This window comes from Rana temporaria, chromosome 4 (assembly GCF_905171775.1).
Source record: "Rana temporaria chromosome 4, aRanTem1.1, whole genome shotgun sequence".
Taxonomy (NCBI): Eukaryota; Metazoa; Chordata; class Amphibia; order Anura; family Ranidae; genus Rana; species Rana temporaria.
In genome coordinates, this window is record NC_053492.1 from 317,096,847 (window position 1) to 317,168,935 (window position 72,089).

The following is a 72,089-nucleotide window of genomic DNA, read 5'->3' on the forward strand; positions in this document are numbered from 1 at the left end:
GCGTGGCCGAACGTGCCCGAGTGTACTGCGCTCGGTATATGTCGGCGCAGTTCAAACTCAGCGCGGGAAGCGGGGATTCAACTGAGAGACAGCGCTGGAGGACACCACCGAGGTCACAGACGGACGCCGGACCGGACAAGGCCGCTGATGGATGCCGGGCAAGACACCAACGAGGGGCATTCAAACTGTAAGTATTTTTTTTTTCTAAAATTTCCCTTCTAGGTTGGGGGTGCACGCTATACGCGGGTGCGCACAATACCCCGATAAATACGGTATATTTTAAATATTTTATATATGTTGCCCTATGAATAAATGTATGTCTTATATGCAGGGCTTTTTTTCCTCCGAAAATAGTTGCAGAAACTCAACCACGACCCCTTAAAACCCCCTCCCCCACACAACCTCCAAATCGCATCAAATAGTGGGTGTGATCAAACTTCAAACTAACAGTGGGAGGGTCTTAAAGGGCATTAAATACCAGAAGTGCATCCAGTGGAGCTGTCGGCATCTGCACTGCACCCCGGCCACCTGCATCTCCCTTGTCCCGAACCTGCGTTTAGTGGGAGCCACTCAGGAGATCAGAGCTGTGGGAGCCATTGGGAGACAAGCTGTCACTTGTAAACACAAAAGCTGTGTTTACAAGTGATAGTAGTGAGCAGGGAGCAGAGGCCCTGAGCCAGAGGTGGTGGAGGCAGTTCCATTAAATTCCAGCTGAAAAAAAATCCCTGCTTATATGTACATGAAGTTAAGACTTACCCGATATTGCTTCTGAATATTGTATTTTTCTAATTAACCACTTGCAGACCACCCACCGTACATATACTGCTGCTCTGTGCGCACAAATAGTGGGAACTGGAACTCACCTATTAGACAGTACACAGGCGAAACAGCAACCCCTTCTGACAGAATGGCAATCTAAAAAGGCAGATTGCCATTCTGTCAGAAGGCAAGGTATTGATCCTGTGTTCCTGGAACATGGATCAATGCCTTTCCCACACCTCCCCCACAGTAAGAAAACGCAGGCTAGGCACACAGTTAACCCTTTGATAGCCCCTGATGTTAACCCCTGACCAGCCAGTGTCAGTACAGTGACAGTGCATATTTTTTAGCACTGATCACTGTTTAAGTGTTACTGATCCCCAAAAAATTGTCGAAAGGGTCAGTTAGGTGTCTGATTTCCCCGCAGTCCCGCTATAAGTCGCTGATTGACAGCATTACTAGTCAAAATAAATATCCCATAGTTTGTAGACGCTTATTGGGATTTTTTTTTACCAAAAAAGTGTATCAGGACACATGTTGGCCTAAACTAATGAACAAATTAGATTTTAATTTTTTTTTATTGGATATGTTATATAGCAGAAAGTAATAAATATTTTTTTTTTGTTAATAGCGCAAACAATTAAAACCGCAGAGGTGATCAAATACCACCAAAAGAAAGCTCTATTTGTGGTAAAAAAAGGCAACATTTTATTTGGGTACAGTGTCGCACGACCGCGCAATTTTCAGTTATAGTATCGCAGTGCCGTATCGCAAAACATGGCCTGGTCATGAAACCTCCCGGAGGTGAAATTTCTTAACTCTGTTAAATAGTGGGAGCCATAAAACACAAATACAAAAACAAATTTTATGCTGACACGTAGTCACATCATACTCACTTTACATTAATATTAAATATAATGAAAGCATTTAACTTATTTCTTACTTTATGCAATATGTATAAGCTATATATTATATAAGTATCATTAAAACATAGTTGCATGCCAAGTAAAAAGCACATTTATCACATTGCTCAATTAAACTGCAGTTATTTGAATCATACAGTTAGATGCAATCCAATAATTTCCTATTCTTCTAAGTTTTTTTGAGCGTTTATAGGAAACACAGATTCACTTGGCTAAGGAAAGTAAAGCTATATTCACTTTAAAAAAAAAAAAAAGCATTTAACTAAAAGAAATACTTGGTTTATGCATGTACAGTTGCAGTTTAAATAAATTATCTATTATCTTCTATTGGCTATCATGATGTATCTTGATTTTATTTACAGTAAACAAAAACATTATGAAACAAAAAAGAACACGTAAAAGGAAAACATGTAGCAATTCGCTAGTTAAATAGTATATTACTACATAATCTGTCAGATTCATGTTCCAATATAATACAACTCTGTGTGCAACAACACAGGTGTCAAACACAAGCTTGCAGGCCGAATCCGGCCCTCCAGGCCATTTCATGTGGCCCTCGCACCTCTTCTGCAGCTGCAGGAGAGCTCTAGCCCTCCTCTGGTCCTCCTCCACTTACTTTCTGCTTTCAAGCAATGCATCCAGCTTCTTCCCAGCATCAGCATAAGGAAAGGGGGGTGCACTGTGATGTAAGGGAGAGTGGAGGACCCAACTTCTGATGGTGGGGTGGCTCTTGACACCTAATGTAAGGGGAGGGGATGCGCTGGACATCTAATCTTACAGATACAACCGGCCCTTTTAAGGGCAATTATAATGCTGATGCGGCCCACAATGAAATGGAGTTTGACACCCTTGATCTAGAATAATAATTTGCAGTGTTCAGGCCCAGAGCAATGTTGACAACTCACAGCTTTCTGTGAGTAGACATTCAAATAATATGCCACAATGGCTGTTTTTTCAGTGCTGTTTACTCTGCATTGGTAAGATGAATTTGAAAGTAAAGACAAAGATATAATAAATATGTATTTACTATTTTAAATAGTTATAGGGTCAAATTATTGGTAAGTCCAGGGGAATAGTAAGGTAAAAGTTTTTCACTCCATCATTGGGTGTACCTATTGCAAGATATGGATCCTGCAGTCAAGTTCATTTTGGTTATGAGCGTTGCATTAAATCTTTAATAAAATGAATAAATGCTCACTCTGGAAAGCAATTTCTAATTGTATGTGTATGCCACAAAATTTAGAAGTGTCTTTGAAAAACAGTCCTTGCTTTTTTTTTTTTTTCTTCATAGTGAGGGAGGGGTCACAGACGCCCATGATGGTGCTAGCCTTTCATGTCCTGTGACATCAAATGGGTTGTCTTCAATGTCTGTGTTTCCGCCGTCATATAAAGGAGATCCCAAAGAAGGTGAGGGAACAATCTGATTGTATGGGGTATAATGGGCAGTAGAACTTCTCAGGTACTGAGATCCAGGGCCTCCAGCAATTCCTCCTGCTTGTGATAATGGTGCAATGGTACTGTTACTCACAGACCATAAACTTGGGTATTGACTGCAAAATATAATGTAAACATATTATTTTATTTATTTTCCGAATTTGCTAAAATAATTAGTTATCTATAAAACAATTTAACATTCCATATATAAGGGTCTAATTTTTATAAGATGGAAGTGGAGAGCCACACATCAGGTTTAAGGTACAGAGATTTAAAAAATGACCTGCAGCACCTACATGTTTTACCTTTTTATAAAAAAAAGATATACAAAACCAAAATTAGTAATATGCTCATGGCAGGGCTGTAACACACGAATGATGTATTCAGGCCTCCCTAGAGAATACTGATGCATTTAGGTAAATTGCCACCCTCTATGCCAAGTAATTATTTTAGTAAAAAATATTATCAGAATATGCTATTATATCAGCATGCAGTCTAAATACAGGCAGAAACCCCACTTTTAGGTATACAATGGGGTTTATTTACTAAAGCTGGAAAGTGCAAAATCAGGCTCACATCTTCACAGAAACCAATGAGCTTCCAGGTTTTATTACCAAAGCTTAGTTGAACAAGCTGGGGTTAGAAGCTCATTGGATTCTATGCAGAAGTGAGCCTGATTTTGCACTTTCCATCTTTAGTAAATAAACCCCATTGTGTACTTAAAAGTGGGGTATGTCTGTATAGAGCTTTTTTTTTTCAGGTTCCACCAAACATGAGATGAAAATATGGGCACATCATTCCTGAAACTAAAGATCTTTCTGATTTCCCTCAACATCCTCTGCACCCCTTCCTAAGTTTTGCTGAACTTAGCTACAACGGTCCAGAGGTTATCAGAAAAGAAATAGGAAATAAAAAGAAAGTTTAAACTGTTTGTACATTTTTGACCCTTGGTGCTGCCCATTCTATCCCTGATGCCCTAAATATTGGCCCAAAACATCCATTCTGGTAAATTGCCATTGCTTAGAGATATAACCGCAAATCACATTAAAGTGGAGGTTCACCCAAAAAATTAATTTTTAACATTAGATTGAGGCTAATTTTACTAAGCAGAATCGGGTGTTTTTTTTAAAATGAATGCAGTACTTACCGTTTTAGAGATCTATGTTCTCCCTCCGCTTCCGGATATGAGCTGCGGGACTGGGCTTTCCTATTTGATTGACAGCCTTCCGACGGTCGCATACAGCGCGTCACGAGTTCCCGAAAGTAGCCGAACGTCGGTGCGCAGGCGCCGTATAGAGCCGCACCGACGTTCGGCTTCTTTCGGCAACTCGTTACGCACTGTATGCGACCGTCGGAAGGCTGTCAATCAAATAGGAATGCCCAGTCCCGAAGATCATACCCGGAAGCCACGGAGAACATCGATCTCTAAAACGGTAAGTACTGCATTAATTTTGAAAAAAAACACCCGATTCTGCTTAGTAAAATTAGCCTCAATCTAATGTTAAAAAAATGTTTTCGGGTAAACTCCCACTTTAAGTTGTTCAATCCGACTTCCATTATTAATATTACAGTGCATATGCATACTGTAGGGTTGATTTACTAAAACTGGAAACCAATCAACTTCCATTTTTTTTTGTCAAAGCGTAATTGAATAAGCTGAAGTTAGAAGCTGATACAATGCACAGTTGCACCAGATTTTGCACTCTTCAGTTTTACTAAAACAGCCCCTATGAATCATACACAGTTCTTGAATTTAGTTTCATAAATGATATGTCATAAGAAAAAATACATACCAAGAACTGGATGGAATAGCACTTGTGTGATTTATTGATGACATTCCACTGTGTGTTTGCATCTGTAAACCAGGCCAGGGTTCATTTGACTGGAATACGGGAAGGCATGCAGAGGAATTCTCTGTGTAACTTGCTGTAAGAAAATTATAAATTGACATATGATTAGAAAGGAGCTTCTCTGAAGTGGTTCTTTAGAAAGGGAGTATTTAGGTAGGATATTTGTAAAAACGGCTGTGGAAAACATTTAGACACATTCTCTCAATGGCTTCAAAGTGGTAGAGTCTTTGTTAAAAACAAGCCAAACTAGTGAACCAGGATAGGTAAATATCAGTATTAAAACATTTTATAAAACAAAAACTTTTTTTTCCATTGTATATAAAGTGGGGAAATTGATACCCCTGTAACGTTTAATTGCTGTGTTCCTGCCGGGAAAATGTGCCTCTCTATTTGTCCTGATGACCATTGTCAGTGGGACAGAAAGTAAAAGGAAAACCACAATTTTATGGTTAGCACTGCAACAGAAATAACTAAAAAATCCTCCTATGAGCTGTCTAAAGAAAACTGATAGAGGCTTTCTGTTCACTACTAAAGGTTTTGGCTTTCTATATAAAACAAACTGTGATTCTGGGTCATAGTGCCATTTTTATCTCTCACAAAATAATTTTCCTGGCAGATGTGAGGATAAGGAGTTCAAAATTGCATAGAAAAAAAAGTGTTATTTAATATAAATCCCTCTCATTTTGCCTAGCCTTTCATTTCTCTTCCAAAAAAAGTACATAAAATAGAGGAGAGACTGATCAAATACCCTAAATTTTCTAGGAAAAGTATTTTTAAAATTTACACAAGGGAAAGTTATGACATCAATCTGCAGTTCACCCAAGGCAGCACTATTTTCAACCTCTGAGACCGCGTACACACGGTCGATCCAAACCGATGAGAATGGTCCGATGGGGCGTTTCCATCGGTTCACCGCTGAAGTGGCCTGACGGTCTGATGTGCGTACACACCATCGTTCCAAAAAACGATCGGGTCAGAACGCGGTGACGAAAAACACACGACGTGCTGAAAAAAAACAAAGTTCAATGCTTCCGAGCATGCGTCGACTTGATTCTGAGCATCCGCGGGTTTTGAACCAATGCTTTTCTGTACTAACCATCGGTTTGGACCGATCGGTCAGCGGTCCATCTATTCGATTTTAAAGCATGTTTTAAAATTTGGACCGAAGGACAACAGACCGATGGGCCATACACAAGGTCGGTTTGGACCGATGAAACTGAACTTCGGTCCATTCTCATCGGTTTGGAACGACCGTGTGTACGCGGCCAGAGACTGGTCTTGCAATCGGTATATGCCTGAATTTCTAATGTATTCTTCATAACTAATGTTCATCAAAATTTAGTTCTAAGACTTAATTTTCTGTTTACAGTATTTTAAATTATTATATTTTTTGGATTACTTACGTGGAGAATGGTTTCTGTGGGCATATGGGTTTGGATAGGGTGAAGCTCTGTGATTTTTTAATGTTGTAAATTTTTCATAGCCATGAGAAGAAGGAAGTGATATAGGTGTCCCAAATGAAGGATGATGAGTAGCAGGAGAACACAATGAACTTGACCCGGGAATCAGCCAGCTACTTACTAAAAAAAAAAAAAAAAAACAATATTAATTAACATGTGTGTTGCCTTTGACAGATTTTCTTCAAAGTATATCTTTCAATAATTAAAAAAAAAAATTCTGATTCTAAAAGAGAACCAGGTTTGCCAGATACCCCTCCTTATGTGAGACAGTAAGCCTTACTAGACTAGCAGTTTGACTAGTTATAGCCTAAGGATCTAACTGCATAGTGTACTACTGTGCAGGTAGGTAGGTAAAACGTAGGCCCCTACAAATAAAGCCAAATTAAGGTAGGGGATTTCTGGCTAACAACGGTAATAGACAAAAACCTTCCAATGCCCAATTACTTGAAGGACACTTTCTTTAAAAGCACAACTCTACCTTTGTTGAGAAATACTGTACTCTCCATGTTAATTGTGTGCATTACAAAGATCTTAGAACATTTGTTGCACATTTTTACCTCCCAGTGTTCTGTTGAAACTCAAACATACATTTTTATAATTCCTTGCTCTATTAGGGGAGAGTATGTATGCTATAATCATATGACTAGCACTAGTGTTGTGCTACAAAAATACCTACTGGGGATCGTTGTCATAGTTTAACGTGAGCAGCATTTGAATGATTGGGTAGTTTTAGTCATTTTATTTTTAAACAAAAGTGAAGTTTTCTTTAAAGCGGTGGTTCACCCTCCTTAACATCATTCTATCATTACATTTGGCATCGTAGCGCGAGCTACAGTATGCCGGTCTTACATTTTTTATCCCCGTACTCACTGTGCTATTGCACATTGAAGATTCCGACTCCCGCGGGAATGGGCGTGCCTATGGAGAGGGAGGATGATTGACGGCCGGCTCTGGCACGTCACGCTCCCCGAAGACAGCCGGAGTAGGTCTCGGCTCTTCACGGCGCCTGCGCACAGGCTATGCGCAGGCGCCGTGAAGAGCCAAGCCTATTTCGGCTATTTCCGGAGAAGCGTGACGTGCCAGGGCCGGCCGTCAATCACCTTCTCTCACCATAGGAACACCCATTCCCCGGAATCTTCAATGTGGAATAGCACAGTGAGTACGGGGATAAAAAATGTAAGACCGGCATACTGTAGCTCGCGCTACGATGCCGAATGTAATGCTAGAATAAAAAAAAAATATTATTTTTTTTTAATAGGGTGAACCCCCGCTTTAAGAAAATAACATTTCTGAGATTTTATTTAAATCTCTAATACTATAGCAGAAAGGTGTATATAGGGAGATCCCCTCATACTGTTATGTACCCTTTAGAACTATATCCAATTCGGTAATCAAAGGTAACACAGCTTCATTGCATTTAATACATTTATTGAACATTCATTTTGTAAAATGAACATCTTTAGTAAATCAATCCCAACTGGCTTTAAAGGGACCTTCTTTTACAGTGACCTGTGTCTTAAAAATCCAACACGTAGCAGATCCCAAGGCCTCTAGGTTTCACACTTTTAGGTGTGTCCTCCTCCCCCACGGCAGGATATAGTTTCTGTGGCTGGAATGTATACCTTGTAATCATGAAGACATGTCACAGCTTGTGGGAGGGGTAGCAGGTATTTGACATACCCTGGAAACAGGCAGGTAAGTATATTGCGTTTTTTACAGTGTGGTTTAAGTATAATTTGGACCCAGTAGTGACAGCTAGAAAGATTTGTGTTTCTACCACCAATAATGTACAATAAAATTGCCTAAAGGGAACAAGATGCAAATGACCACACAGATTGTAATAGCACTCAACAATACCAATGATCTTCATTTGAATATGGATTGTATTTCCTGTATATCACCTATATCAATCCCACTATTCCACACTAATTATTAGATGTAATTTCCTTTTTTTTTATGTACGATTACCCATGAATGAAATTGTTAAGAAATGCAAAAAAAAAAATTCTTCCACATTGTTACCACTTACATTGTGAGAAACCAGTTTGCTGATGATTTTCCACTTCGTCCATAAAGTCCTTATGGTCACTCCTGTCAAACACAAAAGATATTGTTGTAGCATTGAGCTGAAACTAGGCAAAACAATATTTTTGCATTTTTTTCATGCTTACTTTTTTTCTCTTTATTTTTTAATTAGGGATTTCTAGATTTTTTTTTATTTAAGTAAAACACACATGTACTTAAACTCAAAAATAAAAATGATTTTATATATTACCTTTCTTTTGCATCAAGGAAGGCTTTGGCAAACGGATTGTGCTTAATTTTAAGAGCGGTGATCTGAAATGTAAAAGAGAAACATTGCAAAGTTTTAAAGGATTTTAAATTGCAGCTTTGCATTTTACTCCATGAATTCCAGCTTTGGATTTTAGCAAAATACCCAAAGTATATATATTTTTACATATGTTAGACCATTATATATACAGTACACTGTATATAAGTTATTCACAAAACATACATAGTATATGTTACAACATTTGAAAAGGAAAAACACAACTATGACAATAACAAGAAAGGATTGTAGGCCTTTATAATTCTGCTATAATTCTAAGCAGTTCACATTGATTTTGTTTATTCATCAAAACATTAATTTTTAATTGTTTATGGTATTTTTCAGTACTGCTGTACACTTCATAAAACAATAAGTCACTTACAATCCTAAGAGAGCTAGGAATGAGAAAAAGCTATAATAAATGTTCCTCCTGTCTGGAAAATATTGTTATGGAGATATTTCTGTTTTGCCTTGTGTACCAAGTGGCCAGCACATACATGTGAATTTTCATGGGTATGTGAGGATTGGAGGCATAGCTTCTCATAAACTATTACGTCAAAATGAAAACTGGCTGACTAATGGCATACCTGACAGTTTCCAAAAAGTGAAAACATACAATTACAAAAGTGTTTTATAAAAAATCAAATGGGCCATTTATGATAGTTACTTATTTATAAAAAAAATTATCTTTATATTTATTTTTAAAAAATGAATGTAAAAGAGTAAGGTTTCTAAAAATCTTAATCCCACTAAAGATATATACAAGTAGGCAGATTCACAAAGACTTACGACCGCGTATCAGTAGATACGCCGTCGTAAGTCCGAATCCGCGCTGTCGTATCTTTAAGCGTATGCTCAAATTGAGATACGCTTCTCTGTTGCTAAGATACGACCGGCGTAAGTCTCCTATGCCGTCGTATCTTAGCTGCATATTTATGCTGGTCGCTAGGGGCATGTAGGTTCGATTTTAAAGCATGTTTTAAAATTTTGGACCGAAGGACAACAGACCGGTCCATTCTCATCGGTTTGGAACGACCGTGTGTACGCGGCCTTAAGGTTTGACCTCATATTAGATGGTTTTGGTAAACCTGAAGAGAAAAACCTGCAGGAAAACTGATAGTGTGTATGGGGCTTTAGGCTATGCAATTTTCCACCATGGCAGAAGGAAAGAAAATTGCTTGATTCCCCCATCAACACAGCCAGTGTTGATGGGGGAATCCCTCACGCAGAGCTACTGTGTTCTGTCGGGCAGTTTTCCAGGCCGAGAAAAACAAAATTACTGTTTCTGGCTTTTAGCCAGCGTTCCAAATCGTTTGGGAAAAACCTGACAGGCTGGTTGTACATAAGTCGATCGATGGATCAACCTGTTTATAACCAGGGTGTCCATCAATGGATCAAAATTCAGCCGGTCCCTGCTGAACTGGACACATTTTGATCCATGTATGGCTGGCTTAACAAGATGTCCACTTACACCACTAGGATTGGCACACCTTTAATCACCCTGGTACTTAAACACCAACACACACCCACACTATACTATCATCTTTGACTCCCTCACAAAATTATGACTATCCACTCTACTCCACTTTATAACCAACCATTCCCCCCACCGATGACAACCAGCACCCCATCCCTGAATGATGTAAACCTTTTTTTTATTAACAGGCACGCATTTTTACTTTTTTTTTGCTGTACAATTAAACATTTGATAGGCCTTTTGGAATAAATTTAGAAAGCAATATCAGTATAATAATATACTTTGATTATTGAACAATATACAGTAGATTATTGGATACTCTTAAAGCATTTTATAAATACACATTACTAAAATATAGGACAATGTGACCTTACCTCTTCATTCTGATAAGCTGTAACAGCTATAAACTGTGTTTCGGGGAAGGAATGACTCGTGATCATTTTCTGTGGGCCACCAACACGTACTATATGAATCCTAGGTTCATATTTATGTAAAGAGTTTAACATGATCTACAAAATAAACAAATGTTTTTTATTGAAAAAAAAAGGTACATTACATTCATTATTGGCATCAGAACAACACGTTACATTAGACCTGTGCAATGCTTAGGTTCACTGAGAATAATACACATTTCACACAAACATGTACATTATATGCATCTTCACACTCAAAACAATTAACAATAACCTGAGACAATAGTGCACCTAGCTATTCTTAGTCCCTGGCACAAATGCAGTGATATTAGGAGATTTACAACAATCTATCCAATACCAGCTCTACCGGAGCCAACCCAGGCACACTCGACAATGGATCCCAGAGTTTGGAATTTTTTTCCGTGATGCCTCTATGTTGGTAGATATGTTTTTCCAGTTTCAAGGTGTTACCTATTTGCTTTATCCACTCCTTTACAGTAGGGGGTTCTGTTGACTTCCAGTGCTGTAAAATCAGCATCCGGGCCTGAAACAGGGCCCTGGCTATTGCCTGTCTGGGCACCTCCTCAAGTGTGTCGCCCTCAATAATACCTAACAAGCAAGGTTTGGGATATTTTTTAATTTGATAATATTGAAATAAAACAGAATTAGCCCTGAATTGCCATGTTTATATTGATGGGCAACTGTTTGAAGTATTCATTTGTTGAAGGACAGGGTTAGTGCATGTTAGCCTGTCCCATGCATCTTACCTGGCTGACAAGTTGTAACTATATTACGTTTAAAAAGTTACACAGATAATTAGTCACAGTTTAAGTCTTGATTTTTAGAAGACAGTATACTAAAGGGAATCTTTTTTTCCCTAAAAGTCCTGAAAAAATATTGTCATCTGAATATTAATTATATTGTTACTGTTAGTATTTAGGGTTTATGTTAATATTTCCTTGTATAATAAATAATGATAAAGTGAATATACTTTTTTAGTGTCCTTGACCATTAACCTATGTTATGGAAGACAGAAAGACATACCAAACACCAAATCCTACAGATTGTTATACATATTTTTTTGTAAAATCTATGATATCATCACCCTATCATTAACCCCTACCAGTTAAAAAGCAAATTCATTTATGTGTATTTACACATTTCATTTAAATTATTTAGACCTGCTTTTTGTCTATACACAATTAGATGGACTGGTCATTAAAAAAAAAACATGAACACATAAATACACGTAAATAATTACCTGTCCTTCCCCATTCATTTTATTGGTAAGCTTGACCTTGCTGAAGGAAACTGGGGCTTTCATCCAATGTGCTCCAAAATTAGGAGAGTCTGGGTGAATATAGACACAGCTAGGAACCTGTGGTTCAGGTTTGCCCCCTGGCACCCATTCTCCATTTACATACTTCCATCGATTATTATCTGCAGTTACGAAGTCCATCAAAAATGAATACATAGCATTTGGGTCAAGGCCAGTAATATTTACTTTAATAACTGGAAACATTCTCCTAAAATAAAGAAAAACATGTTTGTTTAATACACGTAAAATCAAAGCAGCTTGATAACATCATAAATAAAATACAAATTACAAAAAATAATAGAACCCTTGCTTCGAGTTGAAAAGAAGCCGGATATTGGAAATCCACATATCTGCTTCATAGTTATGTAGGACAGGTTAAAAAAGTATACAAATCATATACTGTAGTCATAGCTGAGCAATCATACATATGCAGTTGTTAAATTAAAGTCAATTGCAGGCATTTTATGTTTTTTTCCATGTAATGATAGAAAATGATAACTGATATCTATGTACATACTAATACACTTGGGGTAAAAAGCATATTGTTCCCTCTCATTAAATAGTGTATATTGTTTTATGATATATTATATTATGTTAATCGTATAGGACCCGTGTATTGAATGCTTCCTTGGGTTTGCAGTAATATTTAATTCACTGTAATAAACTGAACATTTAAAATAAAACATAAAGCATAATTTTGTATAGACAAAGCAACAAATTAGAAATCATTTTTCAGTAATCCAACCAAACTATATAAAGCTCCTCTTTGGTTGGCTGCTTTAGGCTGTTGCTACAGTATTGCTCGTAATGCATGCTCTTATTAAACAATAATCAATCTTAATTCAGGTACTCTAGATCATTTATATTTTAACGTCAATTATCATTATTTTAAAATATTAAACAATCGGTTATGTATATTTTTAAAACGTTGTTTTACTCAAAAAGTATAAGTTATTGTATAACATGTTAATTTCCATACAAATTTGTTTAACTCATAAACATAGGTGTGAAATTAGAAATATCTTGCATTAAATCAATATTTGATTACTCACTTTACTAAAGGAGTAATGACTAATGGAATAATCTTTTCCTAAAGGAGTTAAAGGGGTTGTAAAGTTTTTTTAATATATATAAAAAAAAACATGTCATACTTGCCTCCACTGTGCAGTTTGTTTTGCACAGATTGGCCCGATCGTCCTCATCTGGGGTCCCACGGCGGCTCTTGCGGCTCTTCCCCACAAGAGCTAACCCCCTCTGGGAAGCTCTCTCCCAAGGGGGTTAGCTTGTGGGCGCGCTCCCATGCCATACAATCGGCGTCCATAGAGGCCAATTGTATGAATTGGCCCCGCCCCCGGCGGCAGCGTCATTGTATTTGATTGACAGCAGCAGGAGCAAATGGCTGCACTGCTATCAATCATCCAATAAAGAGCCGATGAGACCAGGGGGAAAGCAACGTGGGATCGCGCTCAGCTCAGAGATTCGGGGTTCAGCTTAGTAAAATGTGGGCCGGTGACTCCAAGGTGTTTTTTCACCCTAATGCATAGGATGCATTAAAGTGGAGGTCCCACTAAAAAAAAAAAAAAAAACATTAAAAGCCAGCAGCTGCTGACTTTTAATATATGGACACTTACCTGTCCAGGGTGCCTGCGATGTCGGCAGCCGAAACCAAGCAATTGCTGGGCTCTTGGCTGCCCCTGCCACCATCCTCGCTGAGGGAATCAGGAAATAAAGCATTGTGGCTTCACTTCCCGATTCCCTACTGCGCATGAAGAGGTGATACCACTCTGAAAAAGCTGCTGATCCCTTAAGTGGCTCCCGCCCTACTGAGGCCGACAGGTGTTGGCTCTGCACAAATGCATGGGATTGGAAAGAAATCCTGGACTGCCGCACTCCACTAAATGACATCTTTATTGAATAAAATCAAATCAAAACATGATCCAAAAACAGTGCAGTCAAAAATAGAAAGTGAACACTAGGACAAAAAAATGGCTAACATGTTTCACATCGTGAGATGCTTACTCAGCTGCGCGTCTTCACTGGTCCCCACTGTGTTCTGGGAGCTATGTGTCTCCCAGAAGACAGCGGGGGTACGGAGTAGGAGCCGGAAGTGGAGTAGATCACCAAGGTGATCTATGCCAGGAAGTGGGAGCAAACACCTGTATTAGACAGGTATCTGCTCCCCCTCCCCCTGAAAGGTGCCAAATGTGACACCGGAGGGGGGGAGGGTTCCAAAAAGTGGAAGTTACATTATTAGGTGGAACTCCACTTTAAGGTGAAAAAACACAAATGTTTACAACCACTTTAAGATTCCTCACACACTAATTTGTATGAATAATTTCTTCACCTAGCCAACGTGTGAAAAGTAAATTCCCATTTCCTTTTTTATTCTGAAGCATGCTATAAAACGATTGTGAATTGGTCACATATGGTGCTCTGCAAGTAAGCATAGTAAAACGTTTTTGTTAGCAGCATACATTTCAGAATAATCCCTCTATTTGTAAATTAGAGATATGTTGTAAAGAGTTGATTAGCAGAATCCTAAGGCCGAGCTCCATGTTTTCAGTAAGTGTAGAAAAGAAAACCTTTGTCAGGTATTTTTGCTGCCTATGTCCCCATTCAAAAGATTTCTTCCAACTTCCTGTCTTAGTAACAGCCTGTTTGCATCACAGACAGCTCTAAGGCTGGATTCACACCTTTGCATTTTTTGTGTTTTTTGCATTTTGCAGATTTGCACTACAGAGCGTGTTCCATAGGAAGCCATAGGAAGCCATGTTAAATGGACTGTAGTGCAAATGCAAAAAGCTCCAAAACTGCATAGGTGTGAATCCAGCCTGAGTGCCCGAATGAGGTTTTATTCATTCTCCACTCTACTAAAAAGGGGTTTTATTGTTGCTAGCATCCCCTTCCCTCAATTTCCTGTTCCAGTAACAAATTGGAGGAAATCTTGTCACTGGAGTCAGAGACAGCAATGAAAGCCTGGCAGAGGTTTCACCTTATCTAAATGCATCTATTAAAATTGTTGACAGTGATACACTAAAAGAGTAGAGACAATTTACCTTTTAAAGTGAATGTTCACTTATTTTAGTGTTTCCTTCATTCATCTAATCCAGTTTATTTAGGCTTGATTCACACCTATGCATTTTTAGTGCTTTTTGCAGATTGCAGAGTGTGTTCCACAGGAAACCATGTTAAATGGACTGTAGTGCAAATCTGCAAAATGCAAAAAGCACAAAAAATGCCATAGGTGTGAATCAGGCCTTAAATTGTCCCCAGACATGATTTTGTATTCAAAGTGAACACAACTTTACTTTATTCACCTTGTTAATTGAATAGCCTCAAATCCTTTAGTAAGGTCTGGTTCACACCTATGCATTTTCTTGTGCGAAACACACTATAGTCCATTTAACATGGTTTCCTATGGATGTAGTTCACGTCTGTGCATTTTATGGAAAGGACCAGGAACTTTTTTTCTGGTTTTTGGTTTCATAAACTTCAATGGATCAAAAATTTGTATTGAAAAATGCAAAATGCACCTGGAATATGCAAACTGCAACCTGCATAGATGTGAATTATTCCTATATTAACCCCTACATGTGAAACATCACTGATTTATGAATGACAAGTAAAAGGTTTTGGAAAAGCTTCAGGTTGTGACCAATTTAACATTGCATCATTTTTGTAAAGAGCATGACGCCGTAAGATTGGCTGCCCCTTGAGGCTGGTTTCACACCTATGCATTTTAAGTGCTTTTTGTATTTCGCAGGTTTGCACTACAGAACGTGTTCCATAGGAAACCATGTTAAATGGACTGTAGTGCAAATCTGCAAAATACAAAAAGCACAGAAAATGCATAGGTGTGAATCCAGCCTCAAGGGGCAGCCAATCTTACGGCGTCATGCTCTTTACAAAAATGATGATGTAATGTTCAATTCGACAGAAAATGCATAGGTGTGAACCAGGCCTTAAAGAGAACTCAGGGGTTATTTATGAAAGGAAAATACACTTTACACTACAAGTGCAAAGTGCACTTGAAATTTCGCTGAAAGTGCACTTGGAAGTGCAGTCGCTGTAGATCCGAGGGGGACATGCAAGGAAAATAAAAAACAGCATTTTAGCCTGCACATGATTGGATGATAAAATCAGCAGAGCTTCCCCTCATTTCAGGTCTTCCCCCTCAGATTTACAGCGACTGCACTTCCAAGTGCACTTTCAGTGCAATTTCAAGTGTACTTTGCACTTGCAGTACTGGAGACAATACTCACCAGAGTGAGGGCAAATCCCCAAAATATGATTGCAATTTTGAACAGAGACATATTTGCTGTGCTCCGCAAGTGCTCACTGTTTAGAGAAATGCAAAGGATCCCTTGGATTGGAATATATTTAAATTGATTCAAAAAGAGGGGGGATAGGGGTGGGACTTTAAATGAGGCATACAGAGATACTACCATAGGCCTCCATCCCTGTAAATAGATAAAAAATGGGGGAGGTTGGGACTTTATATGAGAAATTGATTTGGCTGCAGTAGAAACTTCTTTAGGAAACTTGCACTGAGGACTGTTTATGCTTTAAATCAGTATTAAACCCAAAAGCAAACATTTATTATATTGCAGCTTACAAATTCTTAAATAATTACATTTTTTAAGCTTTCTTCTTCTTTATTCTCACCTGGTCAACAGAACAAACTGTCCTGCAGATGTGGCAGTTAGAGGGAGACAAACCATTTACCCGTGGCAGGGGTACTTACAATGATCAGCTTTAAATTATGCAAGTAAAACCTTTATCCCAAAAGGATATCTATTGCTGTAACTGCTTATATAGTGTTAGCTGGAGTTTGGCTTCAATTTATCAGTGTATCCAAATCTGCTAGTACAACTAACCCCCCCCCCCCCCCCCCGCCCGCACAAGACTGATAATGTTGATGTGTATACATGCCCCCTGTGCTTCTTCCAGAGAAAGAGAAAAAGTTTACAAAAATAAAGTAAACACTTTAAGCTGAAGATGGCTTTCATTGCTAAAATGATGCTTACCCAGAGAAGGTGTAAACAGGGTACACCCTTTTCTCTCAGGACAGCAGTTCCATATATATCTCTTACTGGTTTACACTGAGCTTCAAATGAACTCGCACAATTTCACTCCCGCATGTCAGTCCCGATTTCAGCGGCGATTTCACAGACATCTTTGCAGGTTTCTGCACAGATTTCAATGGAAATCGTACCCCGAATTTGCAAAAAGTAGTACAGATACTATTTTTTTAAATGGGTGCGGCACTGCAAATGCAGTGTCACACCGATTAGGACGGTGTGATTGCCGCCGATTAAACATGTGATTTGACATGTGAACCAGGACTTAAGGACAAATAGTTGTGAAATTAGACTAATTACTAATACTTATACCGCTGACCTGGCTGTTATTTGTGATTTATTCCTGCATTAAAAATTTGGTGACCCTGGAAAGACTTTGCTGGATATAGTTTGGTACCCTGGTAGTGGTATGCACTTTGCTGGTTGTCATCGTTACATAGTTACATAGTACATGCTAATGTCACTTTGCCATGAAATTTTATTTTTACATACAGAATTTATGGTACAAAAAAAAAGTTTTGTATTATTTTCCATGCAGAATAGCAGTGTAACCTTTGCACGATGAAATTTGTATGAATAATGTGAAAAATAAGAAGCAACCTGGGACATTGTACACTTTTAATTAGACATGTGCACGCTGAAATATTTTGTTTCTGAAATTTATTTTAATCTGAAAAAAAAATGTATTTAGTTACTCCCGAAATTCGTTTTTTTTTATTTTGTTTCGTTAAAAAATGCATTTGTCCAAAAATCCAAAAATGCATTTGTCCAAAAATCCAAAAATGCATTCGTCCAAAAAGGTCAATCTGTCATTCAAGGCTTATGGTATCTGTTGAATGTTCTAAGAAGATTTGACGGATCAGCTAAACTGTACGACGCCGCAATTGTACATTTCCGGTCTAATGCTCCGCCCACAAGCTACAGTAGAATTCTAATGTTGTATGACTAGTAATAATTATATTTATTAATTATTATTACTAGTCAACCAACATTAGAATTCTTCTATAGCCTATGGGCAGAGCATTTGACCATAAATGTCCGCTTGCAGCGATCGTATGTTTTTAGCTGCTTCGTTGAATCTTCATGTCTCTATAATGTCAAATCTTTTCTCTCTATGTAGAATAATCTTGGACTAATAGAGTTAGGTTAGGCACATTTGACCACAGGTTCGATAGACACAGAATGCTATTGTCACTGTCATGTCAAATCTTCTATATCGAACTGTTGTCGCAACAAAACGAAAATGAAGCATTTTTTTATGTCGGATCTTTCGGATTCTGCACGTTCATTATCGTTTGTTAAAACAAATGCAAAAATCCTCAAAATTCAGACGAAAATGCATTCGGACGAAAACAAATGCACATGTCTACTTTTAATGCATTTCCTAATAGACTTTAGTGTATTAAGCCTATAGCAATGAGTTTCACGGTCCTTGGGACACACATAAGCACTCTTTTAAGAAAGACATGTATTTGTAGGCAACCTGGAGTGCAATAAAGCACATTAGTACACTTTTTATGGTGATGGGTTACCTTTAAAGTCAAACTCCAGCCAAAACTTTTGTTCTAAGTTTTGAATAGAATGGGGAAGGGTTAGGCCTTTTGTCAGGTTTTATTGATGTCTGTATCGCCATTAGGAGACTTTCTTTCACTTTTTATCCCTGTGACACCAGGAGAAGAAATGAGGGGTGTCACTAGGGCAGGAAGATACAGTACAATAAAAAAAACTCACAGAGGTACTAGCCTATACCCACTCCATTTGTAAAAACAGTGTTTTGTTGCGGCCTCTATCCACATTAGAGGATGTTCCCTTTAGTTACTGTAGCTCTGACATCTTCTCATCTGGCCCTGGTTTAGCAAAAGGAAATCTCCCTAATGCGGACACAGACAGCAAAAAGTACCTGACAGGGGTTCTAACTCTTTCCCACTATACCCAAAACAAAAATGGTTTTAGCTGTGGTTTGGCTTTTAATTGGAAAAAAAGCATTAAAAGTGCACAGCTATGTCATTTAACCTATCATTCTATACTACTGTTTACACGATACATCACAATCAGTAACTTTTTAGTCATGAGTTTAGTTACTGTACACCACATTGATATATTCTAGTTTGGCAACTGAGTGTAATGGTGGCCATACACTTAACAATCTGCTTAAACCATTCTTCATAGAATGGGATAATATGATTGGATCTATGAATACACGTACTGTGCCATCCATCAATTTTAAGAAAAAAAAACATTTAATAAAAATGATTCTGAATGACCTGAACAGAAAATCTGATCATAGGAAAGTAGACAATTCAGTATGATTATTAAGTGTATGACCCATCGAACTTTTCAATCTTCCTATCGTATTTTCAATCCGACAGTAAATCTATAAAAAATATGATATATATAAAATGTAATAGATATGGCAGTACCCAGCACTTGACAAGATTTTCAACAGAAAACTTGTACTATATTGTTTGTTCATCTAGGGATAGCATGTCACCTACAGTAAGTACTGTAGTAGAAATATGTACATTATAATTCACAGAGAGCCAAACGTTAAAATCAAGTCAATACGGTTATTAAATTAATTAATTTAATTATTTAATTCAATTAAAAATTTGCATCTTAACGTTCAATCTGAATTATTCTTCATTATACCTTATTTATGTTTTTAAAGAAGTAAAAAAAAAAAAAAGGGTAAATCAGTACAATATTCTAGATAACAAAGGAAATTAAATATTTGACTATATGTTACAGTTTAAACTAGCTATAAAACAGAAAACAAAACCGGACTGTGACAAGGTTGCCAGGAACTCAGAATTCCCACTCTACTGAAGCACCATATATTGCCAAAATCATTGAAAATAAACTTGATTTATGTCTCTTTTATATTCTAGATGTAGATTTCATCTATGTTTTATGTTACATTATGACAGGGATAAAGACCAAATGAAGTGTGTAAAAAGTACTATGACAAAAAACTTCACATATATGTATATATATGTGTGTGTATATATATATATATATATATATATATATATATATATATATATATATATATATATATATATATATATATATATATATATATATATGCCTAAAGGACTCTAAGGCCTGATTCACACCTATGCATTTTCTGTGCTTTTTGCATTTTGTAGATTTGCACTACAGTCTATTTAACATGGTTCTGTAGTACAAATCTGCAAAATGCCAGAAGCACTAAAAATGCATAGGTGTAAATCCAGCCTTAAGAAAAGTGTTTATCTCCCATACACATTGTAATTATTAATTTAGTTGCTGGACACATATGAAGACATTTGATGAAACACTTACCTGCCATTCTTGGTGACTATCATTTCATTTGTGAGTTCTTTGAATCTTAACCATAAATCGGTTTCCTCTAATGCAACTTTAAGTTCCCTCTCTGTAGGGTCTCCCTTGTCACTGCCAACCTGTAGCTCATTTTTTACTGCAGTAAGAAGATGATCCATCCTGCACCCTGAGTTCTTGCTACAGCTTTCTGTTCCACTGATACTCATGTTTAAGTGCCAACTTAAGTGACAAGACTAGTGCCTCCCGTCTTCCAACAATCCACAACCCCCTGAGCCTTCTGCCTTTCTAAATCAATGCTGATGCCACACAGAAGATCAGATGCTCTTGAGAGTTTCATGATTGGTGGTTCGTTTCTTTTGATCTTTGTTACTGTTGCTGCTGATTGGTCAGTGAATGTTCCTTCAGGTTTTCAGAAGCTTCTCAGGTTAATTGCCCTGTAGATTAAGTGAGAGTGTATGTAAATATCTAAATGTTTGCACCTACATGGAAAAGCAGAGGTGCCATAAGGAAGAGGTGTGTCCCAAAGCCCCATAACCTGCTTTAAGTGTAATAGCCTTCATTAGGAATTAACACCTGGCAGAATTAAAATTTCAAATCTAGGGCTTAAAAACAAGAGGTGTCTAGGTAAATGGACTTCCATGTTTTCCTGTCACTTATTGGCGATGTCTTGGAGACAAAACTCTACAGGAAATAATGTTCTTCCTTTTCCCTTTAATTCATCAAAAGAAAAAAAAAACTTTAGTTAGCCAATTAAAAGAATGTAATAAATAAAATACCTTAAGCTAGGCATACACAGCTAGATTTTTATTTGGATGTTCATAGAAAAATCGTTTGTCGGAATGCTCTTTCTTGCCATATTTGAGTCAACTAATTTAATTCAAAAGGCCTTAACATTTTTCCCAGACCCACTAATTGAATAAAATTCCAGAAGCTTTAGGGTACATGCACACGGCCATAAGATTTTTACTAATCATATAGGCATACTTTTTCGGCAACAAAAACACGTAGATCTAGCTTTGTACCCACACAAATATTTTTATGTATTTATTATGTTGTATGTATATGTTAAAGTATATGTATTTATGTATGAAGAATCTATGAACCACATATCAGATGTTGATTTGTTTTAAAAAAAAAAAAAGTTTGTAAAGATTTTTCTATGTGAAAAGAATAAAAATAATTTAAAGGGGTTGAAAAACACGTAGATGCCTATGCATTTAAAAGCATACATTTTTAGTTCTTTATTCTGCTGCTTTGTTTTTAATCATTGAATGCACTTTTTGCATCTATGAATATATGCACACGCATAAAATGCATTGTCTTCAGATGCAGGATTTGTTATTTTTGTTTATTGATCTGAACACAGTGTATGTTCCCATTGAAAATAATACAACTGCATTCAGATCCATAAAAGAAAAATTCATTTTTTTAAAAAGCTGTGTGCATGTACTCTTAACCACTAGAGGCCTGCGCTATAGTCAAATGACGGCTACATCGCGGGCCTGAAAATCCGGGAGGACGTCAATAGATGTCCTCCCCTTTGCAAGCGCAATGCGCACGCGGGGAGCGCGCTGTGATAACCGAGTCACTGAAACTTGATGGATTACAGATCCGTGTAAGGGGTTGGTCCCGGCCCCTTACCACGTGATCAGCTGTCAGCCAATGACAGCTGATCACATGATGTAAACAAAGGATCGGTAACCGTTTTTTTTCTCCTCACGCTGACAGCGTGAGGAGAAAAAAAAGGCGATCACCGGCTTGTTTACAAGGGACATCGGTCCCGAAGAGCAAGGAGGCAAATCTGCCTCCTCTGCGCCCAAAAATACCTCCTGCTAGTGCCACCTGCTAGTGCCTGCAGTGCCACCTATCAATGCCTGCAGTGCCACCTATAAATGCCCACAGTGCCACCTATTAATGCCCACCTGTGATGCCAATCAGTATCACCTAGTAACGATGCCTATCAGTGTAACCGATCAGTTCCCATTATTGCCACTCATCAGTGCCCATCAATGCCACCTATCAGTATCCCTCACTGCCAGCTATCAGTGCCACCTATCAATGCCACCTATTAGTGCCACTTCTCAGTGCCCACCAGTACCACCTATCAATGTCCTTCAGTGCCACCCATCAGTGCCACCTCTCAGTGCCGCCTATCAGTGCCCTCACCAGTGCCGCCTATCAGTGCCCACCAGTGTCACCTACCAGTGCCACCTTACCATGCCCACCAGTGCCGCCTTATCGGTGCCCATCAATGCAGCCCATCAGTGCAGCCCATCAGTACAGCCTCATCAGCGTACATCAATGAAGGAGAAAAATTACCCGTTTGCAAAATTTTATAACAAAATATAAAAAAATATAATTTAGTTTCAAATACCACCAAAAGAACGCTCTATTTGTGATACTCCGGCGTATTTTCAAATTTGCCGCGTCGTAGCGTTGTTTTGAATCCTCAAAACAAGTTACGACGGCTTTAGGCTTCGATCCGACAGGCGTACGGCTTCGTACGCCTTCGGATCGTAGGTGTAATTCTTCGGCGCTCGCTGGGTGGAGTCCTCGTCGTTTTCCGCGTCAGGTATGCTAATTAGCTGTTTACGGCGATCCACGAAGGTACGCACGTTCGTCGCATTCGCTTACGTCGTCGCTAGTCGGCTTTTCCCGTCGTAAAGTTACGAGTGCTATTTAGGTGGTGTAAAATTAGACCATCCATGTTAAAGTATGGCCGCCGTTCCCGCGTCGAATTTGAATTTTTTATTTTTTTTTGCGTAAGACGTCCGGGAATACGAAAGGACGTAACGCACGTCGCCGTTCAAAAAACACGTCGGGGCGCCGTAATTTCGCGCAAAGCACGGCGGGAAATTTCCTAACGGAGCATGCGCAGAACGTTCGGCGCGGGAACGCACCTAATTTAAATGGTACACGCCCCATTTGAATTAGGCGGGCTTGCGCCGGACGGATTTACATTACGCCGCGGCAAGTTTACAGGCAAGTGCTTTGTGAATCAAGCACTTGCGCTGAAAAGTTGCGGCGGTGTAACGTAAATGAGTTACGTAACGCCGCGGCGCAGGTACATGAATCTGGCCCAAAATCTTTAACAAAATTCGACATGGTGTATGACACGCTTTAGTCATGTTACCTGAATTCTGTACTGCCCTTTGAATATGAATTAGACAGAGCACAAATGCTTATCCACTTTAAAGATCCCAAACATTTAGGGGAGCTTAATGCTGTCCAGGTTATTGCAATGTAGAACTTCTTTACTATCTCCTGACAGCTGAGATCTCTTGTTACCCACTATTGCTTAGTAATACCTTCCCATGGGAACAAAGGGCTGAAGTAGGAAGGTGAAGATCAGCAGGAAATACTTAATTTCCCCATACACAATAGCACTCTGTTTACACAAGAGTTCAATGTGCTACCCAAAAAATATTCAATATGCAAAGAGAGTATAGTATCATCTGCAACTGTGTGTACGTATATGTATCTTATAGGCATGTAAATGCAAGGAATATATAATATTAAATATATAACATTAATAAATGCTGAAATTCACCCTTAAAATGTCAGAATGCAATGTGTATTGTACGTGTTCTGCACACTTAACATATGAATGGAGACTCTGTCCAGGTACACTTCTCTCTATTGAATGGCCACACTACACAGCCAGCTATATATCTACATATACACCTTTATCCAAGCAATTAGCATAGCTTGCTGGCCAGTATCAATAAAACAGTAGCCCTGATTCCATTCTCTAAACTAAAAGATGCAAATGTTTGCTTTTCCTGCTTCAGTATTAGGTGAAATAGTACACTAAAATGTATGCAAACCTTGCATCATTTTATACTTCTAAAAAAAGGAAACCTTCAAGAAATATCAGAAGTACATATTTCTAGAATTATTCAGTAAATAAATGTTATGGGCCAGATTCTCGTACATCCGCGTAAACTTGTGCGGGCATAACGTATCTGATTTACGTTACGCCTCCGCAACTTACACGGGCAACTGCTGTATTCTCAAAGCACTTGCTCCGTAAGTTGCTGGGGCGTAGCGTAAATCGGCCGGCGTAAGCCCGCCTAATTCAAATTTGGATCAGGGGGGTGTGTTTTATGTAAATGTACTGTGACCCGACTTGATTGACGTTTTTCCAGAACGGCGCATGCGCCGTCCGTGGAATTTCCCAGTGTGCATTGCTGAAAAGTACGCCGCAAGGACGTCATTGGTTTCGACGTGAACAAAAATGACGTCCAGCCCCATTCAGGAACAACTTACGCAAACGACGTAACTTTTTCAAATTTTGACGCGGGAACGACGGCCATACTTAACATTGTTACGCCACACTTATGCCACCATATAGCAGGGGCAACTATACGCCAGGAAAAGCCTAACGTAAACGGCGTAAATTTACTGCGTCGGCCGCGCGTACGTTCGGGAATTTGCGTATCTTGCTGATTTACATATTTTGCCGCATAAATCAGCATACACGCCCCTAGCGGTCAGCTTAAAAATGCAGTTACGATCCAATGGCGTAAGAGTCTCTTACGCCTGTCGGATCCAACAGATATCTATGCATAACTGATTCTAAGAATCAGGCGCATTGATACGACCGGCCGGACGCAGAGATACGACGCCGTATCTGGAGATACGCCGTCGTATCTCCTCTAAGAATCTGGGCCTATGTATATATGTGTTTACACCACTTACTATTTTTAATCCCATTTAATACCTATGATGTATGCATTTATTATCCAGAATACTGTATATTTGTATTTTTCTTATTTAATTACAGCTATGGCTATTCAAGACTAGCAATTAAAGAAATGTTTGATGGAGCATGAAGAAGGGAAGGTCATAATGTATGTGGAAGTTAGTAAATGTTGGATTCTTCTCCTGCTAACTAGACCTAGTTCTCCTGCTAACTAGACCTTTGGTGGTCTTGTGTCCAATACTGTAGTAATGTAGATCATATAATATACAGTATATAGAGGGTAAGCTTAGGTTTCCACTAATGCTGCTTAATAATCATGTGTTTTTCAATGTGGTTTTTGTAGCATATTTTTTTTTTCTTTTTTTAACCACTTCCATAGGGCACTTATACACCTTTCCGCCCAGACCAATTTTTAGCTTTCAGCGCTGTTGCACTTTGAATGACAATTGCGCGGTCATGCTACACTGTACCCAAACTAAATGTTTATCATTTTGTACCCACAAATAGAACTTTCTTTTGGTGGTATTTGATCACCTCTGGGATATTTATTTTCTGCAAAAAAAAAATAAAAAATGACCGAAAATTTTTTAAAAAAACATTTTTTTGTTTCTGTTATAAAACATTGTAAATAAGTATATTTTCTCCTTCACTGATGGGCACTGATGGTACTGCACTGACGGGCACTGATAAGGCGGCACTGATGGGCACCGATGAGGTGGCACTGATGTGGTGGCATTGATGGGCACTAATATGCGGCACTGATGAGCGGCACGGATGGGCACTTTTCAGGCGGCACGGATAGGCGGCATGGATGGGCTTGGATAGGCGGAACTGATGGGCACGGATAGGTGGCACAGATGGGCACAGATAGGCGGCACGGCTGGGCATGGATAGGCGGCACGGATGGGCACGGATAGGTGGCACGGATGGGCACGGATAGGCGGCACAGATGGGCACTGATAGGTGGCATGGATGGGCACTGATAGGCGGCATGGATGGGCACTGATAGGTGGCACGAATGGGCATAGATGGGCACTATCGTATGTGTTGTACTAATGGATGCCAATCAGTGCCAAACAATGCCTGCCAATCAGTGATGCCCATTGTGGGCACTGATTGGCATCCATTGCGGCACTGATTGGCATCCATTTTTTGTGTCCTCCTCATCCCTGGTGGTCTAGGGTGGCATACTTTTTTTTTTTTTTTTTTATTCCCGGTTGGTCTAGTGGCCATGCCTGGTGGTCCAGTGGGCATCCTCGGGGGGGCTGTGCTGATAATCGATCAGCACAAACCCCCCTGTCACAGGAGCAGCCGACCGGCTCTCCTCTACTCGCGTCTGACAGACGCGAGTGAGGAAAAGCCGATTACCGGCTTTTCCTATTTACATCGTGATCAGCCGTGATTGGACACGGCTGATCACGTGGTAAAGAGTCTCTGTGAGAGACTCTTTACCTTGATCGGTGTTGCGGGGTGTCAGACTGACACCCTGCACCAACGATCGCCGCGATGCGCGCCCCTGGGGGTGCGCAGCGGCTCAGAATCCTGAGGACGTCATATGACGTCCAGTCAGGATTCTACAACCACTTTGCCGACATCAATTTGTCATTGGCGGGCGGCAAGTGGTTAACCACTTAATTACTGGGCACTTAAACCCCCTTCGTGCCCAGACCAATTTTCAGCTTTCAGCGCTGACGCATTTTGAATGACAATTGCGTGGTCATACAACACTGTACCCAAATTATATTTTTATCATTTTTTTCCCATAAATAGAGCTTTCTTTTGGTGGTATTTGATCATCTCTGCAATTTTTATTTTGTGCGCTATAAACAAAAAAAGACAGAAAATTTTGAAAAAAAACACAATATTTTTTACTTTTTGTTATACTAATATCCCAATTTTTTTTTTAAAAAAATAAAAATTTCCCTCGGTTTAGGCCGATACGTATTCTTCTACATATTTTTGTTAAAAAAAATCGCAATTAGCGTGTATTAATTGGTTTGCGCAAAAGTTATAGCGCCTATAAAATAGGGGATAGATTTTTTTTTTTTTTTTTACTAGTAATGGCGGCGATCTGCGATTTTTTTTGTCAGGCCTGCGATATTGCAGCGGACGTAATCGGACACTTTTGACACAATTTTGGGACCATTCACATTCATACAGCGATCAGTGCTATAAAAATGCACTAATTACTGTATAAATGTGACTGGCACTGAAGGGGTGTGTATCCTGGGTGTGTATCCTGGGTGTGTTCTAACTGTGTGGGGGAAGGGGACTGACTGGGGGAGGTGAGCGATGCTGTGTCCCTATGTACAAGGGACACAGATCGGTCTCCTCTCTCCCTGACAGGACATGGAGCTCTGTGTTTACACACAGAGCTCCACGTCCCTGCTGTCACCGCTGATCACGGGTACCTGGCGGACATCACGCCCGCGAGGCACACGCATCGGCTTCCCAGCGATGCGCCGGGCACAGTGTTTCCCCGCAGCGCGCCCCCAGCGGCACGCACATGGAATGTAAACAGGACGTCCAGGGACGTCCACCCGGCACTTAAGAGCCGCGCTGTGGACGTCTTTCGTCTATAGCGCAGATCTCAAGTGGTTAAGGGTACATTTTTTTTATAAACATACAAACATGCATGTGGAGCGAACATCGCTCAATCCATAACAGAATATAGTAATCTGGTATATATTCAGTAGATACATAACAACCCAATAGTCGTAGTTCTATTCTTTGTAGCATGTTTTTACAGGCAAGTGTTTTTATGCTTCATACATTTTTGTAGGAGGAGGAGATTGGTTGTTGATAATTATACAACTGTGATAGTCTGTACTCTTGTGCACAGACTAGACTAGAACATACTGCAAGGATTTGTGGTAGCTAGGGATGAGCTTCGTATTCGAGTCGAACTCATGTTCGACTCGAACATCATATGTTCGATCGTTCGTCAAATTACGAACGTTTTGGGCCATTTGCGCCAAATTCGAGTTACGTTTCACAGCCAATAATTCACTGCGGCATTGCAGTGCATTGCTTGCTGATGATTGGCCAAGCATGCACTATGACCCGCATGCTTGGCCAATCACAGCTTGCAATAAATGGAGAGCCATAATTGGCCAAAACCCAGGGTGGCTTTGGCCAATTATGGCTCAGGGGGTTTAGTACACGCCCCACACTATAAAAGGCTGCCTGCAGGTCAGCCTTGTGTAGTGTGTTGCGGTGGTTAAAAGAGAGAAGACAGAGAGAGAGAGTGTCCTTTTTAGTAGGTAGATAGACCAGGCAGGCAGGCTAGTCAGTTATAGTTACAGTGTGTAGAGGATATATATGCATCCCAGGTGTTGTATATATATTTATACACTGTATAGTTTAGCTAGATCAGCTCTACCTAATTTACTGGCAGGCAGGTGATTGTGCTAGCTGAAGTATTCTCACGTGGTGTATTGCCTGTGTCCTCTGCAGTGTGCACCATAAAGCTATGTGGTGTGTACTGCCCGTGTCCTCTGTAGTTTGCACCTAAAGATACTTGGTGTGTACTGCCCATGTCCTCTGCAGTTTGCACCTAAAGCTACGTGGTGTGTACTGCCTGTATCCTCTGCAGTTTGCACCTAAAGCTACGTAGTGTGTGTACTGCCTTTGTACTCTGCAGTTTGCACCTAAATATACTTGGTGTGTACTGCCCGTGTCCTCTGCAGATTGCACCTAAAGCTACGTAGTGTGTACTGCCCGTGTCCTCTGCAGTGTGCAGTGTGCACCTAAAGCTACGTGGTGTGTGTACTGTCTGTGTCTGTGCTATTTTCTCAATGATTTTCATCCATATGGCAGGGACCAGACATTACATTACAGCCGCAAGCAGTTTTTAATTACTTTTTCCTTATAGTAATCTAATTTTGTGCAGGGACAGTTCCACGTGCCACTTCACAGGCATACTATAGACACCCAGCAGGTACAATATTTAAAGGAATTTTTCAAGCATTTATTTAAGCATTATTAAAATCACTGCTCCAGAAAAAACGACCGTTTTTAAAACTTTTTTTCCATTGATACATGTTCCCTGGGGCAAGACCCAGGTTCTCAGACATTTTACGACAATAACTTGCACATTAGGCTTTAAAATTAGCACTTTTGAATTCGAACGTTCGAGTCCCATAGACGTCAATGGGGTTCTAAATGTTCGCATGAACGGTCGGTCCGTTCGAAAGTGCTGGTGCGAACCGAACGGGGGGGGCGTTCGGTTCATCCCTAGTGGTAGCATCATATCTCCCAATCCTATATATCTGGGCCCAAGGTTTTTGTAATATTGTTCCTTGCCTTTCTGCTTCCACAAAGCCAACCTGATTGTTGTGTATGAGCTGTTGGAGGCATACATGTTGATATACAAAGCCAATATCTTTGAGAACAGTGTTCAACAAAGATATTTAATTGGTATCTTTATCCTCCTTTCCGAAGGACTGTAATGTGAGCATGGAGTAAATCAGCATGTGGGGGGTTAACAGCGGATAGTGAGTTACACGCCGCTAAGATGTGATTGGCTAGGTGTCCCTGAAACTGTTTATAGTACAATCAAGGAAGGCTATCTGGCCCAGGGGCTTCACCTGTTTAGTGTTTTATATCACCCATGACTGATTCTCAGCTGTAAAAGGGGCTTCTACAATCCTCCATTCCTATTTGTTTAATTTTGGGAGCTTAAAGTAAACCCGATTAATGAATTTTGACCTGGGCACATATATCTGTTGTGTTTACTTATATCTCCCCATAGCCCTATGTCCGTGTCTATATGCTGCTCTGTTCTTCTGTTATCAGCATTAAACTTCAGCATGATAACTTCTGACAAGTTCTCAGAGACGGGCGATAAAAATAGCGGAAAATATGTGCTGGGGTGGGTGCTATAAATAGATTTGCAGAGAGCTTGTCTAATTATAGCACAGCTCTGTACATTCATTCCTTCCTCTGCCTATGTGGAATGGGGGTGTGTGCCTTTCCTCCAATCAGCTGTCACACAGTGTATGACAAGACTCCCCTTCCAATGTTGAAGCAGATATACAAATACAACTTATATAGGGGGATTTGTTTCATCTCTGTGTATCATCTGAGGCTATTCACTTCACTGGGTATATGTGAGGGTTTACATCCACTTAAATAGGAGGCAATATGGACCCAGGTGTAGTGTCTGTTGAGAGAAATGTTGGCAAATTGTATCATGATTTGTAGTAGCCACTGAAGGCCTGAGATTTTTTTTGTTTTGTTTTAGCCACCCTGCTTACATAGGGCATTGACAAGAGTTTACCACATGTATTAACTGATTCATAGAACATTGGGTGGTATTTAGCCTTAGCTTTGCCCAGTAACAGTTACTTAAGAGAATTTTAGGCCAGGGTTATCTTGGATTTGGTCTCCGTACCCTGGGTCAATTAAAAGGTAGTTCTAAGGTGGCAATGGTTTTTAGCAACAGTTCTTGTCTAGTGCCCTCTCTTTCTTATGTCTTGCACCATGTTGGATGAGGATCCCTCTGACAAGTTGGATTGTGATAGTGGTGTGGACGAAGAATGTGATGTTGTCGATGGATGTCAAAGTCACTGAGAAAGGCCCTTATGTTTCACTAGGAAGTGGTTGATTCATGAATAAACTTTGTGTATTGGCTGATAAAAAAAGTGTATTCTTCATTGGATGCCTGTTAGATGCACTGGATGTCACATAGTTGATATGAATGTAGTAAATGTTTCAGTTTCCTTAGTACTGGACTAAGTAGTGGACTTACGAGAAAACAAAATTGCGTTGGCATGGGATGTTTTATGAGCGACCACCCAGGCCACGAGCAGCAAGAAAGAGGCTGTTTTCCCCAGCTAGCATTGAAGCAGTTGAAGTGCCAAACTTGCATTTTGGTGCTGGGCGTGGGGCTGTTTGGGGAACATTTTTTTTATTCTGCTGCAACAACTTGCGGAAGGAAAACCTGGTGTGGGAAAGTTGCTACTGGAGAAAGTGAGTTGGGTGATGATAAGCACATCTTTTAGTTTCAAAGATTCACTCTGGTAAAGGGCAAACAGCCTATGACCATAGGATTGTATGCTTAAGTATTGGTTCTGCCAGCCCTTCCCCTCTTGTACCTAGAGAAAGAAAAGGCCAATAAGCACCGAAGGGGGGTTAAAATAAGTGTTCCATCAAATGTGATAGCTCCACAAAACCTAATTAGGTTCCCCTCACAGTATCATTCTCGGCTGCCAATATTATTATCCAAAATACATTGCTGTGCCTACCCAAGTTTGCTTGACTTGGATAGGGACAGCCTTGGGACAGCCTTGGGAGAGAAATAAAATAATACACACATAGTTACATAGGGCCAGATTCACGTAGCCCGGGCGCAAATAAACTTTTCCGATTTAAGTTACACCGCCGCAATTTTTCCAAGTTAGTGCCCGATCCACAAAGCACTGACCTGGAAATTTGCGGCGGTGTATCCTAAATCCGGCCGGCGCAAGGCGGGCCAATTCAAATGGGGCGAGTCCCATTTAAATTAGGCGCGCTCCCGACGCAAATGTCCCGACGTGCTTTGCGCGAAGTTACGATGCGCCGAGGTTTTGTGAATCGTGACGGGTAAAAAAGAGTTGCGCCAGGAAAAAAAAAAATGTAAAAAAAAATTGACAGCGACGCGGGAAAGACGGGTACACTTTTACATGGTGTACTAACTTTACACTTTGTAAAAGGTACCCTATCTTTGCGACGGCAAACTAACACTTATGGCGACTTAACGAAGGGAAAAAGCTTTGTGGATCTCCGTAAGTGCTAATTTGCATACCCGACGCTGGTTTACGACGAGAACTCCCCCCAGCGGCGGCCGCGGTACTGCATCCTAAGATCCGACAGTGTAAGTCCATTACACCTGTCGGATCTTAGGGCTAGCTATGCGTAACTGATTCTATGAATCAGTCGCATAGTTAGAAACAGAGATACGACGGCGTATCAGTAGATACGCCGTCGTATCTCGTTTGTGAATCTGGCCCATAGTTTGTAAGGTTGAAAACAGACACCAGTCCATCACCCACACTTTGCCTCCTTTTATTACTTTCTAAGTAACTGATCTGGAGCTAGCAAGCAATTAGAAATCCAAAATTGATTCAGAACTCTGGATCTGAAAACCTGTTCCAGTTCAGTACCTTAGAACGCACTGAAGTCATTGGATCAGTATGACAGCCAATCAACTAGCTTCTTCAGACAACAAAGTCAGCAATGGCAATCCCTGTATTCTCTCAATATATGTTTTCCATAAGGAAAGATACTCAAAATACAAAATTAATGGGACATTTTCAGGTACCTTTGAGTCATGATACATATAAAAGACAAGGGGTATATCTTATAAGCTTTTCACTTTATTTACATCACATAAGACCATTAATCCTTAAAACCACATATTAGACCTGGTATTTCAAATGCATATCCACAATTTTTAGAAAGAATTGTGTCAGGTCCATAAATATTGGGACATCGACACAATTAGGGATACTCCAGGCTTTGCTGTACTTTCTCCTGAACTGGAGGCCTCTGGCCTGCACTGCTTCTCCTCTGACTGTGTTTTGCTCTGCTCTGCCAGGAACTGTGTGAAGCACTAGACTGACTTAAACAGGAAGTACAATCCCTTATAAGGGCCTGATGAGACTGAAGCCCATTGGTTGAGAGCTCTGGATCATAGAGACTGACCTGTATTCCCTTGGAACTTGCATTCAAAGTTTGTTACAAGTTAAAGTATAACACAACACAGTAAGGTCTTGTCTAGCACTTAGTCCTCCTGACTCTAATACACTCTGACTGAACATGAGATGGCTGACTAAACCTCTTAAAGCTATACACACCTAATAAATGTATTATCAACCATAACAGTGTAAATCACATCATGACTAGCTGAGTCCCTGCAGGGGAGACCCCACAAGCCGAAGGCCTCTGTCAGGGAAGGTTCCCCCTGCTGGTGTTACTGCCTGGTATTTGGTGTGCAGTACTGTGGCCCACCACCAGGTGTCTCCCGACAGCCTTGGACTGTCGGGGGAGTTCTTCCCTGGTGGTGTTATGTTATCCTTGGGCTGCAGTACTGGCGTCCACCAGCGGGGGATTCTTGGCAGTGTGGAGCATAAAGCCCTTCCTGCGTTCAGGTGTGACCTGAACGCAATTAGCAAGCATATATATACCCGGCGTGTGCAATTCTAATCTTTTTGGCTATATACACCACCACAATGGATTTGAAATGAAACAAACAAGATGTGTTTTAACTGCAGGCTTTCAGATTTAATTTGAGGGTATTTACATCCAAATCAGGTGAACGGTGTAGGAATGACAACAGTTTGTATATACGCCTCCCACTTTTTAAGGGACCAAAAGTAATGGGACAATTGGCTGATCAGCTGTTCCATGGCCAGGTGTGTGTTCTTCTCTCATTATCCCATTTACAATGAGAAGATAAAAGGTCCAGAGTTCATTATAAGTGTGCTATTTGCATTTGGAATCTGTTGCTGTCAGCTGTCAACTCTCAATATGAGATCCAAAGAGTTGTCACTATCAGTGAAGCAAGCTATTATTAGGCTGAAAAAAAAAACCCTATCAGAGAGATAACAAAAACATTAGGTGTGGCCAAATCAACTTTTTGGAACATCCCAAATCCCTAAAAAGAAAGAATGCACCAGTGAGCTCAGCAACACCAAAAGACCCAGAAGACCACAGAAAACAACTGTGGTGGATGACAGAAAAAATCTTTCCCTGGTGAAGAAAACACCCTTCACAACATTTTGCCAGATCAAGAACACTCTCCAGGAGGTACGTGTATATGTGTCAAAGTCAACAATCAAGAGAAGACTTCACCAGAGTGAATACAGAGGGTTCACCACAAGTTGTAAAACATTGGTGAGCGTCAAAAACAGAAAGGCCAGATTAGAGTTTGCCAAATAGCATCTAAAAAAGCCTTCACAGTTCTGGAACAACATCCTATGGACAGATGAGACCAAGATCAACTTGTACCAGAGTGATGGGAAGAGAAGAGTATGGAGAAGGAAAGGAACTGCTCATGATCCAAAGCATACCACCTCATCAGTGAAGCATGGTGGTGGTAGTGTCATGGCGTGGGCATGTATGGCTGCCAATGGAACTGGTTCTCTTGTATTTATTGATGATGTGACTGCTGACAAAAGCAGCAGGATGAATTCTGAAGTGTTTCAGGCAATATTATCTGCTCATATTCGGCCAAATGCTTTAGAAATCATTGGACGGCGCTTCACACTGCAGATGGACAATGACCCGAAGCACACTGCGAAAGCAACCAAAGAGTTTTTAAGGGAAAGAAGTGGAATGTTATGCAATGGCCAAGTCAATCACCTGACCTGAATCTGATTATGCATGCATTTCACTTGCTAAAGACAAAACTGAAGGGAAAATGCCCCAAGAACAAGCAGGAACTGAAGACAGTTGCAGTAGAGGCCTGGGAGAGCATCACCAGGGATGAAACCCAGCGTCTGGTGATGGCTATGCGTTCCAGACTTCAGGGTGTAATTGAGTGCAAAGGATTTGCAACCAAGTATTAAAAAAGTGAAAGTTTGATTTATGATTGTTAATCTGTCCCATTACTTTTGGTCCCTTAATGCACATATACAAACTGTTGTAATTCCTACACCGTTCACCTGATTTGGATGTAAATACCCTCAAATTAAAGCTGAAAGTCTGCAGTTAAAGCACATCTTGTTTATTTCAAATCTATTGTGGTGGTGTATAGAGCCAAAAAGATTAGAGTTGTGTCAATTTCCCATTGTTTACGGACCTGACTGTATTTTTAATATTTAAAATCTGAATACTTTAAGTCAATCCTGGTCTTAACACTTAGCATCTATGTTTTACAGACTGATATTTGACAGAAGTTTACACAGTCCATAGACTGTAAACAAACAGATACCACGCTGGAAGATAAAGAAAGAAGCAGCTGGCAAAAAAACCCCATCAAAATGCATTGTAAACAGAGCGATAAAATCTTTGCCACGCTAAAAAATTATGCAATAAATCGTTGTGGAAATAACCAAAATTAACTTATGTGATAAGTCTCAAAATAAGTCCAATATTGTGAAGACAAAGGGGGTTATTAACAAAAGGCAAATTCACTTTTCACTACAAGTGCACTGCAAGTGCACTTGAACGTGCAATTGAAAGTGTAATCGCTGTAAATCTGAGGGGTAGATCTGAAATTAGGGGAAGCGCTGATTTTATTATCCAATTATGTGCATTATAAAATTTTGTTTTTTATTTTCCTTTCATGTCCCCATCGGATCTACAGTGACTGCACTTCCAAGTGCACTTTCAGTGTACTTATACTGAAAAGTGGAATTGCCTTTAGTAAACAACCCCCAAAGTCTGATGTGTGGAAATCAAATAAAAAAAGTCAGAATCCCAATTTCATCCAGGATGGGGAGGAAATCAAGTGTGCAAGGGGAAAATTACTATCTAGAGTGTGACTCAACAAGGCATACTACCGCCTTAAAGGAACACTAAAGGCAATTGGTTAGTTCTTGTGGGCGTACTCCCGTGATACAGCAGGCGGCTATAGCCGCTCACTCTATCACTCGCCCCCCCGGTGCGCCGTGTCATTGGATGTGATTGACAGCAGCGCGAGCCAATGGCTGTGCTGCTTTTAATCAACCAATGAAGGAGCCGAGAACCCCGGCCGAGAAGCCAGCGCGTTTACGGCGTGGGACTTTCGAGGGGTCAGGTAAGTAAAGGGGGGTTCGCGGGGGGGGGACGCTAATCCTCTGATGTTTTTTCACCTTAACCACTTAACCCCCGGTCCATATTGCTGCCCAAAGACCAGAGCACTTTTTGCGATTCGGGACTGCGCCACTTTAACTGACAATTGCGCGATCGTGCGACGTGGCTCCCGAACAAAATTGGCGTCCTTTTTTCCCCAGAAATAGAGCTTTCTTTTGGTGGTATTTGATCACCTCTGTGGTTTTTATTTTTTGCGCTATAAACAAAAATAGAGCGACAATTTTAAAAAAATGAATATTTTTTACTTTTTGCTATAATAAATATCTCCCAAAAATATATAAAAAAACATTTTTTTTCCTCAGTTTAGGACGATACGTATTCTACATATTTTTCGTAAAAAAATATCGCAATAAGCGTTTATTGATTGGTTTGCGCAAAAGTTATAGCGTTTACAAAATAGGGGGTATTTTTATGGCATTTTTATTAATATATTTTTTTTACTAGTAATGGCGGCGATCAGCGATTTTTTTTCGGTACTGCGACATTATGGCGGACACTTCGGACACTTTTGACACATTTTTGGGACCATTGGCATTTTTATAGCGATCAGTGCTATAAAAATGCATTGGATTACTATAAAAATGCCACTGGCAGTGAAGGGGTTAACACTAGGGGGCGGGGAAGGGGTTAAGTATGTGCCTGGGTGTGTTCTTACTGTGGGGGGGTGGCCTCACTACTACATTGTATGAACAGAAGATCAGCATTTCCCCCCCTGACAGGAGAATGACGGCGGCTGGTCGGCTAGTAGTTAATGCATAGAATGCATTAAAGGGGTTGTAAATAGGGTTGTCCCGATACCACTTTTTTAGGACCGAGTACAAGTACCGATACTTTTTTTCATGTAGTCGCCGATACCGAATACCGATACTTTTTTTAAATGTCATGTGACAGTTTTCAAACCACAATACAGACTAAGGATATTTTCTTTAGAATTATGAAGAACTCTAACTCAAGACATTATAAAAGAATAAAAATGAGTAAAAATGAATAAAAATGTTTTATTTGCTTGTCACGCAGTAGTAAAAAACTCAAAGAATTTTCATAGAACATGTTGATAAATACAAAAAAAGTATTCTATTTAGGTATCGGGAGCATTTGCGCGAGTACGAGTACTCCCGCAAATACTCGGTATCGGTCCCGATACCGATACTAGTATCGGTATCTGGACAACCCTAGTTGTAAAGGAATTTTTTTTTTTCATAATAAGCATAATAAGCATCCTTTACCTGCAGAGTATGGGGGGGTGTAATGGCGCTTGCCACTAATAAATTATGGATTAAAATAATTAATAAAAATGTGTTTCACTCCTTATTCCTTAAAGAAACCTCCAAACATCAATAACAAATGATGAGAAGGATGAATACCGTGAAGAATAATGAATATCCAAAATATGATTGACTAAAAACCATTAAGGTCATCAGACACTTATCAAATAAATATCTCAAAATGATAATAAATAAAAGTGCGAAAATAAATCCTTCAGTGAGTAAATAGTGACATCAAACATCCAGTGTGTAATATAATAAACAAAAAATTGCAAGAAAAAATTGCAATAAAATAAATATATCAAAAAAGGTCCATGTGCACAATCCCTGTGCTTAAAAAATTCAAACAAATAAATCAGTGCTTCAATAATGTTTTCAAACAGTGCGTAGTGTTTCAAAGAATAATAATCCAAATAAAGTATTTCCAAAGTGCAAATGTGCTTGAAAGATAACTGTAATCCACCGTACAATCTTTAAGTGTAACTGTGCAGAACCAACACCAGTGTATGGTAGTACAAGCCTCTCACCTTAAGAAAGGCTATAATGAGCCTATAATGAAATGCTGAAAAGCCCAGCAGGTATCCCTGTAGATCAATGTTTCTAGGACAGATCCTTCTCCATAATCCCAGCTGCAGCTCTCACAGGTCCCAGCCAGAACGCTCCCAGCATAGATGGCACTCAATAAAACACATATGATATCCCCATAGTGTAGTATGCAAACATGGGTTTTAATGAGAAAAAAGAAATGCACTCACATTTAGAACGATAAAATAAAACATCAGGCAGCATAAAGCTGACAGGCGTGTGTCTCTGAGTAGTCTCCGTTCTTGGCCGCGAACGGAGATGACGTCACCGACGGCTCTCCTGAATCTTGACGCATTTATATATTTGTGTGTATTGTAAACACTCTAGGTTTTGCAGCAACTTATTGATACATTTTGTTTAGGGTTTATTTATTGAGGGTCTATATTAGCGCAAAAGCACTGTCACTTTAATCTTGACGCGTTGCGTGGCAGCCCGACGCCACTTAATCATAAGATAGAGAGCCGTAGATGCACTGGTGACTTTTATAATGCCGCACTCGGCACACGAACTCGGCAGCATAAATTAATAATTCACTGACATAAATATGCAATATATTGAAGACTCATCCGCTTGGGACAATATAAAAACAATTACAAAAGAGCAATTAGTATCAAAACTATATGATACTGACATATCCCTCTGGTGGTGGATAATAGTACTATTTGAACCAAAATTATTACATTGTAAGCCAATGGTATTAAAACACCCTCTAGTGGATAATAGAAGAGTCAACACCTAAATATGAAAAATGGCCATAACAGTGATAATAAAATATAATAAAAATGGACTATGAAAAGTAAGAAGTTTCTTACAATGGAGAGATTAATAGTGATGGGCAAAGGAAGGAATATCTCGGTATGTTAAAGGTAGTAGTCCATATAAAAATATATAAAAAATATTAAAAAATATATATAGAATTATTTAAGTGAATAACCTATAAAATATATTTTAAAAGGAAGATGACAAGGAGACTAATAATTTGAGATAAAACAATTCAGGTCAAACTCTATGTTATGTCCGTTGGGCGCCAAAGTGCACAATTCGTGAATCCATCGAGATTCAGCTTGACTGATCTTTTGTACCTTGTTGTCCCCTCTCCAGTGAGGTTTGTACTTCTCTATGCCCCATACTCTTAATGAGGAGGGGTCTTTATTATGAAAACTCTCATAGTGGCGGGATAGACTATGTTTAGGGTATCCATTTTTTATATTCTGTGTATGTTCACGTAGTCGTTTCCAGAGTGGTCTTTTAGTTCTTCCCACATACTGGATTTTGCAAGGGCACTCCAAAAGGTACACCACCCCTTCTGTTTTACACGAGATGAAATCTTTGATTTTATATTCTTTCCCTGTAAAACTTGATCTAAAGGTTTCTTTTTTCTTTTTACTTTCTTTCGTATGTTTACAAGTGAAACATGTCTTGCATGGATAATAACCTTTTTCATTGAAAAAAGAAAAACTTTTCTTTTCAGGAGGATCCAACACGTTTTTTGCGATTAGATCTCTTAGGGTGGGGGCCCTCCTATATGTGAACAGCGGTTTCTCTGGGAGTATAGATGACAGATGGCGATCAGCTTTAACAATATGCCAGTATTTTCTACAGATTGTTTCTACTTGTTTGTGTTGTACACTGTAGTCCATTATCAATGGAACCCCACCAGGAAAGGTGTTATTTCTTATAGAGTCCTGAATTAAAATATCTCTGTCCAAGGCCATGACATCTTGTATTTTTTTCTCGATAAAATCCTGTTTGTAGCCCTTCTCTATAAAACGTTTTCCAATAAAATCGGCCTGTTCTAAAAAAGTTTCATTTTTTGTACAATTTCTTCGTAATCTTAAAAACTGTCCTTTTGGTATGTTGTCCAACCAGGGGGAGTGGTGGCAGCTATCCAAAGGTAAGTAACTATTTCTATCCACAGTTTTAAAGTGCGTCTGCGTAATTAATTTAGTTCCTTCTTTGATGATTTCCAGGTCTAAAAAATAAATTTTTTCATCGCTTATCTCCCAAGAGAGTTTTATATTTTTTTCATTAGTATTTAAATAAAAACCGAAATCCACAAGACTCTCTCTGTCACCTGACCAAATAATTAAAATATCATCAATATATCGTTTATATAAAAGCAGCTGTTTTGGTTTCCTATTATATAAAATATCTTCTTCCCATTGGGCCATATACAAATTTGCTACACTCGGCGCATATTTCGCGCCCATTGCTATACCGCAGATTTGCTTTTTAATAGTCACTTCTATACCAAAAGTAATTGTGGTCCAGACTGTATTCTAGGCAACTTGCAATGAACTTTTTCTGTATATCCTTGAGGTCGCTAAGGCCGTCCAATGCCCAAATGGTTGCCTGTATGGCCTCCTTGTGATTGATAATAGTATAAAGGGATGAGACGTCCGCTGTAGCCATATATATGGAGTTCTCACCCAGTACAATAGTATCTAATAACTGTATTAAATGTTTCGTATCTCTCAAATACGATTCAGTCTTTTTGACTAGAGGCTGGAGGAACCAATCAATATATTCACCGATTCTGGCCCCCACTGAATTAATTCCGTTAACAATAGGCCTTCCCGGAGGTTCTTCTCTACATTTGTGGATATTCGGAAGAGTGTATATGACCGGGATCCTGCACCCCAATGGTTGTAAGTATCTACCTTCTTTTTTGTTTAGAAGGCCTTTCTTAGTTCCTCTTTTTACAAGGCTGGCCAAGTCATCCTTATACCGAACTATAGGGTTCCCAGGTAGTTTTAGGTAAGTGGTATCATCACTCAATTGTCGTTCAATCTCTTTCTGATATGCCACTTTAGATTGAATGACGATGGCCCCCCCTTTGTCCGCCTGTCTCACCACTACATCTTTTCTTTCTTCTAATTTTCGGATCCCGTTTTTTATATCTCCTGGATCATGTATTTTCTTTATTTTCATATCATGTAAATCCTTTAAAACCATTTGCCTAAATGCTTCAATATGTCCTTCGTTACTTATCGGTGGATTGAAAACGGATTTGTTTCTAAGATTACTGTATAGAACATCACTTTCTGTAGTTATATTTCTAGTTATTCCTTCACCTGGTTTATTAAGCATATATTTTTTAATGTGGAGGCTTCTGGCAAATTTGTTAATATCAACATAGGCGTCAAATTTGTTGAAGTTTTTCCTCGGAGCAAATTTTAAACCTTTATCCAATACTTTTAGTTCTTGTTGTGTGAGTTCAACTCCACTGATATTGATCACACCATCTCCTATTACTCTCTTTTTCTTCTGTTTCTTTGTTCCCGCCCTACATCCTCTCCTTGATTTCCGTGTCTTCCACGTTGATTGTCTTCGGTCCTTCCGGGTGTCCTCATATTCCTTCCTTCCCTGTCCTGATTCCTTCGGGGATCCTGGTTCCTCGGAAATTCGCTCCTCATTTCTCTCGATCTGTGCTCCGGGCTCCAATTCCTTGCTCTCTGCACCCCATAATCCTGATGACGCCACGGGGATTCGTGGCGTCTCTGTTCTAAAAAACGCCTTGGTGATCCATTTCTATTTTCTCTTCTATATGGGACTTGTTGATTAAATGCTCTCATATCTTCATAATGTCTAGGGGTTCTCATCCCTCCACCATCATCGCTTCTCAACTGATTGTAATGATTGTATACAGGAATATTGTATACATTTTCATAGTCTCTTCTATCTCCCGATTGGTAGTATTGATCATCACGTCTTTGGTTTTCATGATTACCATTTCCATTTTGGTAAATATGATTTCTCCACGGAGGTGTCCGGGATCTTCCCCTATTGGCATTCTGGTAAAACGGTTTTGGTGCATTATACGAGTTTTGATTAGGCCGGTTTTGTTTCCAAAATGGTTTCCATCCATTATTGTTACCATTTTTTCTATGTTTATGGTTAGGGGTATTTGTCCCTTGTTGGCTCACTCCAGCCTCAGCACTCTGATTGTCCTCTCTCACATTAGTGGTATTGTGTTCTTGTTCAGGTGAACTTCTATTCGAGGCAATCCCAGATTCTTCCAATTTATTTTGCCACTTGAACACTAGATCATCTTCATAATCTTTCATATCACGCTGATATTTTCTCTTCTTCCTGGCAACAGTCTCCTTATCCTTTTGTTCCATATCCCGCTGGAGTTGTTTAGATAGTGCTATAAATTCTGGTAGCTCCTTGCTACTTTCTAAATTGTTTTTAATTTCTGTGATTGTCCGATCTATAGTTCTAATTTTTCGCTGTTTTCTCTTGATGAGCAGACATTCCTCTTTTCACTTCCTCATTGTTCGTTTTTGCTCAAAAGTTGCTCTATTTCTTCTCTGTTCACTTCCTGCCTGTCTGATTTTACTGACCACCGTGATGGGAGGCTTTACTGCGGTGGTCAGTAACGTGCTCACCCCCTCCTGGGAACTACATCTGTGCGGCAGGACGCTCTCTATGTGTTAGAGACTTCAAGGAGGTGTGAATTACTGGACATGCCGCAATGCATACTGGGAAATGTAGTTCTTACATGAACGAACGATGCAAACCAGGAAGTGAATGAGAGAACAGAAACTAGAATGCCGGAGGTGATATAGATGAAGAAATTTAATAGGTATTTACTTGTTTTTTAACAGAATCATTACACTAATCTGTCTGTCTACCTTGCAGACATTGGCCCAGATTCAGGTAGCTTTGCCCCTTTTTTACGGAGGCACAGCGCACCGTTTTGCCGCTGCACCTCCGTAAATTTCCTGCGCTACGCGCGATTCACGGAGCAGTAGCTCCGAAAATTGCGTGTGCGCACCGGAAAAATGCCCGGCGTAAGCGCGCGCAATTTAAATGATCCCATAGGGGGCGTGGATCATTTAAATTAGGCGCGTTCCCGCGCCGAGCGTAGTGCGCATGCTCCGTCGGGAAACTTTCCCGACGTGCATTACGTAAATTACGTCGCAAGGACGTCATTTGCTTCAAAGTGAACGTGAATGGCGTCCAGCGCCATTCACGATTCACTTACGCGAACGACGTAAAATGTAAACTTCGCGACGCGGGAACGACGGGTATACTTAGCATTGGCTGCCCCTGCTTTTAGCATGTGCAGAGCCTTACGCGAAACCCGACGTACGCAAACAACGTAAACTGCGTACGCAGGGCTCGCGTAGGGTTGTGAATCGGCGTTAGTATGCAATTTGCATACTATACGCTGACCACAACGGGAACGCCCCCTAGCGGCCAACGTAAGAATGCAGCCTACGATATGACGGCATAAGGAGGCTTATGCCAGTCATTTCTTAGGCTGCCGTCGGCGTAACGAGGTTCCTGAATCAGGAGCATTCGTAACGCCGGCGCAAGTAAGCAATTGCGCTGCGTAACTATGGTTACGCAGATGCAATTGCTTCTTGAATCTAGGCCACTAATTTTAGGCAAATTTTCTTTTTCCTTTAGTGACCCTTTGCCCTGGTTCACACTGGGTACGATTTGGAACGATTTGAGATGCGATTTGACATGTCAAATCGCATCTCAAATCGGTGGCAATTGTCGGCAATGGCACTGTCCTAATCAGTGCGACGCCGCATCTGCGATTTCAAAAAGTAGTTCCTGTACTACTTTTTGCAATTTCGGGCCGCGATTTACATTAAATTGCGGCCGAAATCGCGGCAAAATCGCGGTAAAATCGCCGCGATTTTGAATTCGCAGCAGTGTGAACCTAGGCTCAAAGGTGAAAAAAATGCTGAAGAACAATATTTAGAGAGGTCTTTGTGCTGTTTTTTTTTGGTTTTTGTTTTAATAGAACCCAGAAGGGCAAATGGGCATTTTTGATTTGACAGATTCATATTCCATGGACTTCAGCAGGGTTTTAATAGAACCCAGATTAGCATCGCCAAACCCTGCTGAACCAGAACCCAAAGCAGTTCGGCTCATTCCTACGTAAAGTACATCCTATGTAAAAACAAATGTGGATATGCAGTTCAATAACCAACCTTAGTATGTGGTTTTAACAATTATTGGTCTTATTATGGTACCTGCAAAATTCCAGCTCCCCTATGCACTAATATAGCATTCATGTACCGTATTTTCCGGCGTATAAGACGACTTTCTGGATGCAAAAAAAATGCATCCAATGTCGGGGGTCGTCGTATACGCCGGTGACAGTCTCCGTGCTGCGAGCGTCAATGATTTAAAAGACGCTCCTTCTCCTCAGAGTGTCCTGTGATAGGCGGAACACAAATCTTCCCAGCAGCGCCTCTGTTCTGTGTTCCTCCTATCACAGATGCCTTCTCATCCTCGGACGAGATGAGAAGACGTCCGTGATAGGCCTATCACAGGACAGTCTGAGGAGAAGGCGCGGCTTTCAAATCATTAACACTCGCAGCACGGAGACTGTCACCGCCTGCAAGTCGATTCAGAAAAACGTGAGTGATTGCACTGTTCGCACAGTGGGGGGCAAGTTCAGGCACAGTGGGGGGGCAAGTTCAGGCACAGTGGGGGCAAGTTCAGGCACAGTGAGGGGCAAGTGATGACACAGTGAGGGGCAAGTGATGGCACAGAGAGGGGCAAGTGATGGCACAGAGAGGGGCAAGTAATGGCACAGAGAGGGGCAAGTGATTGCACAGTATGGGGCAAGTGATGGCACAGTGAGGGGCAAGTGATGGCACAGTGGGGGCATGTAATGTAATGGCACAGTGAGGAATGTAATGTAATGGCACAGTGAGATTTGAAAAAGCCTGTTTCTGTCAGCGGTTCTGGCTACCCCTCAGCTTCCAGAAAGACTAGTAAGAAGGGGGGTAGTCTTATACAGTGAGTATATCCCAAAATCTAAATTTTTCCTGGAAAATTAGGGGGTCGTCTTATACGCCCAGTCGTCTTATACGCCGGAAAATACGGTACTTTTTTTGCAAAAATATCAAATCGTTCCATAAAATCTACAGACATGTACCTTACTGCCCTACAGCAATGATTCCAAATGTATCTATTGCCTCTGTCTTACATCCTTACAGACTGTAGGTGATGACACAGGAAGAAGTTGACCAACTTCCCTCATTAGCACACACCCAGCATCATCCACCCTCCCAATCAGCCGCACGTTTTTTAAATGAAATGCAATTAATCAGTGATCACCCTTCTCACTGAATATACAATCAGATTGCATAGTGTATGGTCATCTTTATACAAGTACATAGGAGGGAGTGGACAGAAACACTCTGCTGCTAAGCCCTGTTCAGAACACTGCATAGCAGGAACTCGCATTCCCACATGTGTTTTTTTATTTTTTTTAGAGGGGGAGGTGTTTTGTAGCATTTTCACTCATCACACATAGGGCAGCCCATCCACTGGAATGGGCTACCCTACACGCAGCAATCGCCCTAAAAAGGCTTCAGAACTTTTTTTTAAAGTGAAGCTTGGTGCGTTCACTCCTCATATGTTAAATGTGAATGGGGCCTGAAAGTGAAATTGGTGCGGTAACACAAGAACAACAAGGCTCCATTCACATCTGTGCATTTCCTTGCATTTCAGAAATGCGCTGCACCAAAAATCAAAGTAAAAAACGAACCAAGCTCTGCTCTAAAAAAGAGTTCTGAAGCTTCTTTGGTACGATTATTGCTGTGTGTAGGGCAGCACATTCAGGTGGATGGACTGCCCTATGTTTTTATGAGTAAAAATGCTCCAAAACACCTCCCCCTCGCTAAAAAAAAAACAAAAACACGCATGTGGGAATGCGAGTTCCTGCTATGCAGAGATGTGATGGGACTTGACAATTGAGTGTTTTTGTCCACTCCCCTCTATGTACGTGTGTAAAGATGGCCATACACTATGCAATCTGATTGTGTATTTAGTGAGAAGGGTGATCACTGATTGATTGCATTTCATTTAAAAAACGTGCAGCTGGGAATGGGAGGGTGGATGATGCTGGGTGTGTGCTAATGAGGGCAGCTGGTCAGCTCCTTCCTGTGTCATGACCCACAGTCTGTAAGGACGTAAGACAGAAGCAATAGATATGTTTGGAATCATTGATATAGGACAGTAAGGTACGTGTCTGTAGATTTTATGGAAAGCCTGCCCAGACCAATTTTCAGCTTTCAGCGCTGTTGCACTTTGAATGACAATTACGAGGTCATGCTACACTGTACCCAAACTAAATTTGTATCATTTTGTTCCCACAAATAGAGCTTTTTTGGTGGTATTTGATCACCTCTGGGATTTTTTTTTCTGCAAAAAAAATTGAAAAAAGACCGAAAATTTTGAAAAACAAATGCTTTTTTTTGTTTCCGTTACAAAACTTTGTAAATAAGTAAGTTTTCTCCTTCACTGATGGGCACTGATGGGGCTTACGCTGACGGGTACTGATGAGGCGGCACTGATAGGCACCGATGAGGTGGCACTGATGAGGTGGAATTGATGGCCACTAATATGCATTACTGATGGGGCACTGATAGGCGGCACGGATGGGCACAGATAGGCAGCATGGATGGGCACAGATAGGCGACACGGATGGGCACAGATATGTGGCACGGAAGGGCACAGATAGGCGGCACATATAGGCGACATGGATGGGCACAGATAGGCGGCATTGATGGGCACTTATAGGTGGCATGGATGGGCACTGATAGGTGGCACGGATGGGCATGGATGGGCACTGATAGGTGGCACGGATGTACTGTAATATATTGTACTGATGGATGCCAATCAGTGCCAAACAATGCCTGCCAAGCAGTGATACCCATTGTGGGCACTGATTGGCATCCATTGTGGGCACTGATTGGCATCCATTGTGGGCACTGATTGGCTTTCCTGGTGATCTAGGATGGCATACCTGGTGGTGGGCATCCCTGGTGGTCTGGTGGCATCCCTGGTGGTCTAGTGTGGGCATTCTCGGGGGGGCTGCACTGATAATCGATCAGCACACACCCCCCCTGTCAGAGGAGCAGCCAATTTGCTCTCCTCTACTCCAGTCTGACAGACGCGTGTGAGGAAAAGCCGATCACGGCTCTTCTTGTTTACATCGTGATCAGCCGTGATTGGACACGGCTGATCACGTGGTAAAGAGTCTCCGTCAGAGACTCTTTACCTAGATCGGTGTTGCGAGGTGTCAGACTGACAACGATCACCGCGATGCACGCCCCCGGGGGCGCGCAGCAGCTCAATATCCTGAAGACGTCATATGACATCTGGTCAGGGTATTGAAACCACTTTACCGCCGTCTTTTTGTAATAGGGCGGGCGGCAAGTGGTTAAAGTGAAAAAAAAAGTGAAATATTCCATTAAATATTGTACCTGCTGGGTGTCTATAGTATATCTGTGAAGTGCCACGTGTTTCCCGTGTTTAGAACTGTCCCTGCACAAAATGACATTTCTTTAGGGAAAAAAAGTAATTTAAAACTGCTTGCGGATTTGATGTAATAAAAAAATATTTTTCCAATTAGGAAAAAAAAAAACACTGCGCTAACAAATAAAAGTGTAAATGTGAAGAGGTCCCAAATTTAAATTGAGAAAAAAGCTGCCAGTACCAATTACCTAAGATACCAAAAGTAAAGAAACAATATGTAAAAATAAGGTACAACACTGGGTAAAAAATCATTAATAAACTAAATAATGAAAAATAAATATTGATGAATGTCTAAATAAATAAAAAACAGATAGAAATATTAACATGTGAGGAAACAAACTAGACTGTGATTCACATCAAAATAAGAGTTGATTGAGTAAAGAGGAAATTCTTCTTCCACCAAGAGGACACCCAATAGTGAGATGTAGTCTCCTTACCGCAGGTGGATAACTGTCATTACAGCGGTCTAATTAGGCACAGGGATTATAAAGTCTTCCCGAATAGACTCACTCCAAGCATTGGTATAGAGGCAGTGGGCTAGATTCAGGTACAAGATCCGATGGCGTATCTCCAGATACGCCGTCGTATCTCTGAGTTGCGGTGTCGTATCTATGTACCTGATTCTTAGAATCAGTTACGCATAGATTTGCCTAAGATCCGACCAACGTAAGTCTCTTACGCCATCGTATCTTAGTTGCAATTTTACGCTGGTCGCTAGGTGGCGCTTCCGTTGATTTACGCAAGGAATATGCTAATTAGGTAGATACGCTGATTCCCAAACGTACGTACGCCCGGCGCATTTTTTAACGTTGTTTACGTTAGGCTTTTTCCGGCGTAAGGTTACTCCTGCTATGTGAGGGGTACGCAATGTTAAGTATGGACGTCGTTCCCGTGTCGAATTTTTTCATTTTTACGTCGTTTGCGTAAGTCGTTCGCGAATAGGGCTGGACGTAATTTACGTTCACGTCGAAAGCAATGCCGATTTGCGGCGGAATTTCGAGCATGCGCACTGGGATTCTTTCCCGCATGCGCCGTTCGTAAAAAAAACATAAAAAACGCAGGGTCACCATTCATTTAAATAAAACACGCCCACATCATCCCCATTTGAATTAGGCGGGCTTACGCCGGCCCACATACGTTGCGCCGCCGTAACTTAGGGCGCAAGTTCTTTCTGAATACGGAACTTGCGCCCTAATTTACGGCGGCGTAACATATCGGAGATACGTTACGCCCGCACAACATTACGCAGGGCTATCTGAATCTAGCCCAGTGACTCCAAAATAGACTCACTCCAGAAAGTAAATAGATGGTTCAATATCTCATGGAATGAGAAACAAAAGAAAGCCCCATAGCATGATATTGTTTAAAAGTGGGTTTAATTGACTAATAAAGTTGCACTTACACTTATGTTGATAAAGTAAAGCGGTGAGTGTAAGTATAGAGGGAATGTGGCGTCTCCTCGGATCCTATCCTGTCTGCTAGGCTCCGTAGCTGTGTATCTCCATGTTCAGAGCGTGATGACATTCCGCTCAGCAAGGCCATACCTACGCGTTTCATCATCAAATGACGTAGTCGGGGATAGGCTGCTCGATTTAATGTAATGTCCCGGCAAAGTGAGGCAGGGAGATGGGCACAGTAAGGCATGCGGATGGGCACAGTGAGGCTGCAGATGGGCATTGTTGACCATCTTTTCCACTTACAGTAGCTGCTGCATTTCTCACCCTAGGCTTATACACGAGTCAATACGTTTTCCCAGTTTTTTGTGGTAAAATTAGGTGCCACGGCTTATATTCGAGTATATATGGTTCTAATCCACATTTGTGAACTCAGCCTAACGTGACTCATGATGGTGTTGTTTTAATTTTATTTTTTATACTCAATCACTTTTTATAAAATTTAAATTTACAGAGAAAAAAGTACAAAAACAGAAAAATAAGTAAAAGTTAAAAGGGAAGAATTCAAAAATTCTTCAGTTTCCAGATTTATTTTTCCTTTAACATAACCATGTATAAAGTCTAGTCATTCTATATTGTAAGCTCTAGCAAACAGGGTCCTCCGATTCTTCCTGTATTGAATTGTATTGTAACTGTACTGTCTGCCTTCATGTTGTAAAGTGCAGCGCAAACTGTTGGCGATATATAAATCATGTATAATAATAATAATATGTATTTCTATACATGCCTATATATCTTTCCTCCCTGTCCTATATTAATACTAATATCATCATTATTTTTTTTCTAAAACTCAATTGGACTCCCTTCAAACAAAAAAATAAATAAGAATAAGGACAATAAGACAGACGTATCCAAATAGTGGGACTTAATATTTAGCTTTGTATCTGTTTAAGGTGCTAAAATCATCTTTTTCCATATACAGTATATATATATATATATATATATATATATATATATATATATATATATATATATATATATATATATATAATCCACGGGGTCCACCTTGGACAAAAGACCTCATATCTGTCATGTTGTTGTGCAACTTTTGGACTGCAGACATGAGAATCATCCCTTGTCTATGATTTCTTACTACGGTGTAAATACAGCTGTATTGTCTGTAGCTGAAGACAGCAAACAATCTTCTGATTACTTCAACTTACTTAGAGGGTCAATGGAAGTGTGTCTTGCCAACAGCGGACATCAGGTCTTACTGATGTGCATATATAAAGAAATGAACTGTACACACAGCAGTTGTATTACAGTCTTGTGCGGATCATGTTTAACTAAGCACTGCTAATTTGAAAAGCCACATAAGTGGAATTAGGACACAAAATGATAGTGTGTCTTCTTTCTTCTGTGGGCCATAATATTTTGTTTTTATATTTCTATAGTAAAATGGACTACATTTTTGCTTGATATGGTTGAAAGTTAATTAGTCTACTCGATTGATGACTAAATATAATATGCTTTAAAGTTCAATACATTTTGTTTTAGTTACAGGCATGTTTCGCTTTGTTAAGACTAAAGACAGAGCTTACAGAACTGTTTTTCCTTTTATTCATTGTTTATTTTCTTGATATTGCACCTTATATAGCTCATACTTCTAAGGGTATAATCCACGAAGGTGCATAACTCACTTTTTTTAGCTTGCGCTGTAAAGCTGGCTATACACATTAGGATTTTACTGAAATTGCTAGATTCTGAAATCACCATTCACACTAATCATGTGCACAGAATTTTTTTTCTTTTTTTTTTTGTTCCGTTTCGTATCGTTCCGTAGGTTCATTCCCGTTCGTTTTTCGTAAGACGCCCATTTTCCTGTTCGTTCCCGTTCGTTTTCCGTACGACGCGATTTTTTCGTTTTCCGATCGTTTCGTATTTTGGTTACCGTTTTATTTTCGTACATGCGGGATGGTTCGTTATTCTGTTTAATTCATGTTCGTTACTTGTTAGACAATAATTTTCATAAATTTTTCGTCATTTTGTACTTTCGTAAATATATCGCGGGATTCACTGCACTTTCAACACGCGGCTCATCCATATTAACTATTGTTAAGCCCCATACACTTGGTCAGACTTTTTTAACAACAAACATAAAAACGATTGTTTTACCGAACGTTCGTTCGTTTTTAAACTCCATCAGAAAACCATTTTTGGGTTCCAGGTTCAAAAGTCTGGCCAACTGATCTCCCTTCAGACGAAAATCCACAGAAAAGTTTATTTGGCTTTACTGTACTACTGTACTCAGCACAAAAGAGAAGCTGCTTCACTAACTAACTACACTCACTGCCCATTCAAAAAAATGAAAATTACATCTTATAACAAAAGATTTGCATCCTGTATTTTGAAACCAAATTACGAACAGAAAAAAGGAATTCAGAATACAGAATACAAATCTTTTGTTATAAGATGTCATATGAACATACAAACAGAAAAAGGATTCAAACAAAATACAGAATGAAAATCTTTTGTTATAAGATGTCATATGAACATACAAACAGAAAAAGGATTCAAACAAAATACAGAATGAAAATCTTTTGTTATAGATGTCATATGAACATACAAACAGAAAAAGAATTCAAACAAAATACAGAATGAAAATCTTTTGTTATAGATGTCATATGAACATACAAACAGAACAAGGATTCAAACAAAATACACAAAGTCTTTTGTTATAGATGTCATTTTCGTTCTTTTGCTGTTTTCGTTTTGTCGTATTTTAATCGGATCGTTCGTTCGTATTTGCGGTTGTTCGTTATGCGGCTCATTCATAATCCCGTCGTTTTCGTATTTTGGTTCTTTCATTTTTTCGTATGTACACATTATTCTGCGGGTACGAAAATATTTTTGTACAAAAATAACATTCGTACGAACGGGAGTACACATATCTACTAAACAGCATGAATGGAAGAATCTGCAGTGCTAGCTCTTGTATCCTGACAGCCAACACCCGCAATTGTCAGAATACCTGAATAATGCCTGCATCTGATTGGATGCAACCTCTGTTCGTCCAATATTTTTTTGCAGGGCTCCTTTGACAAAAGACAAATAAATTGACTTTTGCCAAACCAGATGGTACTGACAGGTCAATTCAGGAGAAATTGGCAGGCATTTACTCTGTGTATGACCAGCTAAAGTAGTGGTGTTTCACCACTGCTAGTGCTATTATACTACTGTCATTCATATTCAAATAACCTTTGTGATGGAATCAAAGTAAAAGTGAGTTACTACAGATTATCACATAGGTTGTCACTCCTTAAATTAATGCTAGCTTCAGACTGGGGATTACTGTAAAGCTGACTACCCACTATACAATTTTCTTGTACAACTTTCCTTTAGATTTATCAAAACCATATACTATGAGGTCAAACCTTAACACTTTCAAATTGTATGCAATCAGGCAGACCCTTGCACTACATAGTTAAATGGAAATCCAAAGGAAATTGAACAACACAAATTGTATAATGTGTATCCAGCTTAAAGGGGTTATAAACCCTTGTAGTTTCACCTTAATGCGTCCTGGCTCTTGATTGGATAGTTTGATAGCAGCAAAGCCATTGGCTCCCGCTGCTGTCAATCCGCAAGGTAACCCCCCGGGTGAGTGCCTCTCCTAGGGGGTTATCTGATGCGGGGAGGAGTCGCGAGAGTCCCCGAGGGAACCCAAGTACTCGAGGATCAGGGCCACTCTGTGCAAAACGAGCTGCACAGTGGAGGTAAGTAGGACATGTTTGTTATTTAAAAAAAAAAAAAAAACATGAAGCCTTACAATCACTTTAAGTTTTACTAGGTGTCTTTTTAGAAGAGCAGAAAAAAGGAGCCATTTGAGAGGATCATAAAATAATGCATTAGACTCAATTCACAAAGCTGTTTCTTACAGCGTACTTGCCCAGCCATTATCTTTTTCCAAAGGTTCTATTAATTCACAATTCACAAAGATGCTTGAAATGCTTTTTGTAACGTGCTCTATAAAATAGCAGTGTTTTGAAGACCAGGCCTTTTCTGCCACTTTTTGTTTACATGTAACAATTAGTTTTTTTTTTGCTAGAAAATTTCTTAGAACTCCCAAACGTAAATTTTTTAAAGGAGAGACCCCCTAGAGAATAAATTGGTGTGTTTTGCATGTCACACGGTATTTGCACATCGGTTTTTCAACAGCAAATTTTCAACATATCCATTTTTTGTAAAATATAAAAGATGATGTTACGCTCAGTAAATAGATACCAAGCATGTCATGCTTTAAAATTGCACACACCCGTGCAACGGCGTCAAACAGCGTAAAATTGATTATCCATAGGCAACTCTTTAAAAGTCTTTACAGGTTGCCACTTTAGATTTACAGAGGAGGTCTGGTGCTAGAATGAATGCTCATGATCTGACGTCCACACCGATACCTCACATGTGTGGGGCAATCGCTGTTTGCGTGCATGTGGTACTAATGCACATGCCCGCTAGCATGGGGGAACAGGGGAACTTTTTTTGCTGTCACAAGGAATGTAACCATCCTTTGTGACAGCAATAGACACGTGACAGGTACTCTTCAAATTTCTCCTATGCCTTGAAAGCATTCAAAACACCAAGATCACTGGCGCATGCGCTCGGAAGGAATGGCCGCTCGTGCTGTTTGTTAAGAGCCCTGTGCTGTGACCGGCGGTGACCGGCGGCTCCCACCAGTTACAGAGCCGGAGTCTGTGAACCCAGAAGGAAGGCTGGGTGAAGATCGACGCTGTCTCCAGCAATGACATTGCATCGCTGGAAGGCTTTGTTTTGAGGTAAATCTCACTGGCTGTAAATATCTACAGTACAGTAAATATCTCCTAAACGGTGCATGTTTACTAGATATTTACACTACCTATAGACAAGCCTTATAATAGGCTTACCTATAGGTAAAATTTAAAGACAGAAGTTTAATTCCTCTTTAACCTCTGCATATGGTAAAGGTTTTTAATGTAAGAGCTGTGGATTTTTAGAATTGTCTTTTATAATAATTGTCCAACTCAGCAGACTGCTACAAAAAATGGCTAGTTGTGTGTTTAAAAAATGAAAACATTTGAATCTAACACATAATATCATATATCTTCTTTGTGAATAAGGAAGAAATGCTATTCTTGTTGGAGCCAATTGGTACATGCTTTAAAAGTTTTTATTTTTATTTTTTTTACCTTTCTCTAAATTAACAGCAAAGGGCCATTAAAAGATCAATTTAAAAAAAAAAAGATTTACTGAAATACTTAGCTACAATCACTGCTGACTCCCACAGTATTCTTTTCTGCCAGGAATTTTCCTCGGTCTTCCAGGTTGAATGATGACCAGCATCATTCAGCCCTCTTCCTCAAAGCCTAGGATGTCATGGAGCCATCTCACTTGTGACTAGATAGTAAAGGAAAAATAGTTATGGGCTCATATTCCTGCCTCTATGCTTTGAATCGTTTATATCTTAAATTAATGAACCACTAATCAGCAGACAAAAAGGTGCAAACATGTGCAAGGAAAATTTGTACTCTGTGTTCCTTAGATTTAGCTTCCAAAATAAAATTGCCACCTGCTTTGACTGATTTACTAAATTATTAAATACAAGGCAGTTCTTAAAGCGTAGGTTCACCCTAAAAAACATCTATGAACCATCCCCTACAGCATACTAGCGTCAGCTATAGTATGTTTTTTTTTTTCCCGCTGTATTTACCGTTTAATCCGTTAGTTTTGTTTCAGACTCCCGCGGGGAGTAGGCGTTCCTATGAAGAGGGGAACATGATTGACGTCCGGCTATGGCGCGTCACGCATTCCGAAAATAGCCAGAGTAGGACTCGGCTCTTCACGGCGCTATACAACGCCAGCGCACAGACTAGGAGCTGACTGCGCAGGCGCCGTATATATATCCGAGTCCTATTTTGGCTATTTTCGGAACGCGTGATGCGCCATAGCCGGACGTCAATCATGTTCCCCTCTTCATAGGAATGCCTATTTCCCCGCCGGAGTCTGAAACGAAACTAAAGGATTAAACGGTAAATACAGCGGAAAAAAAACATACTATAGCTGACGCTAGTATGCTGGATGGGATGGTAGATAAAGAAAAACATTTTTTTAGGGTGAACCCCCGCTTTAAGGGACTAACCCCTACTAAATGTTTCTAAAATGTAGATATACTGAAATGTGTTTCTTCTACAACAGCATACCACAACCCATAGCATGAGCTGCAGTGAATTGGGTGTGTGTCTTGTGGTGCCATTCATAATTACCGGAAATTCACATACACATCACATTGCAGAGTGCCGCGGTAAAGTTTGTTCATTCCACTGATACAATATATGAAAACAAAGCTCAGTTATTTGTGTCTTTCTGTCTAACGTTCAACCTTAAATAATGGGCTAGAGTTCATTCAGAAACCAGCAATTTACATACAATATATATATATATATATATATATATATATATATATATATATATATATATATATATATATATATATATATATATATATAATATATTATATATATATATACACTGCATGCTCACAGTGTATTGCCTTTTTTCTCACATCAGTGGGATCAATCTGTTCACACTGAAGAGGGCCCAAATTACATAAGGAAAGACTAATATTTACTGTATTTACATTCACACAGGCAGGACAAACACAAGACATGTGGTCTACAGTTCTATAAGTTAGTAGACTAGATGAAAGGCTGACTGTAAGTAGAAAAGTCTTATCGCAGTTTGGTGCCATTCTCGGCAGGTTTCTAGTTTGAAAATTGTTAAGAGTACAGGTGAACAAATCACTCAGTTTATGAGGAACACATTCATCCTGTCTTCGCACTCTCTAATTCTTGTAACTTACAATAAAATAGTTAGGACACTTTGTGGGTGGGTAATTTACAGTGGGTAGATAGAGCAAAATCACTCTTGCACTTGGCTGTGACTAATTTTGCACGTGTGCTTTTAAATACAGTAGGTAAGAGGCTAGAGCATAACCTTGTACATCTGAACATGTTTTGAAGAATTATCTTTAGGCTGTAAGATTTCCATTGTGTGAGTGAGAAAATCTTTGATTTGGCAGGCTACAATATTGTAAGTAGAAAAGGGGAAGGGGGAGCAAGCTAACAACCAATTATTGATCAGATACATGAAATAATCAATATAGAATCCACAACCTGTAGGGGTATTGTTGCTCTAACCTTAAAGCATATGAAGAAAAGACTGTACCCAGTCATAGAGTACCGGGTAAAGGGTCACAAAAAGCAACAAAATTAGGATCAAAACTTGAATATATCAATAAAAGTTTTATTTTTATTTCTATAAATAGATTATATATTGATATATCAAAAATATCGTACTAATGATGTGCAGAACCACTAGCCATCGTATGACGGCGGGACGATAAGGCTCCTGTTCTGGCCGGACGTCATATGACATCTTCACCTTCCAGAGCAACTAGGGGGCGCGCGCGCACTGCTGGCGGCGTGCACGCGCGCCTGCCGCATCACTGGAGACTTAATGCATGTGCTCGGTGGCCGCGATGTCTGCTGGGCACCCACATTTGCCCAGTAACTAAGCAGGACCATGGATCTGTGTGTGTAAACACACAGATCCACGTCCTGTCAAGGAGAGGAGACTGTTGGTGTGTCCCCAGTGAGTACCCTCCCCCCACAATTAGAATCACTCCCTAGGGAACACATTTAACCCCTTGATTGCCCCCTAGTGTTAACCCCTTCCCTGTCAGTTATATTTATACAGTAATCAATGGATTTTTATAGCACGGATCACTGTATAAATGTAAATGGTTCCAAAAATGTGTCCGATGTGTCCGCCGCAATATCGCAGTCACGATAAAAAATTTTTTTTAAAAATAAAAATGCTATAAATCTATACCCTATTTTGTAGCCGCTATAACTTTTGTGCAAACCAATCAATATACGCTTATTGCGATTTTATTTACCAAAAATATGTAGAAGAATACATATTGGCCAAAGGAAACATTTTTTTTTTTATATATATATATTATTGGGGGATATTTATTATAGCAAAAAGTACAAAATATTGCCTTTTTTTCAAAATTGACGCTTTTCTTTTGTTTATAATGCAAAAAAAACCCACAGAGGTGATCAAATACCACCAAAAGAAAGCTCTATTTGTGGGGAAAAAATATAAAAAATTCATTTGGGTACAGTATTGTATGACCGCGCAATTGTCATTCAAAGTGTGAAAGCGCTGAAAGCTGAAAATTGCCCTGGGCAGGAAGCGGAAGTGCCAGGGTGAAAGTGCCCTGTATTGAGGTGGTTAAAAGCTGATTTGGCACAATCAAGCAAATGAATTATTGCCATAAACATTTCCACAAACAGGACAAAACATGGAACAATACAGGACAACACTGAGCAAAGTCCGGACGCATTGCATTAGTCCAAAGTCATATTTATCATAGCAAAAACTAAAAAATAGTGGACCGGATTACCGTTGCACTTACGCCGACGTATCTTGAGATACGCCACGTAAGTGTAAATGTGCGCCGTCGTATCTGTGCGCCGTTCCCACAGAACTAGATACGCCTGAAAATAGGCTTCCTACGACCAACGTAAGTTTCCTACGTCGTCGTATCGTGGGCGCATATTTACGCTGGCCGCAAGGGGCGCTCCCATTGATTTACAACTTGAATATGCAAATTAGTGAGATACGCCGATTCACGCGAATATACGCGGTTTACATAGGTCGTACGCCCAACATAAAGTTATTCCCCATCTATGAGGCGCAACTCATGCAAAGGTATGGACCAGGGAACAGCCGTCGTATTTTACGTCGTTTACGTAGTAGGACGTGAATAGGGATGGGCGTAGGTAGTGATTCGACGTATCTTAGGCCTACGTTCCGACATGATTCAGAGCATTCGCACTGGGATGCGTCCACGGGACGGCGCATGCGTCGTACGTTAATCTTATCTTTATGGCGCCCAATGCATCATTTACATGGGGTCACGCCTCATTAGCATGGCTCACGCCCACTACCACTTACGACGAGTTAACGCCGAGGGAACCCAGAATAGATTTGGGAGCAAGTGCTTTGTGAATACTGTGCTCGCCGCTCTGCGCTACGTCGGCGTAGTGTATATTCGATACGCTACGCCAGCATAACTATGCGCCGCTGTACGTGAATCCAGGCCATTGTGTTTTTTTAGAAACTTGTCACTCTTCTTTTGTTTATAGCACAAGAAATAAAAACCACAGAGGGAATCAAATAGCACCAAAAAAAAGCTCTATTTGTGGGGGAAAAAAATGATAGAAATTGTCATTCAAAGTGTGACGGCGCTGAAAAATGGCTTGGGCAGGAAGGGGGTGAAAGGGCCCTGTATTGAGGTGGTTAAAGGCACATCCAAAGGCAACACATAATTTCCATAAAAAACATTCAATTTATTAACATGTTAAAAGAAACACACAGAACACTAAAAAGGAGCTAACATTGCAACATATGCTAAAAAGGATACATTTTGGGGTTGATTTATTAAAACTACAGAGTGCAAAATCTGGTATAGCTCTCCAGCAGGGATGAGCCGAACACCCCCCCGTTCAGTTTTCCCCAGAACCTTCGAACGGACCGAACATTTGCGTGAACATTTAGAACCCCATTGATGTCAATGGGACTCGAACGTTCGAATTCAAAAGTGCTCATTTTAAAGCCTAATATGCAATTTATTGTCGGAAAACGGGTTTGAGAACCCGGGTCTTGCCCCAGGGAACATATATCAATGGAAAAAAAAACGTTTCAAAAATGGTCGTTTTTTCTGAAGCAGTGATTTTAATGATGCTTAAAGTGAAAAAAAAGAAAGAAAAATTCCTTTAAATATCGTACCTGCTGGGTGTCTGTAGTATGCCTGTGAGGTGGCACATGTTTAAAACTGCACAAAATGAGATTACTATAAGAAAAAAGTAATTTAAAACTGCTTTCGGCTTTAATGTAATGTCTGGTCCCTGCAATATGGATGAAAATCATTGAGAAAAATAGCATGGGTTTTCCCCCACTCCCCCCAGGTCATTACAAGCCCCTTTGGCCCTATATACTTTGAACAGCATTATCCAGGCGGTGCAAACAAGACAGGCACTGTAGGTTTGTTGTTAAGTAGAATCTGTTTGTAATTTTGAACTGGTATTTTTTTAAAGTGTAGCTCCAGCCATAAAATCTATTTTTAAGCTTTTCTGAAAACATAGAGAAGGGTTATTACCCCTGTAAACATTTGTTTTGCTGTCTGTGTGCATCTGTTCAGAAGATTGCAATTCACTTTCTGTCCCAATGACAAATGATATTTTAAAAATGTGTTTTTTTTTATGAAACAAGGATTGGTGATAAAGCATCAGTGAACAGCAGACACCACTTACAGAAGAGAATTTCCCTTCCTAGGGGTAGATTTCCGCTCACTTCCTGTTGTCTCCTTGCGTTTGCAAGTAGGAGTCGTTTGTAAGTTGGATGTTTGAAAGTAGGGACCTGCCATATATACTCTGCAGAAATTTGGGCCCTAGGTGTTGGTGTTGCCACAACACTGTAAGCCCTCACAGTTAGTCTTGGTGGGCGCTGGAACGTCCTGCTGTGTGTGAACTATTATATCAAGGTGTTGGCTCAACTATCCTATTTTCACCTATATTACGGATCTAAGGGTCTCATATATACTTCCTTCAGGACTGTTTTCCGTGTACTTTCCGTATCTTCATTTTTTGATTGCATTTTTATTTTTACATTGGAGATTAGGATTAATCTCCGTTTGGAGCACATTAATGCACGGCAGGACTGCACTGGATCTGGACCTCCCTGGAGTGCAGACTTGCTCATTAAAGACTGTCCTTGTATTGGCTCACTGTTATAATATTGTTTTCACCAAATAATATTTTCACTAGTCACTCATAAATATTATTGTCCATTACCTATTCCCTGTTCCACACCCTACAGCGCAAGTATTGCAATTTAATCCTTCTGTTTCACTTCAGTCTATCGAGGTAGACTTTTATATTTGCAGCAGTATTTTTAGTTTGTCCCTCTCCTTTCACTTTTCAGACAGCGCAGGAGTTTACTCTATCTATATTATATCAAGAATTGTAATTACATGCCATTGTTGAACAGCGGTAGAAAAATTGGGCCTTTGGTGCTGCCGCTGGTGCCACAATTCTGTAAGCCCTCACTGTTACTCTTGGTGGGCACAGGAATGGGCCCTGCTGTGAAATATTAGATCAAGAATTGTAATTACATGCCCCTGTTGAACAGGGGCTGAAAAATTGGGCCTTTGTTGGTGGTGGTGGTGCTAGTGCCACAACACTGCAACCCCTCACAGATACTCTAGTTGGAGCGCAGGAATGAGCCCGCTGCAAAGTATTGCATCAAAATTTTTAATTACACGCCCCTGTTAAACAGGGGCAGAAAAATTGGGCCTTAGGCACTGGTTCTGGTGCCACAACACTGCAACCCCTCACAGATACTCTAGTTGGAGCGCAGGAATGAGCCTTGCATCAAAAATTGTGTTAAACAGGGGCAGAAAAATTGGGCCTTAGCCACTGGTGGCGGTGCCCAGAACCAAACATTTTCTTACAAGCTATCAGCATGATCATTGAGGAGGAAAAGGATAGTCACTCAGCATCAGCATAGGCAGTCTTGAAGGGATCTGACATTTCAAAAAAAATTATTCAGTTACATCAGCATCAGGTGCTTGGTAGCTGGTGGTGATCCAAGCCTGATTCATTTTTATGAAGGTCAGTCGATCGACCGAGTCGGTGGAGAGGCGCACCCTGTGATCGGTTACAAAGCCTCCAGCAGCCTCCAGCAGCACTGAATGTGCGTTCTGAAAGAACGCTGGATGCAGGACAAGCCAGTAGCTCAATTGGGTACTGTGCAAGCTCTGGCCAGTGATCCATCCTCAAGATTTTCGGTGGGAAAGGTGTCCAAGTCTGATCTTGCCCCCAGGTATTTCCGCACCATGTAAAACAGACGCTGGCGATGGTTGCTGGAACCGGTCATACCTTGGGGCTGCAGAATAAAAAATTGTCTGAATGCATCGGTCAGACGGCCACCTTCTCCACCGCTCCTTCTGTGACTGACCGAAGTCTCAGCAACACGTTGTCCAGGACCTGGATGTTGTAACCCCCCAGTCTCTGGGAACGTGTTGCACAGACCTTTCTGCAAGGCCTCCCGAAGATGTTTCATCTTCTGCTCCCTCTGCGCTGGCAAGATAAGGTCCGCAACCTTATTCTTGTAACGTGGATCAAGGAGAGTTGCTAGCCAGTAATGATCCCTCTCATTGATAGCACGAATACGAAGATCCTTCCGCAGGCTTTGCAGGATCAGGGAGGCCATACAATGTAGGTTTGCTGAGGCATTTGGTGCGGAGTCCTCTGGGTCACTGAGGATGACATGATCCGCAGCCACCTCACCCCATTTACGTACAAGTCCATGGGTTCCTTGGGACTGTAATTGATCCTTTGAAGACTGATGCTGAGTGCTAGGCTCCACCTCCATGCTGACACAATCCTCCTCCTCCTCCTCTTCCTTTGTGATAGGTGGGCAAGCAGGAACACTGTCTGGATACAGGGGGCCTTGAGAGGTAAGGAGGTCCTCCTCTTCCTCCCTCTGTTCTGCCTCAAGGGCCCTGTCCATTATTCCACGCAGCGTGTGCTCCAACATGTGAATAAGAGGGACAGTCTCACTGATGCATGCACTGTCACTGCTCACCATCCTCGTGGCCTCCTCAAATGGTGACAGGACAGTGCATGCATCCCTGATCATAAAAAAAACAAGCTCCCCTGACCCAGTTCTGCTGCCATATTGGCACAGATACTCATTGATGGCCCTCTGCTGCGTGTGCAGCCGCTGCAACATGGCCAACGTAGAGTTCCACCTGGTGGGGATGTCACAGATTAGGCGGTTCTTGGGCAGGTTGTATTCCCTTTGGAGGTCTGCCAGCCGAACACTGGCATTATATGACCGTCGGAAATGCACACAGACTTTCCTGGCCTGCTTCAGGACATCCTGTAAGCCCCGGTACCTGCCCAAGAACTGCTGCACCACCAAATTAAGGACATAAGCAAAACAGGGCACATGGGTCAGTTGTCCCTGTCGCAGGGCAGAGAGGAGGTTGGTGCCATTGTCGCAAACCACCATTCCTGGCTTAAGCTGGCAGGGCGTCAACCACCTTTGAGCCTGCCCCTACAGAGCTGACAGAACCTCTGGCCCAGTGTGGCTCCTGTCCCCCAAGCACACCAGCTCAAGCACCACATGGCCTGCGTAGCCCCTTAAACGCCTACGGAGCACCGCTGGTTCCAAAGGACACATCAGCACAGGAAGAGGCCACAGATGAAGAAGAAGAGGAGGGGGTGGAGGAGAGAGGTGTGTCACAACCAGTAGTAGCATTTTGGAGGCATGGTGGCGGAACAACCTCCAACACTACTGTACCTTGTCCTGCATCCTTCCCAGCTGCCAGCAGAGTCACCCAATGCGCCATAAAAGATAGGTAACGTCCCTGTCCATACCTTCTGGACCATGAGTCAGCAGTAGACAAAATACCCTGAGCCTGGGTGAGCGAGGATGAGGAGGATAAGGACGGCTTGGTCATCCACTCTACCAAGTCTTTGGCATGTTGCAGCTCAACACGGCCAGCTGCCGAAAACAAGGATGAGCGTGTCCAATGGCCACGTGCTAATGAGGATGCACTGTGTCCACGACCAGCACTGTTGCCTCTAGACGCAGAGCCTGCTTGCCCTCGTGACTCTCCTTGTTGTCCTTCCAGAAATACTAATGGCCTGTAGAGGACAAAGGCAGTACACACACCTCGTAGCTTTAGGTGCAAACTGTAGAGGATACGGGCAGTACACACCAAGTAGCTTTAGGTGCAAACTGTAGAGGACAAAGGCAATACACACTACATAGCTTTAGGTGCAATCTGCAAAGGACACGGGCAGTACACACCAAGAAGCTTTAGGTGCAAACTGCAGAGGACAAAGGCAGTACACAGACCACGTAGCTTTATGGTGCACACTGCAGAGGACACAGGCAGTACACACTACATAGCTTTAGGTAAAAACTGCAGAGGACACGGGCAGTACACACCAAGTAGCTTTAGGTGCAAACTGCAGAGGACAAAGGCAGTACACACACCACGTAGCTTTATGGTGCACACTGCAGAGGACACAGGCATTACACACTATGTAGCTTTAGGTGCAAACTGCAGAGGACACGGGCAGTACACACCAAGTAGCTTTAGGTGCAAACTGCAGAGGACAAAGGTAGTACACATACTACATAGCTTTAGGTGCAAACTACAGAGGACACAGGCTGTACATACCACGTAGCTTTAGGTGCAAACTGCAGAGGACATGGGCAGTACACACCAAGTAGCTTTAGGTTCAAACTGCAGAGGACAAAGGCAGTACCCACCACGTAGCTTTATGGTGCACACTGCAGAGGACACAGGCAGTACACACTACGTAGCTTTATGTGCAAACTGCAGAGGACACGGGCAGTACACACCAAGTAGCTTTAGGCGCAAACTGCAGAGGACAAAGGCAGTACACACACCACGTAGCTTTATAGTGCACACTGCAGAGGACACAGGCAGTACACACTACGGAGCTTTAGGTGCAAACTGCAGAGGACAAAGGCAGTACACACACTACGTTGCTTTAGGTGCAAACTGCAGAGGACACGGGCAGTACACACCACGTAGCTTTAGGTGCAAACTACAGAGGACAAAGGCAGTACACACCACGTAGCTTTAGGTGCAAACTGCAGAGGACACGTGCAGGAAAAAAAACAAGTAGCTTTAGGTGCAAACTACAGAGGACAATGGCAGTACACCCTACGTAGCTTTAGGTACAATCTGCAGAGGACACGGGCAGTACACACCAAGTAGCTTTAGGTGCCAACTGTAGAGGACATGGGCAGTACATACCAAGTAGCTTTAGGTGCAAACTGCAGAGGACAAAGGCAGTACACACTACATAGCTTTAGGTGCAATCTGCAGAGGACACGGGCAGTACACACCAAGTAGCTTTAGGTGCAAACTGCAGAGGACAAAGGGAGTACACACTATGTAGCTTTAGGTGCAAACTGCAGAGGACACGGGCAGTACACACCAAGTAACTTTAGGTGCAAACTGCAGAGGACAAAGGTAGTACACATACTACGTAGCTTTAGGTGCAAACTACAGAGGACACGGGCTGTACACACCACGTAGCTTTAGGTGCAGACTGCAGAGGACACGGGCAGTACACACACTACGTAGCTTTAGGTGCAAACTGCAGAGGACAAAGGCAGTGCACACACTACGTAGCTTTAGGTGCAAACTGCAGAGGACACAGGCAATACACCACATGAGAATACTGCAGCTAGCACAATCACCTGCCTGCCAGTAAATTAGGAAGAGCTGATGTAGCTAAACTATACAGTGTATAAATATATGTACAACACGTGGGATGCCTATATATCCTCTACACACTGTAACTTTAACTGACTAGCCTGCCTGCTCTATCTACCTAGAAAAAAATGACACTCTCTCTCTCTCTGTCTCTAACCACCACCATGTTACACTACACAAGGCCGACCTGCAGGCGGCCTTTTATAGTGTGGGGCGTGTACTAAACCCCCTGAGCCATAATTGGTCAAAGCCACCCTGGCTTTGGCCAATTATGGCTCTCCGTTTTTTGCATGCTGTGATTGGCCAAGCATGCGGGTCATAGTGCATGCTTGGCCAATCATCAGTCAGCAATGCACTGCGATGCCGCAGTGAATTATGGGCCATGACGCGCCACCAGAATTTGGTGCGAATGGCCCGTAACGTTCGTATTTCGACGAACGGTCGAACATACAATGTTCGAGTCGAACATGGGTTCGACTCGAACACGAAGCTCATCCCTACTCTCCAGCTTTCAGATTTTTTTGGTAAAGTCTAACTGAACAAGCTAAAGCTATAAGCTAATCGAATACCAAGCACAGTTGCACCAGATTTTGCACTCTCTGGCCCGGATTCAGATAGAATTGTCTATCTATCTGCGGGCGTAACCTATTGCAGATACGTTACGCCGCCGTAAATTAGGGTCGCAAGTTCCGTATTCAGAAAGGACTTGCGCCCTTAGTTGCGGCGGCATGTGCCGTTCGTGAAAAAATCACAGTGCGCATGCTCGAAATTACGCCGCAAATCGTCAATGCTTTAGACGTGAACGTAACTTACGTACAGCCCTATTCGCAAACAACTTACGCAAACAATGTAAAATTTTAAAAACTCGATGCGGGAACGACGTCCATACTTAACATTAGCTACGCCTCATATAGCAGGGGTAACTTTACGCCGGAAAAAGCCTAACGTAAACGACGGAGAAGATTCCCTATGCTTTATGTCCCATTGAGAAGAGCAGCATGGGCGCACTTGTATGCACGCCAATACAGAATGGGGTGCCACTAAAAGTGCGCGTGCGTGTAGCAAAAGTCGATCCTTAGTGCCAAATGGGCTATTTTAACTGGCCCAGTCCCCAGGATCAATGCTGTTTGGTCTACAGCATTTCCTGTGTCTTCTGCTATCCGTTTGCCTGTACCTGTTCCAGTTGACCTACCCAGCTTGCTCCTGACTACTCCTGCTATCTGCCTGCATCTGACCTAGGCTTGTCTGCATCTGAATATGCTTCTGTATCAGCACCTGTTCTGGACTGGTTCACCAGTGTCTGATCCACCTGTTTGTCCTTACCAACATCAGTCCCGCTAGCAGCTGTACATACTCTCCAGCCTTCTCCAGTCTCCAGCCTGTCAGCTGTCCCTGGTCACCCTGCTGTGTCGGTGTTCCTCCATGGCTCTGCCTTCAGTTCCAGTTCAGCTTCACTGCTAGCAACTCTGCCAGGCACTTGTGCGACTCTGCACTCCCGTGCCTCCTGTCTGCTCTATCAGGGGCCTCGAGTCAGAGAGGCCTTCCTTTGCATAACAGACTCTACTACCAGGTACGTGACAACTCTTCTGTAAACAGTAGGTGATATCCACATTAGAGTGCACTGTATATATCAGGGATATGCAATTAGCGGACATCCAGCTGTTGCAAGACTACAAGTCCCATCATGCCTCTGCCTCTGGGTGCCATTCTTGTGGCTGTCAGAGTCTTGCTATGCCTCACGGGACTTGTAGTCCTGCAACAGCTGGAGGTCAGCTAATTGCATTTCCCTGGTATATATGCTGCCAACCATCAAGTCTCTTGAGCTCTTTCTGCTTGTCAGCTTCCACTAGTTGATAGAGTCGAGGTAGTGTTATGCAATTCAGCTGAAGTCTATTGAGGGACACAGAACACGACAGTACAATGTCCTGAATTGCTCTATGTCTCTAGTTAAGCACCTGGCTACCCATACAGTAAGGCCAGTTTTACTAAAGTCTAAAGCAAGGTAAAATGCATTGAAATAATGTCCACATTAAACATCCAAAAATGTGAAGAATTCGATTTTTCACATAACCATACTTCACCTTGGTGCACATTTTACTAAGTCAGACCCCAAATGTATTCCATTCTTTGCATGATAATGTAATTGCTATAATTTGGAAAAATACTGTTTTGATCATTTTTAGTGTAATGGTGATTTTCATTATCTCTAGAAACAACTTTACTAAAAAAAAAATCTGAGTGGCTGAACTATGGGAGACAGAATTTACTGTCACTTACAGCTTTCCCAAAATTCAAGGAGTGGATATTGTGGAAGTTTTTTACCATTCATTGTGTTAGCATTTAGACTTTCCCAGAAGGCTAAAATAGTTTAGAGAGGAATGCACACTGCAAATTAAACTTCCAGTCAGTTTCAGCAAAGTGACAGGATGATCTATGATTAACAGTCATAGGCTGAAGATGAGAAAAGTACATTACACTACTGTGTAAAAAGACCATCTATCTTTTTTGTAAGTAGTTTAAAAATATGTGAACACTGAACAGTATAATTACAATGTGACTGATTTACATTTTTTATTTGCTTTGGTTCAAGTAGCGAGGAGTTAGAACCCCCATTCGATTTTTATTGCTGTTGCCCCACTTAAACAGTTGTTACAATTAAAAAAGATTTCCTCATATCCTGTTCCAGTGACAACACAGGAAGTGAAGACAAATTTCCAACAGGGACACAAACATCAATAACATGCTGACACAGTTACTAATAATCCTCAACTCTAATTTTAAAAAAAAGTTATTTTTTTACTGTCCCTTTTAACCACTTAAGCCCCAGACCATTTTGCTGGTCAATGACCGGGCCACTTTTTACGATTCGGCACTGCGTCGCTTTATCTGACAATTGCGCGACATGGCTCCCAAACAAAATTGACGTCCTTTTTTCCCCACAAATAGAGCTTTCTTTTGGTGATACTTGATCACCACTGCGGTTTTAATTTTTTGCACTATAAACAAAAATAGAGTGACAATTTTGAAAAACATGCAATATTGTTTACTTTTTGCTATAATACATATCCCCAAAAAATATATACATTTTTTTTCCTCGGTTTAGCTCGATACATATTCTTCTACATATTTTTGGTAAAAAAAAATCGCAATAAGCCTTTATTGATCGGTTTGCACGAAAGTTATAGCATCTACAAAATAGGGGATAGTTTTATGGCATTTTTATAATTTTTTTTTTTTTACTAGTAATGGTGGCGATCACTGATTTTTATTGTGACTGCAACATTATGGCGGACACATTGGACACTTTTGACACATTTTTGGGACCATTGTAATTTTTACAGCGAACAGTGCTATAAAAATGCTCTGATTACTGTGAAAATTACACTGGCAGTGAAGGGGTTAACCACTAGGTGGCGCTGAAGGGGTTAAGTGTGCCTAGGGATGTGTTCTAACTGTAGGAGGGCTGGGCTATGTGTGACACAACAGTGATCACAGCTTCCGATTACAGGAAGCTGTGTACACTGTCCTGTCACTAGGAAGACTGGGGAAATGCTTGTTTACATAAGCATTTCCCCCTTCTTCCTCACCGTGACATGATCGCAGGTATACATCGAGTCTGCGGGACGCGCGGTCGGAGTCACAGAGATCCCAGCGCGTGCGCCCACAATGCCGGCTTTTTAAAGGGGACGTATATATACGTCTTTCTGCCTGTCCGTGCCATGCTGTCGATGTATATAGTCGTGTGCTGGTCGGCAAGCGGTTAAAGAAACATTACCAGTTGGGCCACAGCTCATAGCAATGAAGACCAAGTAAACAAAAAAATAAAATAATAGCCATACCTTTAACACAATATTGGTATATTTACGCCACGCTTGTTATCAGCAAGCAATAGAAAGCAATGGACCACTATAATAGTGATCTTTTGGCATACAGTATACTGTATTACTGTAAATCCAAAAACATGGTTTACGGTACATAAAAGTAACAAAATAAGGCATTCAGGTCCTGGTGAACAATAAAAAATAAATAATAAAGACAACAAATATAGACAGAATAAATAATAAGTTTCAAAGTAAGACCTGTGAAAATGTGGAATAGATTCCCTCAAGAGCTTGGTCTGGCTAGCTCAGTAGTTCTAAATGTGCATAAAATAACTGGATATTAATATTTAGAGGTACTAACACCAGAGGTTGCTGATCCAGGGAATATCTGATTGCCTTCCGGGGGCAATCCCCCCCCCCCCCCCCCCTGGAGTGAATTGGATCAGGCTCTATTGCGCTTTTTTTCCCTTCCTCTGGATTAAATGTGGGTATAGGATTGTGCATTTAGGGGTTTTCAATATCTTATTCTTGTTGGTTGAACTAGATGAGTTAATGTCTTTTTTCAACCTCACAAACTATTTAACTATATATACAGTACAGACCAAAAGTTTGGACACACCTTCTCAATCAAAGACTTTTCTTTATTTTCATGACTATGAAAATTGTAGATTCACACTGAAGGCATCAAAACTATGAATGAACACATGTGGAATTATACATAACAAAAAAGTGTGAAACAACTGAAAATATATTTCATATTCTAGGTTCTTCAAAGTAGCCACCTTTTGCAGCAGACACATCTCTAGAACTGGTAAGAGGAGACTGTGTGAATCAGGCCTTCATGGTAGAATATCTGCTAGGAAACCACTGCTAAAGAAAGGCAACAAGCAGAAGAGACTTGTTTGGGCTAAAGAACACAAGGAATGGACATTAGACCAGTGGAAATCTGTGCTTTGGTCTGATGAGTCCAAACTTGAGATCTTTGGTTCCAACCCCTGTGTCTTTGTGCAACGCAGAAAAGGTGAACGGATGGACTCTACATGCCTGGTTCCCACCGTGAAGCATGGAGGAGGAGGTATGATGGTGTGGGGGTGCTTTGCTGGTGACACTGTTGGGGATTTATTCAAAATGAAAGGCATACTGAACCAGCATGGCTACCACAGCATCTTGCAGCGGCATGCTATTCCATCCGGTTTGCGTTTAGTTGGACCATCATTTATTTTTCAACAGGACAATGACCCCAAACACACCTCCAGGCTGTGTAAGAGCTATTTGACCAAGAAGGAGAGTGATGGGGTGCTGCGCCAGGTGACTACCTCTTAAAGCTCATCAAGAGAATGCCAAGAGTGTGCCAAGCAGTAATCAAAGCAAAAGGAGGCTACTTTGAAGAACCTAGAATATGAAATATATTTTATTTATTTTTATATTTAGTTTTGATGCCTTCAGTGTGAATCTACAATTTTCATAGTCATGAAAATAAAGAAAACTCTTTGAATGAGAAGGTGTGTCCAAACTTTTGGTCTGTACTGTATATATATATATATATATATATATATATATATATATATATATATATATATATATCAGGGCTCGACAAATCCCAGTCGCCAGGTTGCCATGGCGACTAGAAATAGCATCCTGGCGAGTGGGGTATTGGCTGAGAATGTGGACATGGCCCGTAGGCCTTCCAGAGTCAGCGGGGATGGATCAGTAAAAGTGCTTGGCGGATGGATCAGTAAGAGTGCTCAGCGTGGCAGCCACTGATGTTTTTTTTTTATTTTTTTTGTTCCATAGGACCGGCGCTCTGCGGACTAGGCCAAAGCCGCGGCCTCGCTTCAAACATCGTGAGGCAGCTCGCCGCGATCCTGGGAAAAGGCCGCCAGCGGCATTCGGCCAGATGCCGCTGGCTGCCATTTTCCAGGATTGCGGCGAGCTGCGGGCAGCATGTTTTTAGGCGAGGCCGCGGCTTCGGCCTAGTCCGTGGCCTTTTCCCAGGATCGCAGCGGACTAGGCCGAAGCTGCAGCCTCGCCTAAAAACTTAGGACCGGCACTCCGTAGACTAGGCCGAAGCCGTGGTCTCGCTTAAAACATCCTGCCCGCAGCTCACCGCGATCCTGGGAAAAGGCTGCGGCATCATTTTCCAGATTTTTTTTTATTGGGCAACCAATTTTCTTCTTTTAGTACCAGCAGTGATATTTTGTTAAAACTGACCATAAATTGGAGTTTTTGCCCATAGCGATCAAATCACTTAGATTTCAAGTAGAATGAAGATCGAATCTCATTTACTAATTTGGGGTCCTAGAGATTGTGTTAGGCCGGCCATAGATGAAGCGATTTTCTTTCCTGCAATTACAGTTTGTAGGAAAGAAAATCGCTTGATTCCCCCATTAACACAGGCAGTTTTGATGGAGAATTTTCTCCCGTGGAGCCATTGTGTTCTCTCGGTGGAGCGTCTGGGGAAGCCATCCCTACCGGGAGAACAGTGATTAGATGCTAGCAATTGCCATCAGGAAAAAAAAACCTGTATTCGAATAGTTTATTTTATTTTTTTAATCGCTGATTTTTTGAGTGGCCAAAATCGCCCAAGCTCTAGAGGTCATCCCCTGCTTGCCGGCATGTCGGGTTTTTATTAAGTTTTTTATTAATTAGATGCAGAATTTATAAATCAGTTGTTTTATATATTGTTTTCCTTTTTTTTTATAATTGCTTTATCATATTCTATATTTTGAAAATCGTGGTAAACTTTACAGCCAACGCCTGCGACACCCCAGTGTGAAAAAACTGGCTCCTAACTTTTTTACCTGGTTCCTATGAATGTAAACATAAGTATAAAGTGTGGAGATAAAATATAATAATATTCAATTATTATTTATTAGTATTAAATTATAATATTAATAATTAAAGCAGAACTTTACGTTACCAAAATTGTGTGTTTTGTAAATTGCCTCCAGCATTGCTTATGTTTCTTCTTACTGGAGGCTGCTATTTTGCTGAAGCCCAAAGCCCCAGCTGTAAATCATAAAGTGGAACTAAACCCATCTATTTACGGGTTTACATAGTTTCATATTAGGTAAGGTTGAAAAAAGACACAAGTCCATCAAGTCCAAACTATGTGTGTGATTATATTTCAGTATTACATTGAATATCCCTGAATATTGTGGTCGTTCAGGTGCTTACAGTATCTAATAGTTGTTTGAAACTATTGATGCTCCCCGCTGAGACCACCGCCTGTGAAAGGGAATTCCACATTCTTGACGATCTTACAGTAAAGAACCCTCTACATAGTTTTAAGCCTCGTACACACGATCAGATTTCCATCGGACAAATCTGTGGAATTTTGTCTGAAGGGCGTTGGCCGTGAACTTCTTCTGCATACAGACGGCAAAACGTTGTCAGCCAACAAATGCGAAACTACGTGTTTTTTCAGCTCTTTAGCGCCACCCTTTGGGCAACTTCTGCTAATGTTGTGCTATGGTTAGCATTGCTTCAGTGCATGCGTGTTTGTACTTTGGATTTTTTTCCAACGGACTTGTGTGCACACAACCGGATAATCTGACGACACACACATTTGTTGTCGGACAAGTATGCTATAAAACATTTGTTGTCGGAAAATCCAACAACAATTGTCCTATGGCGCATACAAACGGTCGGTTTTTACGACAAAACCCTGCCATCACACATTTGTTGTCGGAAAACCAGATCGTGTGTACGAGGCTTAAGGTTAAACTTCTTTTCTTCTAATTTTAATGAGTGACCACGTGTCTTGTTAACCACTTCTGGACTGCCCACTGTATATATACGTCGGCACTTTAAAGATGGATATCTCTGTTATGGCAGCAGCTGCTGCCATAACCCAGGTATCCGTCTTTTCAGTGGGCGGTCCGGTTTACGATAATGGTGGTCTCTGCGGTGGATTCGCAGCGAGATCACCATAATCGGCGGGCGGGAGAGGGCCCCCCTCCGTCTGCTTTTCGGCGCCCTCCGCTGCTTACTGGAGCCGTCGGTAGCGGCGGAGGCATTACTGCCAGTTTAACGCCTTATCGTTTTACGTGCGTTGCTGCCAGTTTAACGCCATATAGTTTTGTGCATTACTGTCAGTAGCATTTGATAAGCTTTAAAACTGCTCCTCAATGGAAAGTGACTAATTTTAAAATGCCGCAACTGTAGCAATACCGCGCCAAAAACATCTGCCAGAGCGTTTGCGGAGCATTACCATAGACTTGAATGGGAGGCGTTGAAAGACTTTAAACGCCTCCTTAGTCGACATGGGGCTTTAATTTTGAAGCGGACGTGATGCTACCGCTTAGTGTGAACCGCACAATGTGCTGTCTATTATATCTTGTGCATAGGCGTTTGAGGGGCGTTTTTTTTTTTCAATCTCTTTATTAATTTTTCTTTATATCATATAAAATTCTAAAATCGAGACACACTTCTCAATGTTTCAT

General features: G+C 40.9%; 1 protein-coding gene across 1 annotated transcript; it reads right to left on the reverse strand.

Annotated features, from left to right (window-relative positions):
* Positions 1-2,962: 2,962 nt before the first annotated feature.
* LOC120937419 (T-box transcription factor T-like) lies at positions 2,963-20,784 on the reverse strand. The gene is made up of 8 exons (XM_040350638.1): positions 20,369-20,784; positions 11,907-12,171; positions 10,607-10,741; positions 8,702-8,763; positions 8,456-8,517; positions 6,370-6,546; positions 4,910-5,042; positions 2,963-3,232 (listed from the first exon to the last, which is right to left on the reverse strand). Exons 1-8 carry the CDS (start codon positions 20,572-20,574, stop codon positions 2,968-2,970), a joined length of 1,305 nt encoding a protein of 434 aa, XP_040206572.1. The 5' UTR covers positions 20,575-20,784; the 3' UTR covers positions 2,963-2,967.
* Positions 20,785-72,089: the final 51,305 nt, after the last annotated feature.

Coding starts and splice junctions, on each gene's coding strand:
- LOC120937419 (XM_040350638.1), bottom strand. CDS start 20,574: ATGAGTATCAGTGGAACAGAAAGCTGTAGCAAGAACTCAGGGTGCAGG. Junction 5,043..6,369: donor CCACAGAAACCATTCTCCAC/GTAAGTAATCCA, acceptor ATTTTCTTACAG/CAAGTTACACAGAGAATTCC. Junction 3,233..4,909: donor GCTATTCCATCCAGTTCTTG/GTATGTATTTTT, acceptor TATATTTTGCAG/TCAATACCCAAGTTTATGGT.